This window comes from Oryza brachyantha, chromosome 12, assembly GCF_000231095.2.
Source record: "Oryza brachyantha chromosome 12, ObraRS2, whole genome shotgun sequence".
NCBI lineage: Eukaryota > Viridiplantae > Streptophyta > Magnoliopsida > Poales > Poaceae > Oryza > Oryza brachyantha.
The window spans coordinates 4,745,858-4,806,197 of NC_023174.2; the positions used below are offsets into that span (position 1 = coordinate 4,745,858).

General features: G+C 39.1%; 3 protein-coding genes and 1 long non-coding RNA gene across 6 annotated transcripts; 1 reads left to right on the top strand and 3 right to left on the bottom strand.

Annotated features, from left to right (window-relative positions):
- The first annotated feature begins 15,298 nt into the window (after positions 1-15,298).
- Positions 15,299-19,049, top strand: LOC102717578 (disease resistance protein RGA5-like). The gene is made up of 2 exons (XM_040529780.1): positions 15,299-16,209; positions 16,943-19,049. Exons 1-2 carry the CDS (start codon positions 15,377-15,379, stop codon positions 19,035-19,037), a joined length of 2,928 nt encoding a protein of 975 aa, XP_040385714.1. The 5' UTR covers positions 15,299-15,376; the 3' UTR covers positions 19,038-19,049.
- LOC107305343 lies at positions 19,023-20,607 on the bottom strand. 2 transcript variants are annotated; one of them, XR_001551520.2, is made up of 5 exons: positions 20,456-20,607; positions 20,032-20,172; positions 19,568-19,713; positions 19,344-19,417; positions 19,023-19,260 (listed from the first exon to the last, which is right to left on the bottom strand). It is a non-coding gene; the product is annotated as an uncharacterized LOC107305343 (long non-coding RNA). The 2 variants fall into 2 exon arrangements; XR_001551521.2 differs by lacking the exon at positions 19,568-19,713 and having other exon boundaries at positions 19,058-19,260.
- A 1,536-nt stretch (positions 20,608-22,143) lies between these two features.
- LOC102711657 (transcription factor MYB3R-1-like) lies at positions 22,144-31,700 on the bottom strand. 2 transcript variants are annotated; one of them, XM_040529841.1, is made up of 12 exons: positions 31,348-31,700; positions 30,091-30,327; positions 29,954-30,008; positions 29,044-29,101; positions 27,545-27,639; positions 27,354-27,457; positions 26,860-26,988; positions 24,518-26,276; positions 24,023-24,228; positions 23,298-23,382; positions 22,886-23,098; positions 22,144-22,560 (listed from the first exon to the last, which is right to left on the bottom strand). In XM_040529841.1, exons 2-12 carry the CDS (start codon positions 30,219-30,221, stop codon positions 22,426-22,428), a joined length of 2,970 nt encoding a protein of 989 aa, XP_040385775.1. In that variant the 5' UTR covers positions 30,222-30,327; positions 31,348-31,700; the 3' UTR covers positions 22,144-22,425. The 2 variants fall into 2 exon arrangements, with proteins under 2 accessions (XP_040385775.1, XP_040385774.1); XM_040529840.1 differs by having other exon boundaries at positions 27,354-27,639.
- A 13,327-nt stretch (positions 31,701-45,027) lies between these two features.
- On the bottom strand, positions 45,028-54,626 carry LOC102717858 (exocyst complex component 5). Its single transcript, XM_040529744.1, has 24 exons — positions 54,501-54,626; positions 54,226-54,423; positions 54,052-54,126; positions 52,368-52,469; positions 52,180-52,230; positions 51,988-52,093; positions 51,438-51,551; positions 51,277-51,368; positions 49,069-49,237; positions 48,904-48,980; positions 48,720-48,818; positions 48,529-48,619; positions 47,655-47,740; positions 47,393-47,569; positions 47,143-47,196; positions 46,927-47,055; positions 46,722-46,814; positions 46,496-46,642; positions 46,250-46,347; positions 46,095-46,179; positions 45,834-45,892; positions 45,659-45,757; positions 45,494-45,577; positions 45,028-45,406 (listed from the first exon to the last, which is right to left on the bottom strand). Exons 1-24 carry the CDS (start codon positions 54,561-54,563, stop codon positions 45,334-45,336), a joined length of 2,421 nt encoding a protein of 806 aa, XP_040385678.1. The 5' UTR covers positions 54,564-54,626; the 3' UTR covers positions 45,028-45,333.
- Positions 54,627-60,340: the final 5,714 nt, after the last annotated feature.

The following is a 60,340-nucleotide window of genomic DNA, read 5'->3' on the forward strand; positions in this document are numbered from 1 at the left end:
AGACGACGGTTCGTCTTATTTAAAACTTTTGTGCAAATATAAGTTATCAGTAATGCTTAACGTTCATCTGGTAATAAATTAAATCATAATAAAATAATTAATAATTATATAATTTTAATTAAAACGACGGTCCATCTTACTTAAATTTTTTTGTGCAAATATGTAAAATTATAGGTCATGCTTAAATAACACAAATCATCAAACGTAGATCTAAAATTTAACCACGTCCAATAAAAAGGAATGTATGGAGTAGAAGCTACGACTGGGTATTGCATACTTTTATCAGCCATTGCAGCAGTCAAGCACGGTCTCATGAACCGTATGGGTAAATATCTACGAGTCTACGACTGTTCATGTCGACTTGTTCCAAACGTGAAAAGAAAAAAACGAAAGAAAACTTGACCAGAACCAATCCCAATGCACTCCACAAGAACATGATCAACTTGATATATATATTCTCTAGGATTATCATCATGCATTTTTCACATGGACTTGCGACTGATATTGCTGCTGATCGAGTCATTGGTCAGCTGAAATGAGATGTTTAATTACCAAATGGTTTGAATTGAATGTGAGGGCCCGGCGGCTACGGGGATCAAATTGTCGATCTAACATAGACCTATATCTCATAAATTATTTCAGAGATCAGTCATCGTCAAACCATGAGGCTACCTGCGGTGCAAGACAACGCAAAGCCCATGGAAAATCTTGTCTCGCTGTCTTTTCGCTCCTGCTTAGGTTTATAAATAAAAATTTAAATTTTCAACCTTAAATTTAAAATATATTTTAGAGCTTTTTATTAAATTTTATTTTTTAGTTTTAGCTTATAGATCACTATAAAAATATATTTATAAATTATTTTTATTTATAAATATATTATTTTATTTTTTTATATAAAAAACCAAATAATCACCCAGTTATTAACTGGGGTCGCCTTCCGTCGTTTGTCCTAGAAGGTTCCAGTTCCAGGACGTATGGGGTACGACAAGCTGAAATACTTTTAATAAAGATACTCTCTCCGGTTCTATATATCACCTACCATTTTATCTTAAAATATAATTATTTATTCACCAATATTTTTAAGTCAATCAATCACAATAATTCTCTTTTTAGTCGTATTTTTTCTAATTTTATGATAGATTTAGCCGTGCAAACTGTGAAATTATTTACTACGAAGATTAAAAACTGATGAAGATAAAAATGATAAGAACAATATAGAGAACACAACCTATCTCCATATGTATTCTCTTCTCAACCAATTACAATATTCCTCATCATTCTTGCTACTTTCACTTGTGCCCCATGTCTATAAATACTTAAATTTTAAAATTGATGGAGTATACAACTACCTGCATAATATCATACATCACTGGTAATATAAATCTCATATATGAGATTGTCCACGTTCATTCTACTTCCTTAGCCCCAAAATATAAGTTTTTTCATATTCAAAATTATATCACAATATAAGAACTTTTGTACTAATTCTCATCATTTTAATCATTCAAATGATTTCGGAGTCAATCATATGCTTAAAAACATAATATAATCATTTTAAAGTTAACCATTGAAGTAGCTAAAAGAGAATATTTTAACATCTCTTTAGTCTATGCTAAATAACCTAAAAATAATTATATTTTAGAATGAAGGTAGTACTAAATAGTATATAATATGTGGGATGATTGTTTGGCTTTTTCATAAAAAACCAAACGGCATATTTGCAAACGAAAAATAATTTATAAATAAAACTTTTACATATGTATTGTTAGTGGTCTAAAAGCTAAATCTACAAAATAAACGTCGGTGAAAAAACCACAAAATCAAATTCTAAATTTAAAATTGAAAATTTTACTTGCGGAGAAGCGAAAAATTGGGGTGTGTAGCTAATTTTTAAACTTTGAATGGAGGGAGTATATAATCGCTTTCTCCCATAAACATGCAATTTCGGGGCGGTCAATCCTTCCAGATTCATTCACCGGTCACCTTCATACGTCAGATACGTCTCCATCGGTCCGTGATTCTAGTATAAATAATAATACACGCTCCCATGAATTTGGCCCAAATAATTCCAATAGCTAGGCGGCTAACGGGCGGGTACCACCAAAATCATTCGTCATTTTATTATTTGGATTGAGATGTAACTAGATTTCGATTGCGATGTAACTAGATTTATTTGGAAATATTTTATTAGACATCACTCCCTCATTGCAATATCACACATGTTTAGGGGGTGTTTTAGATGGGGCTAAACTTTTTTAAGTACATGTCACATCGGATATTTAGACACTAATTTAAAGTATTAAATATAGACTAATAAAAATTAATGTCATAAATAAGAGCTAATCCGCGAGACGAATGTTTAAGCCTAATTAATTCATAATTAGTAAATATTTACCCTAGCATCACATAGGCTAATCATGAATTAATTAAGCTTAATAGATTCGTCTCGCAAATTAGTCCAAGATCATGGATGGATTTTATTAATAGTCTACGTTTAGTACTCCAAATTAGTATCCAAACAATGTAACATGGACTTAAAATACTTTAGTCTTTTCCAAACACCACCTTAGGTTATGGCTTGATATATGAATAACAAAATATATTTGTTCGACTGTTTAATGGGGTGCACTAGTGCTTTGTGTTGATCTATTTGGCTATATGAAAATTGTAACTGCATGCTCTTACGTACAGCAAAGGACGGACATGTTGATCTATTTGGTTATGTTTAATGAAAATCCCTCCATTATTTAAAAAACATGAGATGAAAGTTAAAATATACCACCTTATTAGCTTTTTGCCCATGCAGGTACGCAGGGTGGTCACATTTTGAAATTATTATTCTTGGATTTTGTACCATATATTAAGACGTTTGTGCTGCTTCATTGACCTTAGCACATGATGATTCAGTCTCTCGAAGACATTTCAAAGGAGTAGGACGTACAGTATTTGTGTGTACGTTTATGTGAACTCCTGTTTTTTTCTAGGAAAAGTCGACAAACCATGCATATCGACCATGATGTACTTCTTCCAAATTTCGAATGTCCTATTATTATATTTATTGTATTATATATTAATTCCATACATATATATCGACACTCCACGTGACTGATTAATGAGCTTACGTGGTATCTAGAATCAACCGTAGGATTTTTTTTTTTACCCTCCTCTCTCTGCTTATAACCAATTTAAATTTGCTAACCTTAAATTTAGAGTTTTTTTAGGTTTTTCACCGAAGTTTATTTTCCAGCCTTGGCTTTTAATCGCAAAGAATATTTATATAAAAATTTTATTCATATTAATTTTTATTTACAAATATATAGTTTGACAAAACACCCTTTTATTTTTCAATTTAAACGAGACCGACCAATTACTTAAACAAAACATGTAGGCCACGTAAGGATAAAATGCGCTTAGCCCACTGAGTAGGTTTCCTTGTTCTGGATCTAGTCTATTCCGATTTAAATTCTAGATTTGATGGGTGCTCACCACTATAGAAAATGATTAGCAAACAACCCCTCATAGATATCACAGGTGTACCGTATCAGGTACGGTCTGTGATGAGTTGAACTGAGATTAAGGCTTTGCGAAAACATCTTAGTTGGTGTTTAAATATTTGATCAAGAGGTTTTTGGTCACGAATTAAAAAACGAATTTCACGGCTAGCCTAACAACCGCGAGACGAATCTTTTGAACCTAATTAGTCCGTCATTAGAACATGTTGATTACTGTAGCACTTATGGCTAATCATGGGCTAATTAGGCTCAAAAGATTCATCTCAAGATTTCTTCTATAATTGTGCAATTAGTTTTTTTATTCATCTATGTTTAATGTTTCATTTAGTTGTCTAAAAATTTGATGTGATGTTTTTAGAAAAAAATTTTAGAAACTAAACAAGGCCTTATATAACCTACCAAGAAGCACCTTTATCCCAACAAATGACTTTAGCAAGCCGCCCCCGACCAACTCTTTTGTCACAAGCAGTCCTCTTACGTGGGATGAATGCACAACCACTTTTACTGACCCATGTCATTTTCACATGAAGTTTCTCTACAAAACAATAGTGGCATACGGGGTAAGATTTTAATGTTGTATTATTTGGTCTAAATTAATATAAGGATAGATACGTGTATTCATCCTCTATAGCCGCCATTTTTTAAAAAAATTTTGTCAGCCAGATTCATAGAAACTAGCGCCTATGAGCTATTTTTGTAATATTTTAGCATGGTTAAAATAGTTTCATGAGTACAATTTACTTCATATATATTCATATATAGTTGTCAACCATTAGTAGTATATTTTCTAGTCTTTAATTTGATGGTAGACATAAATATAGTTTAGAGACGAGTATTAGCTTTCAATTGAAGAATCTCATGGCAGAAGCAAAACTTTTAGGCACGATAAAAACAAGGTTACGCATGAGCACACCGTTTCACATTACAAACAAATCGTATCGCATGAAACTCACCGTTTTGCATGAACAAATGATTTTTTCACATGAACCACACCATTTTGCGCAACAAAACAAGCCATTCACATGAATCACATCGTTCTAGAACGAAACATATTATTTTGTTAATTTTTATATTGTAATTTTAATTTTAATTAAATGCATATATTATCCGATATGTGGATAGGGCATGGATGTATGATACGACAAAATTTTATCCATCGTACATATCAGAAGTGAACAAATTTCTGCTGTAGGCCAAAAGGCATGCTTTGAAAGAGAAGATGAAGCAAATATGTATCCATGCATAGATTTAAGGAATCAGAAAGCCTAATCAAGTATCGATTTAATAAGATCACATCTAGTGAAGCGGAGTTCATAAAAGACAATGTTTGTGTCATGTCATGGTGAACATGGTTCACTTTTGTTATGGGCAATGACTAAAGATTTTACAATTGAAGACAATAGAGTTAAGACGATGGATCCAAATGGTCCCATTCGCCCTGATGATACATATGGTGTGGTCGATGAATTAGACTTGGAGTATATGTTGTATCACGCCGAACCAGAAAGGGTTCGATAATTATGAGGCATTGTAGAAGGTAGCGAAGGATATGCTATATGATGAATCAAAGAGGTGTGAAAAGGATTTTACAATATTGTGTTTGGTGCTTGAACTATGAAAATTAAAGGCCAACAATGGATGGTTCAATTGAAGTTTGAATGATTTGTTGGGGTTGTTTCATGAATTGCTTCCTACTTTTACCATCCAACATATATCAAACGAAGAAACTGGTATGTCCATTGTTGCTTGGTGTTGAAAGGATACACGTGTGTGTGAATCATTTCATATTATACCGCAAGGAGTATGTAGACCTTGATAGTCGTCCAACCTTTGGTGTTGGTTGATATAAAAGTTTCAACGAGTCCCTTGAAGTTGATGTGGATGATACCAAGTCATTAGGACACAAAAAGAGGAAAATTCTATCCATGTTGATTTGATACTTGTCAATGAAGGAGCATATAAGGCATATGTTCTCACAACCCTCAAGATGTTGAGCTTATGAGGTCACACCATGACAACCGCAAGTCTAGTGGAATGCTTAGTCACCCAGCCGATGCCTGATAGTGGAAGAACATTGATGCGGTGTACCTAGAATTCGCTAGTGTACCAAGGAATGTCTAGTTCGCTTATAGCATAAATAGGATGAATCCTTTTGAGGACTTGAGCAGTTCATATAGCACTTGGCCAATGCTGCTCACCATGTACAACCTTTTCACCTAGATTTCTATTGACATTGTATGATATCACAAATAAATCCGCAAGCGCACGAAATACCATTGTAGCAATTTTCCTCGTAGTATTTCTAGGGTATTGAACACAAGGAATGGGTGGGTAGAATCAAAGAATGGATTCGTCCAAGGACACCAACTTCTATATGGCAGTCACATGGCAGTGTACTGCAACAGCTCACTATTGTCGAGCCTTTGATTGAGAAAAACATGGAAGACATTAGATATAGTAATGTTAGTCGCTGTGCAGAATGGGTCACGAAAGAACAAAAGTGTTGTTTACCTAAATGGTTGAAGAACCAAAATATTCCCAATGGTGATTTTATGAAGACAAAAACCCTACAAAGATTAGCAATTGGCCTATCCAATCTAATCACATCATGATAAAAATATGATATAAATAAGTACACATTCTACACAAAGGCTAAGGACAAGAAGATTACGATATGGAATAGTATAGTGCAAGTCGAAGCAATAGGCACGTCTTGTGTTAAGATCATGTACTATGGGTTTGTAAATGAGATATGGATACCTGACTATCGCGTAAACATTTAGATCCTAGTATTTCGATACAAGTCGGTAAAACAATTGAATGAGATATTCTTGGATAAGTTTAGTTTGACTATTGTTGACTAGAGCAATGTAGGCCATAAAAATGATCCATGGGTACTCGCGAAGCATGTTCCATAGGTTTTTTAAGTACCTGACCCTGCAAACGACAATAAGGACATCCTTGTATCTAGGAAGCAACGCATAATAGGTGCCGACAACATTGAAGATATCGAAGAGTACAACCAGAATGAACTTATTCACCAATTTTTCATGTATGATTAAGCGCATGGAGCAAACCATCAACAAAGAATCTAGTCTTTATATGCACAACAATGGTCACAGCAAATAAGTTAAAGGTCAGTGTCAGGATCACTTCAATATGAACTCCCATTGTAATTTTTTCGATATGTACTCTCGATGTATATTAATTAAAAAGATTACGCTATTTGCAGCTTGCTTGTATCATGTTTAAATTGAATGAAAAGATATTTTAATTTACTTTAGATAAAGGATAGTGTAATTATCACTTCAATATGAACTTCCAATGTACTTACATTTTATTTAAATTAATTATGTATAAGTTGTACTGTAGTTGAATTTAATGTAGTAGGAAAGATAAAATTAAGATTATTCTTTTATCAAACTTGCAATTTACTTGAATAAATTGCAATAAATCTCTCACTGAAATGTGGGCCTTTGTGGCTTCATCATGGATGGTTAGCTTTGTGGCCCGTTTGCCATAATCTTTATCGCAGGCAGACACATAAGATTGTCGCAGGCAGGCACATTAGCAGGCCGTATGTGATAACATCTATAGCAAGCGGTCTTGTAAGGCACCTGCCTACAGTAATGCCTATCATGGGTGAGCCGCTCGCATGTGATAAAGATTATCACAAGCGGGATGCAAAGTTGATAGCCTCTGAAATACATTTCCCTAAATAGGGTTTGGGAAGTGACTTAGAAATTCTCACAAGTGCACTCACATTTTCATCCATCGTTAGGCTGTTGAAAATTTGAACGATCGCCACCGCCATCCATCAAGGCCTCCCCAAACAGCCCACCGACATCTCTCTTCCTCGTTGTCCGCCGCCGGTCGCGGTGTCGCCCTGACATCATACCCACCCCACCATCCATTGTCGACTGCAGCAGGTGAGCCTCCACCCCTCTCCCATGTAATGGCTTTCTAGAAAAACTTGAAACAACAGGATTGAATCACATTCAAGTCTTCAACATTGTTATTCCTGAAAGACTTTCATGCTTTTCTCCCCTGTAATTTGTTCAGTTTAATTAGTTTGTTAGAGTTCAATCAATCTTTGTGCTAGCTAGATGTATGGATTGATCAAAGGAAAGGTTGTTGTCTCCAAGTGATCTAGATCATTTTATGTTGGTGGGGTTGTGTATGTTGTAGGTGCTTTGCTGTAATTACATCTGGAGATGGGAACAATAGGGTCGGGATCAAGCTTGGTGTGTGTGACATCGAGTATCTTGAATGTTTTTCTCTTGCTAGGGAAAGTTAGCAATGACATGTCGCTTTGAAATGATATATTTATGTATATGGTTTCCAATAAAAATCTAATTACTTTCCATAATTTGGGAAATTTAATAGTACATAAGTAAATGTGATCATTGCCAATTCATAACCTACAAACAATACATATATGCCCCCAAATTAAGCAGTATTTGCAATCTATATATCCACCAATAGTGAGGGTTATTATATTGTTATGTGTGGTTTGCTATCGCAAGTTTGCGCACTAGATAGACATTCATAAGTAGGGGCCGATGGTATAGTTTAGGTACATTTTGTCCATATAATCTTCTAACAAATAAGATCAGTTGCTCTCATAGTCCCATTGATTTTAGTCCTATAACATGTTATTTTAGACATGGACATGACCTTCAAAACTAAATGAAGCATTGACCATTGATTTCTATTTATTAAGTATTTACAAACATAAATATGTTTAACAAATATAAAAACATGAATTTTCAAGTATTTTAGGTGTTGAACGTATTTTATGTATTGAATAATGAATTTCACGAGAAAATTACAGATTTGCACGATGAACCAGGTTGTGTCACACGACGAACTAGTTTTGTCACACAACATGGCTTGATTCGTCCTGCGAATCACTACATATCTTGCAAAATTCACCGGTATGTATGTATGTATAAACAATGTCTCCGTTGTTTAATCGTGCTAAATCATCCATATCATGGGAAATTGTTTATTTAATTAAGTTTCTCTTGTTATTTGATATGTAAGTGTTACGGAATTTTATAGGTTAGACATATTACAATGGAGCTCCGATAAGGACATGGCGAAGCCTACCGTCGAGGTCCTAGAGACTACAACATTATAAGCAGTCAATGTTCCTCAAGATGCAGAATCATCAAGTGAATCCTAGAGAATGCCTAGCAATCCTCATCATGCGTTACAACTAGAGAGGACTACGGTGAATGAGGACGATCCAGAGTACACTTTGAGCGCAAAAGTTGTAAGTCACAAATTACGTGCTTACCATTACTATTAGTTATTTCGTTCTTTTGAAATAACTTAGAACAGTTTATATCGAGCAGGAGAAACCATGATGATCGAAATAGAAAGTCTCTACCATAGCACAAGACGACAATGCTGAAGCCGCGCAGGCCGATAATGCCACCTCTGTAGAGCGAAAAGATCGGAGCGAAGAGGTTACTACCAGCAGTAAGAAGATGAGATGTGGAAAACGTAAGACGAATAAGATACCAGATGCCCAATACAATATGAGAGATATTGATAGATGCGGGAAGCCAATGAAGCCACCCATAGCGAGTCTCAAGTTCAGCAACTCATGCAGCTCTCTTGTCAGGAATTTTGCACCAATCAATGCTTAGCTATGGGACATAGATGTATCTATTGGGGCGAAGGAATTGTTATGGACTAAGCTGAAGAAAATATTGAAATATCCTAAAAATATAGAAATGATAGGGAAAGAGTACGCCCTAAAATTATGGGCATTTGAAGGAGGTCATGGAAGTATGATCTTAATAAGAAGGACGTGTAGAGGAATCGGTCACCTTTCCATGACAAGCCAAAGATATCACAAGCTCATTGGGGTTGATTTGCTGCAAAGAAGACCTTGAAAGAAGTCAACGAGAAGAGCAAAAATATGTTCAACCTACATCGGTTAGGCTCAACTAAATGTGATGGCTATGTAGACAAATGGAGAGCCACAGAAGAGAAGTTTAAGGCTAAAGGTAAATCACTAGAAGTGGATGGGTTGGATGAGGAGTAAAAACAGGTTTTGGGCAGAAGTAGTGGGCAAGTGAATGAGGAAGTAGAACTTATATTTGAGAACTCGTAGATCCAAGAGGTAACCATCACTCTCCACGACATCATAGAAAAGGAGAAAAATGGAGAATTTGTGTCGAGGCGCGACATAGACTAGTTGGCAGAGACCATGGGTACCCCTGAACACTCTGATCGCGTAAGACGGATATCTTCGTCCACTAGTTGGAGGCTTGGGTTTCGTAAGGACATCATGTCGTACAAGATGCTAGACAGGTACAAAGAATAAGTGACACAATACTTTTTTGGCTTACTTTGGGGCAATCAGAACCAAGTTCCTAGGGAACCATAGTAGGTAGGGAGAATTCAAAAAAGTATCAGCTCAGCATAAAAAAAAAACACTTTTTAGGCCAATGACATAACGAGCCCGTGACCTTGCAAGCTCGTTATACCCATTGGTAGGGCCAGAAATACCAAGGAACTAGCCACAGGCCTAGCGATACTCGGACGTACCTTTCACTCCACTCCAATTCTAGAAGAGTATGGCCGGGTTTAAGTGGCTAATCTGAACTTTGAGCACTCACAGCTAGAGCTTGATATCGCAACGCTAGGGGGTATTGAAATACTTGGAGATGCGGTCAACCAGTTCATACTCTGGCACCGTCATGATATTATCCTCATAGATCAATCGGTTCATTGGAGACCACAGTGTCAATATCATCTATTCTAATTCATTAGGTTTAGATTTAATACACGTCTTGTATACTCTATTTGTTATTTACACATAAATTGTAATTTGAGTATAAATATGTAGACACCAACCAACGAGCGTTGTTGCCCTAGCTCTAACATCTCCACATGGGTTGCCACTGCCACCACTAAGTCCTCCATCCCAACCCCATCCTTCATCCCCACCTAGGATACCATCTCCATCGGCAAGTCCACCCAAGGAGCCATCCTTCAACGAAAGAGCAATCCTGACCCAAGAAGCCATCTCCACCCAAGGAGTCTACTCCACTGGCCCCAAAATTAAGTGACCATGTATATCTGAGAAAATGTCAGTTATCAAGGAGCCATCCCTACCCAAGGATAAAAATAATCCCCAACAAGATATTGAAGTATGACCCAAAGTCTATTGACCAAGACAAAAAGAGGATCGTGATCAGGGCTTTCAAGGGAAGAAGTAATTTAAAGCAGGACCATTAACAAAGGAATAGAATAAGTGCTTAATGTGCAAGAAGACTCATAATCATGGGTCTATATACATAGATGTCCTGAAGGACAACTAAGGATAAGCCCTTTTTGCTCAAACACATATTGGATGAACTACCATGGCAAATGCGTTAATTTCATAAATGGTACTTGAAGGCGAGTAAGAAAGGACTTGAATATATAACTGTTAAAATCCTAGAAAATACCTTCATGGTTGAACCTCACGTGCAATATTTGATCGACTTGAGAGAGCTTCATTCCCTCTACACTTTTTAGAGAATGAAAATTAATATCGTTGGTACATGGTGCCTATAAGTGACTAACTAATTTTTTATTTACCAATTGCCCATGAAAAAACTAAATTATGGATTATCTCTCAATCTTTTTACTATATCTCCCAATTTCATGACACTGAACAGATGGGAGAACCGATCGGGTGCCTTGACCCATGCAGGATTGCCAATGCACAACACAGTTCTACTTAGTAAAAACAACGTGGAGTTGAAGGACAAGACACTGGGGGAGCAAGCGGTATATACATGGGAAGAGCCTTTCTGTCTTACCGACAGAAAAATGTCATATTTACTCCCTACAATTTCGAGCAAGTCATACATGCAATCTTTGAGAATATTTGGATTATATTTTCATTATATATACTAAACATTTTACTCATTATATATCCAAAGAATGATTAGCACTAGTCCTTAACCCAGTGGACTACGATAAAGAAAGATATAAGGAAATACTCACCATTAAGAATTTGTAAGTCCACACCTGAACTTTGACATTACTTCTTAACAAATATTTACATTGGTTTCTAGTAAATGTTATTTAGTTCATTAATAATAGCTCTTACAATTATTAAAAATCAAAGGGAGGTGTAGTGGTGGACCCAAACAGAGAATTTCTAGTTAAATGCAAATGGCAAGTAATGATGAACCACTTAAATCCTTATTTCATCTTTGCATCAATTCATGTCTAATTTAAACTATATTTCTTCAAGTGTTTTAAGCAACCATCAGGTTTGATCCTATGTGGATACTACATATGCGAGATGCTTAGAGTAAATAGGAGATATATTACAGAACCAAAACATCTAAATTCAAATGAAACGATCATATTATGCACTTCGCTATTCAATAATAATATGTGTTTCTTTTATAGGTTGTTCGAATATCACTATAGCACAACCCTTTAATGACACAACATTAAACAATCTTTGTGCCGACATATGACATTTCCTCCACCGAGATAGTTGCAACGATCTTGAGAAATTTTTTGATGAGAAAGGCGTGATGGCAAAGGACAAATACAAGACATTGGAATGGTGTGACCAGGAAAATAAATGAATATTTTTACCCAAAAAAGCAAAGACCGTTTGTAATCGAATTTGTGAATTTCATATAATATATTTCTTTGTTTGAAAAAAGTTTTATCTATTTATATTGTGAACTTTGATTATACATTAGAATTTTATTTAATAATATGTGCACCATTTATGACCCAAAAAAACATTAAAATGGTGGAAAAAAATTTTTCTTTGTCCAAGCATATTATACGTAAACGGTTAACCTAGTTGAGTGTCTATGATAACCTATCTTTGTAGGCAGGCAGCCCTCTGAGGACCGCCTATGAAGATCGATTATCATAGATAATCAGTCGACTAGGATAATGATGACACTTCGCAGGCGGTTGGATCGGCCAACCTGCAAAGAGGCCTATTATCATAGATGAAAAGAATAAGGCGAACCGGCCAACTGTCTGCATAGGCATGTTTAGGCCGCTTACATACGGCTAACCTACTGTAGTGTGTATTTATAGTAAATTAATTTTTTAAGCACTTGACGACGTTAATCTCAAGATATGAATGAAAGGCCTTCAGAGGTGCTCATTGGGGTTGGATATGCGTATGCGCGTTCACACTTCATAGTGGCCAGTGTATGTTATGAGCATCTAATTTTTCTTACTTTGTTTCACATAAAAAAAGCTTTTAACTTAATTAATCAATCAATCAATACTGTCAGGAGAAGCATTCAGCAGATATCTTAGGGCATCCTCAATGCTTGAAACACATAGTGACCATAAGGTAGAACCCACATTTATGGCAAGTGCTATAATGTTTAAGTATATTTTTTATTTAACTTTATTGGCCATAAGCTGGCACCCACAAAAGGTTAATTTTTATTTATCTTTTTAACATGAAGAACCAAAGGCCACGTATACATTGAAAAGATGTAAAAAACAAATTTACTCCTTATGGCATAGCTCTAAGGTTAAGGTTATCCATAGCAATATTCCTATGTGAGCTCCTCTCTCATTGCAGAAAGTTAAAATAAAAAATAATTATTCTCCAAGGTCACTATATTTAGAGTCCCTTACTTTAAAATATCATGTGTTTCGGGATTCTTTTCGGGATAACTTCTCTATTTTTAGTTACCAATGTTAGAAAAGATGATGTAAACAGATGTTACTCGAGTCGTCGTGAAACAAATACTTCCAAGATTTTACTCGTATTTAAAATACACTACTACATCCATTTCATAATGTAAGATGTTTGACTTTTGTGGTTGCAAGTTTGATCATTCGTCTTATTTAATAATTTAGTACAAATATAAAAAATGACAAGTCGTGCTTAAAGTTCGTTTGATAATAAAGTAAGTCCCAAGCAAAATAAATGATATTTTCATAATTTTTTGAATAAGACAAATGATCAAATATTATGAGAAAAAAAGTCAAATACCTTACGTTATGAAACGGAGAGAGTATTAATTAAGATGCCACCTTGTAACCAATGTCAATTTAAATTAAATGTTCAATCAACAATCAATCATAGCGTGCATCAGGAGAATTACAATTACAGCGGACACACCAATTAACCTCTGATCATCATGCACCAATATTACATGGTCTCTGATACCTACCTAGTCTAATCCCTCCGTTGTATAATATTATAAGGATTTTTTTACTCTAATTAATTCTAAAATATAAGAGGTTCCGCCATCACATATAATGCTTTATTCACCACCTACCAGCTTAACATATGCTTAACAATTGCGACATTGTTGCTGGAATTTATTTCTAACAAAATAATTTTGATTATATAATAAACAATTCAAGACACCATCTCTGCATATAATATTCGAGAAATCATAATTACAAGAAGACTAGTGCTAGAGCTGCCTGTCGGAACCATCCGTACGCCTGTGCCCGTCAACAACGTCAGTCCCAGACTTCGTGATTTTAATTTTGTAAAGTTCCAAAAAAAAAAACAAAGACTCGGTTTTTTTTCTGCAAAAAAATTCTATATATATCAGACCAAATGAACGATGGCTTTGGGTGCCTCTGGTTGCAAGTGCAGGGCAGCAGGTACGTAGCTCTGGCCTTTGAGCTGCTGGTTAATTTCTTTCCTGCAAGTTAATTATCGACTAAGTGGCGTTCTGTTCGGATTATTTAGCAGATTATTGTCACCTATATTATTTGCTACACACTTGTATGAATACGGATACTACTGTTCCTTACAAACTTTCTTCTACCGTATTATTTGCTTAGACCTTTTTCTTGTATGCAGATTTGTTGGCAGGTTTATAACGTGCAGTATTTAATTCTTCCACATAATCAAACCCTCCCTCGATTTCGAAATATAAAATTTTATATGATCTAAATCTTATTATGAAATATAATCATTTGTAAAATCACTTTGTATTCAAATTTCTTCGCATATTACCCCCACCTACCTACCCTCCAACCTCCCTTTATTCAATATTTATTGAGCACCAAAGTATTTTCTCCATAACCATAATCTCTACCATGTAACTTAGAAATGATTATATTTTAGAATACTAGCATATTGCCTATGTATTGCAAAGGAATTTTATTAAAAAAATATTATTACCATGTTATTAATATTATTTTTGACATGTATCATCTCTTAATTAATGCGTATATTTGTTACTGACATATAAGTCTATTCATTGTATAGTTTTTATTTTCATGAAAATAGAGAGTTAGTGTAGATGGTTAACATATATTTATAATTTAAAAATCTAGGAGTTAGCGTGTAGGTGAAAAATTCACTGCCACCAGCCATCTCGTTGAGAATGTTTATAAGAGTAAAAAGACGTAGTATATTTGATTATATTATATTCCTTTTGATTTTTCTATTTGATATCATTAACTTATGGATCTATGATTATTCGTCAAAAGGTACTTTAATTATGACTTATAATTTTATATATTTAAAAATATAAACAAGATAAATGATCAAACACAAATAAACCTTGTCAAAAAAGAAACGGAGAGAGGAACTATCAGTTTTCAACTTTTTATCCACGAACAATCTGTTCAGAATGTCACCTAATTCAACCTTAAAAGAAAGAATGCCACCTAATTTCCTACGACTCCCTGGATCCATGCTTCTACTAGTACTGGCTGCTATTTGAAAACATCTGTTGCTCGGTCTAATTAATCATCACAAGCACAAGCCGATTAGTACCAATAATTGCAAGCACCTGAATTTTGTCCTAACAAAATAAGCACCTTTCATGTAATTTGCAGAAACCAAAATAAGAAAGTAAAAGTGGCAAGGCGAGATCGAATCCAGCATGCCGTCAACGATGGTGGTGAGCGCGTACAAGGGGGTGATCGACGCCGTCGTCGCGAAACTGAGGGAGCTGATGGCAGGCGACATGCTCACCACCAGCTTCCTGGGCGTCTCCAGCAGGGACATCCTCTTCCTCAGGGACGAGCTGCCCGCCATGGGCGCCCTCCTCGAGAAGCTCGACGACGCCGACGCCCAGGATGAACTCGACCCGGAGGCCAAGAACTGGAGGGACCAGGTGAGGGAGATGGCCTACGACATCGAGGACTGCATCGACGAGTTCACCGCCGGCGTCACCGGCGGCGCCGCCGCCGGGTTCCTCGGCAAGGCCTCCCATTTCCTCACCACCTGCAGGGCTCACATTAGGGCCGCATGGCAGATCAAGGATCTCAATACCCGTCTCCACGACATACACGACCGGCGTAAGAGGTACAAGGCCGCCTCACATTGCGCCGCCGCCGCCGCCGCGCCGGCGACGGCCGTCGACCCTCGCATATCGGCGTTCTACCGGGAGGCGGCGAGCCTCGTGGGCATCGAGGAGCCCAAGAGGGAGCTCGCCAGGTTCGTCATGGAGGAGGACGAGGAGGAGAAGCGGCTGAAGGTGATGTCCATCGTTGGGTTCGGGGGCCTGGGCAAGACCACCCTAGCTAGCCAGGTGTACCGTGAGGTTGGGGTGCAGTTCGGCTGCTGCAAGGCGTTCGTGTCTGTCTCTCAGAGACCAGACATGGTGAGGCTGCTCACGAGTGTGCTGCTACAGCTCAAGCAGCACCCCTCTCATCATGCTTGTGGGGTGCAAGACCTCATCAACAGCCTCCGGGAATATCTACTGGATAAGAGGTAGGTATTCTTATTAGTTTTACTTGGGTTAATTTCTAGGGATTAACATCTCGTGACCGCTCTTTATCAATTAAATTATTTTTTTTGGAAAATAATTATTTTGCTCCTAATCTAGTACTTGGTCAACATATGTATGAGCATGTTTAGATTTCTACAAAAGATAGAATTCATGTTCTAAAAATCTAATACCCGTTGCTATGCATGTATTGCCTCCGTTCCATATTATAAGATCCTCTGGTCATATCCAGATTCAAATGGATACTAATAAATCTAGACCAAATATATAAAACATATTCATGGATAAATCTAGTTAGAGCCAAAACATCACAGATGAAGTAATTATTTTGACCAGTTTTAGAAATAAAAATAGACTCAAATGAATTAGACTTCATTTTCCAAGGATTATCTATGAATGGTGTACATTTATGTCATTTTATTTTATGCCTTTATGTATTTTATATGGTCACCTGTGATGATTCTTCTGTCAATAAATACGCCAAACTCAGATTAATTGTTCGATTATTTACTTGATACTCTACATTAATATATTAGAAAAACTGCTGTATATTAATACAAGTCTTCTGTTGAAATATAAAGATGAATATGAATGTATTGTAGCATCTAGTTTCCTATTGCACAAGATTTCATATATAGCTAAATCTATTTAAAAGCGAGCGTCTAATTAATTATCCATGCAGTTTAATGTGTACCCCAATGGGAAATGTTTTTGTAGGTACTTCATTGTAGTTGACGACTTGTGGGATGTTCCTTCATGGAATATTATATCTTGTGCTTTCCCACAAAATAATCAACACAGCAGAGTTATAATAACTACAAGACATGGGGATGTGGCTAGGACATGTTCCAGTGACTATGGATGCATCCATAACATGAAGCCCCTAAGTGCCCAAGACTCAAGAGAACTATTCTTTAACAGAATATTTGGGTCTAAAGATTATTGCCCTTCTCACTTGGAAGAAGTTTCATGTAAAATATTGAAGAAGTGTGGTGGACTGCCTCTTGCCATTGTTACTGTGGCCAGTATTTTAGCTTGTCAGCCGGCAAGATTGAAGGAGCAGTGGGAGTACATCCAAAGCTCTCTAGCCACTAACAAGTTTGCAAGAAAGTGCAGCTTGGAAGACATGATGCATATCTTGGAACTCAGCTACAAGAGCCTGCCCCATCATCTCAGGGCATGTTTTCTTTATCTTGGTGCTTACCCAGAGGACTGTGTGATTAGCAAGGTTGAGCTGATTAAGAGGTGGGTAGCAGAAGGCTTTGTGAGTCACTCTCCTGGGCAAGATGCTTTGGTTGTTGCAGAGAGCTACTTCAATGAGCTGGTGAACAGAAGCATGATCCAGCTTCCTTATCACGGCTACTACACCGAAGTGTCCCACTGCAAAATCCATGATATGATGCTTGACATGATTCTGATGAGGTGCAAGGAGGATAACTTTATCACTGTGATACAGGATCCACGGGCGTCGACAGAAGGGCAGGATAAGATTCGCCGACTCACCATTGACTTGAATGGTGTGGTGGATGACAAAATGGCTATGAGCATCACCAGGAGAGTGTCACAGGTTCGTTCTCTTGCTGTGTTTGGAGGATCGAAGTGGATACCTCCATTGCTGGAGTTCAAGTTTCTGAGGGTGTTGTTCCTTGAGTTCTTCCTACGAGAGATGGTCATCGACCTCACTGGCATCAACCAACTGTCCCAGCTGAGATACTTGAAGGTTGAGTGCAAGGAATGTCTGCTGGATGGTGACATACCATCACAGGTCTCCATAGTGTTACCTGGTCAGATCCGGAGGCTGCAACATCTGGAAACCTTGGAGCTGCCCTGGGTATCAGATTGCAGCATTCCATCAATATCAGACGTCATCGATTTGCCGCGACTGACCCATCTGGTGTTGCGGCAGCACAAGGGCGGATTGCCGGACGGGATCGCGAAGGTGAAATCGCTGCGTACCTTGCACGGCTTCAACCTGCCAGTGAGCTCACTGGAAAACATCAATGGCCTCAGCGAGCTCACCGGTCTCGCAGACTTGTCCCTCCAATGCAGCAAAGGAGACGCAGAATTCACTACGCCGGGATGGATGGCTACTCTGAGCTGTTCCCTGGAGAAACTCAGTGACCTCCGAGTGCTTTGCGTGAGGTCCAACAGCCTTAGCTGCTGTGCTGATGTGATCAGCAGCTGGTTGTCACCTCCTTTCCCAAACCTTGAGAAGCTTGATCTGCTAGACTGGACATTCTCCAAGGTTCCTACATGGATTGGACAGCTTCACAGCCTCCGTGAGTTGGCAATTGGCGCGAAGCACATACTCCAGGAAGATGTTAGTGTGATTGGCACAAGGCTACCCTTCCTCATCCATCTAAGTCTACGCATTGTTACATCCAGTACTATCAGTATCCCGGGAAAAGAGAGGAAGATCATGGTAGAAGGCTCCACCGGATTCGCGGGTCTCCGGTTCTTCTGCTTCGACGCTAGCAGGATGTCACACCTTGAGTTTGGGGCAGGTGCCATGCCCCAGCTCAAGCGGCTGCTGCTAGGGCTTGATCCGTGGGAGTGGGATGAGGCCACGCCTGTTGGGCTTGAACACCTCCTACACCTCGAGGAGATACGGGTGTTGACTGCACCGTCAACAGCTGCTGTTGCAGGATCTGAATCAATGAAAGGCAAGTCTGCGCTGGTCAAGGGTGTGTTCCATGACGCTGCTAATGCTCTCCCGAGTCGCCCGGCATTCACCTTGCTCCCAAGGATTCGTTCTCTCTCTGATCACGTGAACTGTTGTAAAATCAATATGGAAACAGTTGCATGTAAGTAGGACTTCTAGTGCAATGTATCTGTACTTGTTGTTTACTTGCTAGCAAGATCTGTTCTTGTTCTGTTAATGTGTCGAGGAGCTTATCAACCATGGGAGAGCTCAAGCTTCAAAACATGAGAGTAGGAGAATTGAGAGGATGAGAGGGGCAGAGGGAAATATACAGTGGGTGAAGTTATTCTTCTCAAAATAAAACAAGAAGCCAAGATTAATGAATTCTCTGCAACTGCAATTTGGGAAACTAAAGTTAATATGTGCAGTTTTTTATGCAGCTTGAGTTTAAAAGCATGATTAGGGTATTTTTAGTACCTCTCTGTTTCCAGGGTATAAAGAATTCAGCATCTCTGCTATCATATCCATTATATCAGGAGCATTCTGAATCTCTGACATGTTAAAAAGTATAAGCATGCATTCAGTTCTTGTCCATACGAAATAAAAGTAATATAAGCTTAAGAACACTGTGGGCAAAGTGAGGTGAAGTAGATGAACTATTCACATATGCTCACTGGAGTTGCAATGAAAGAAGTAATAACCATCTTTACTCATTCAAGGGAGGTGGTGGTTGTAATGGTGTGCTCCATATCCATCCCCTTTCTTTCAGGGATTCTTTTGTGGATATGTTTCACAAAGCTATTGAAAGCATTTGTAATGTCTTTCATAAAGTATCGCATCCTCTGCTCTGCACATGTGTGTATCAGGTGTCAATTGATGTTACATGAATTGTGTATGCAGTTCTGTCAGGATTATTTTCATTCGTTTTAGTTTAGAATATATGGTATATTAATTTGGTATCCATTGCAATTAAAAGGTAGCTAGGCACTATTCTAGTATTGTAATAAAACATTCTTACACACACATTACGGTAAGGAGATCATCAGGAGTATAGTTTCCAACATGAATGATACATTGATAATCTCAAATCAGTAAAGAAAGCAGACAGGAAAAGATAATCCTGAATCAGAAAATTCGAAAATTGAAAAGTACTAGGAAATAACACCTCAGAGCAGAAAAGTCATTTCCAGGTTCAGCTTCGACCTATTGATCAGAACAAGGGCATATTTTCTGGATGCTTGAGACTGGCCCGTAAAACAACGTTGCAGGTTCGTTCAGATCTCTTGTGAAATGCAGCTCCAGCACGCTGCAATGGTGAAACAGGAAGATAACACCATGTCAGACAGACAGCCAAGGCAAATTCCCCTAAATTCTTGCAGAGACAACCGGATCAAGTAACCAAATAAGCCAGCCACATGATCAATCAAAACAACAGTAACAACTTTCGTGACCAAATCATGACGGCAAAAGCACAGCAAACCCTGATGTCTCCGTCTCCCCTGATTTTAGCTATAGCATTACACCACGACGTTAATGTTGAGAGAGAAGGATCCAATAAATACTAGGGCATCCCACTCAAAGCAACCGACCTCTGACGAGGAGGGAGACGACGAGCGTGTCGCTGGTAGCCCGGGCGCCGGCCGCTCTCCCTCCCTCCCTCCCCCCGGCGAGGAGGAACCCTAGCTCCGGCCGCGGCCAGTAGGGTCGCGAGTGTTTAAAATTTCAGACCGAAATTTCCGAAATTCCGGGTTTATCGGTAGGTCCCGCAGCCAGTGTATTTCGGCCAAACAAATTCGGTTGGACTGTTGCAATCTTTTTTTTTTATTTTTTATGCACTTTATGAATACAAATGTGCTTGTTGTTATCGTTGATTTAGGAAGTTGATGGATTATTAATTTAAAATTAAAATTTCAGAAATTCGATCGAATTTTAATTTAAAATCAATTCATGTTTGAAAATTTCGTCCGAAATTTGGTTCCGAAATAAATTGCGGTCGGCCCGCAACCTACGTGGGCCGAAGCACCAGGCCCTGCGACGGGGCGGGCTCACTGGCTAATTTCCTCCATCTCTCCCTCCAAAGCAGAAAAGGGCTAGAAAAATGTTCGTGCGCTCCTTGACCCAAGCCAACGTATCTTTATATATGTACTCCCGCTCCGTTCCAAAATAAATTTATTGTTTATTTATTACATACCTACCATTAAAAAAGTTTAAGAACTAAAATATCCTCTACTATATCAAATTTCAATACAACTGTACTCTAGTTTATTTATTCAATGTATTTATTACTTGTTTTTTTTCAAACTGCAATACAATGATTACTCTTGAAATGAATTTATTTTGAGACAAACTAGAGTGTCTATAAAAATAATCTTATTCTGAAACGAATGGTACAAATTTTTTATATATAAATTTTACATATACAGATTTTTTTATATACAAAATTTATATATACATTTTATAGTGTATACTATTTGTAGAAACATCTTTCCAAATATGATATTTTTTGTTCATTTTATTCTACTAGATAATTTATATTTTTTTTGTTTATAATTTCTAATGTGTACAAACATAAAGAATAAAAAATATATATACATAGACTTAAGATACAGATTGGTTTGTGCAGGTTAGCGGACGCATGGGTGTTTTCACCCATTAAACCCACCCCTTTGCCCGTTGTATTATTGCTCATGATCCAGTTGCTCGTGAAAGATGAAAAAGGATAAGAAAATTCACTCGCTCTGTCCCAAATAATTCATTTTTACCCATCTTACTTATACCCTCCGGGCCTCCACTTTATTAACTATCGATACAATTGTTTTCTATAGTTGCAATGCATTTGCTCTCTACTCGCATAAACTTCGATGCAATAATTGCTTAAAGATAAACTTATTTTAAGACGTTAGGACAAATATAATCTTATAAAAACATGTGATACTTGCGTTTATTTGGAGGGTGACCAGATGAAAGAAAAAAGGTATCACGGCAGCTCTGGTTTAAAATGTTCAGAACAGTTACTCACAGCGACATTCTGGTCATAATGCCACGTCTTCCTGTTGTTATCTTGCAACAAGTTTTCGTGCTTTCAGCTATATACAGTCCCAAGTTCCAAGCATTCAGAGGGCTAATGTCTTGACTGGACGTGCAAACGTGATTTTTCTATCGACATAAAAAGCATGAGCAAATACTGTATCAATCTTGGTTTTATATGGCATAATATTGAATTAAAGCTACTGCAATCCAGAAAAAAAGCATACGGTAGCCACATTAGTTCCAATTTCCAAATGGCTTCGCTATGCCACTTTGAATCAGGCCTACACAAAATTGGTCTGGAATGTCAAATGTTGAGCAGGAATAAATTAAAATTAAATTAAATAATACAGTTTCAACAGCCCAAGGATCCTGCTGCCTTTTGGAAGCTAGCTTCTGGGCTGAATTAGATAGCAGTCACAAGAAGCAGCTTTCTTTACGGTAATAGTGACAAAGAATACGGTAATGAACAAGAGCATTCACAATTTCACATGATGATTGTTACAGCCAGGTCTCAAGTATATATATCTACCTATCGGAAACTTTTCAGAAGATGGGAGGAAGGAATAGGTGAGCTCAGAGACCTTCCCAGATTGCTGCCAGCTTTCTTGTCTGATGATCTTACAGGTGTGGTGCATTCGTTGAAATCCAGGATTCTCCCCTCGGCCTGTAAAATAAGCATTTGAATTATGATCAGTGCTGACAATGCAGTTAAACGATGGCATGGTTACTTTATCCTCAATGTGGATAAAAATTGATCAAAACCATTACAGTTGACCAAAAATACGAAAAAAGAACGACTGCCATTGTTTGGCCACTTATAACCAAGATTTGCAAGAGCTACATAGCTAAAGAATATTACAGTAATAGGAGACACTAGAACAGCAAACAGTAAAATCAGGGCCTCGTAAGGCCTTTTATTTCAACCACCGAAATAGGAGTATGAAAATAATCAGTTCAATACGAACGAAAATAATCAGTTCAATACGAACCATGATTTTTGCTTGCAAAATTGTTGCTCCTGGCTCCTTCTTGGTGTTTCGATTCTCCATGTTTTCCTTATCAGAGTTTCTGTTCTCAGATTGGCCGCCACTTGCCAGCACTTCACGGGCCTCTGCCAAAGCAGCAGCAGTCTGCACATTTATCTGCTTCACCAAGCCTAGCGCATCGTAAGTTCTATCAGCTGGGCTGACGAAGTATGAACCCTGGGAGGAAAATATAACCGCAAGAAGTTAACCAAAGAAAACAACAGTAAGCAAAGTCCCCAGCGAGTTACAGCATCAATGATGAATGAAAAAATACTCAGGCACAACTCAATAAGAAGTATATTTCCATCCGCTTAGGTTAAGGCATAGTCCACCAAGTTATATGCTTGTTCCAAACACTAGAGCTCTCTAAATGTACCTGAAATTGCATATCTACGAACCAAGGGGACTTCCATGCTGAAGGAGATTCCAGTCCTCTTTTGATGCCTGGGGTATCAGCCAATCTAACAAGAACAACGCTTCAGGATTCAGAATGACAAAAGAGAAGACAAGGATCAAATAACAATCTCTTCTGACTTCAGTAATTGGAAACAAGCGAGTTTAATTCCCTAATAATCTTAAATGTATTCTTCATCTGTAGGATTCAAATATTCTTCAACATTCTGGATGAAATAGCATGTGCTAATTCCAGTACGTGGTGGCTAAAAGGCTTTTGATAATTCATTTGATAAGAAAATGTTTCAGTTTCTGACTAAAGATGGAAGCTCTTGAAGGGATATTCCAATTTCATAAGGATGGGCAAGTACAAGTAAATTTTGTGCTGGATTAAGTATCTAAGTAGATGCCAGGCAAGTAAAGCATGCCATCACTGAACCAGGTTAAACACGAAAAACCGCAAATCCCAGTTTAAGTTTAGGTTTAACAGACTTCACAACTCCTCAGAAGCATACAGGATTACGAAATCAATGTATTGATGCTTGCTAATATCACGAAAATTGAGGCCTCGTCATTCATTAGAAATCAGTTGCCATTAGACATAACAAGTTAACATGACTTAATTTTCATGTAATCTGAATATAATTCCAAACAAAAGAATCTGATGTAAAACAACAATGGACATGTGAGATAAGTGTGAAGTCTTACATGTTCACATATTCATAATCCACATTTATGCATGGTGAAGATTTCTCCACAATAAGTTCTGTGGGCTTTGATTTAGCAGGCACTCCCTCCTTACAAACCACCGATGATTCCTTATTTGTGTTTAGCTTCTGATTCATGGCATTTTTGCCATTATATGGGGAAACAAGATCATTACTGTTGTGCTCGATAAGAATACCTGCAGGTTGCTGCATCAAATAACGTGTAGATAAGAACAAGATCATCACCAAAACTCATTTGCCATTTTGACCTTGTCAGCCCAACCCCCATATTTCATAGATGCCAAGCCAACATTGCTAAAAGCAGTTGATACACTCAGGGCATTAACTTGGTTACTTGAAGATGCATAATTTTAAATTTAATTCAGTTACTGGATAAACTCCAATAACTCCAGCTCACAAACTATGCAGGTGCTTATCCTCAAAGAAATATGGTACTACTAAGTAGCTAATATCATCAAAAACTGGAAGTACTTACTAAATTGTCTGGCAGATCACCATAAGTAGTAGCTATATTTGTTGCAGAACGTTGCTCCCCTCTTTCCTGTTCATCGATATGTTTCTCATTTCCTGCACTCTGTCCATCTTTCGCCTGTTCTATTTTGTTGCCCAAATTTTCTTTGTTCTCATCAGAGAAAAGTTTCTCAATACGCAAAACTGATTTAGTTATAACAGCATGATCTTTAGCGGCATTAATAAAACTTGTCTGAATGCCAACAGAGGACATGTCTGATACCCCACAATACTTTTCAGTTCCAGATTTCTTCTCGATTCTTTTATCTGGAATCGGAGATATGAGATCTCTGTGGCGTTTCTTTAGTATTGATGGTGTGCATATGAAACTTTTGGCAGCACTCTTCAGCAAAATGTCTGGGCTTTCATCATGTGTAGGGGATCCCCACAATCTCACTGGAGTGCAGATATTCATGCTTGACCGCATTAGCTGCCGAATGCCAAGGGGACTATACTCTTGGAGATCACCAGAGGTTACAAGATCGCAACTGACAAATGGAACATCCATGCTTGGAAAACGAGGAGGTTCATAGAATAGGGCTCCCTCGTCCTTCTGTTCAACCGGTGCAGTCACACTCTGTGTAACCGATGGTTCTCTCTCTATACTGGCTTCAGGTTCTTCCACATTAGTAGCCTGTTGGTGCCCACATTCAGGTATGCTTTCCATCATTGAAGGAGCATGCCTGTCATTGCTACTACAAGGGTTAGCAAACATTTCAGCATCACCAGAAGAACTGGAAGACTGTGTAACCATTTCTACATGAGAAAAGGGTATTTCTTTTGGTTCTGGTATAGCATCAGAAGGTGCATCAGTCATATCATTTGAACAGATAAGAGATGGTGGTATTGACATCTGCAGACTCTTCCCATAAGTGGCCTCTATCACACTGGAAGAATTTGATGTCTGTAACAGGTAGGGTGGTGCTAAAAATTCAGTATCTGCTTTTGAGGAATATACATCCGATTGGTGATTTGATCTTGAAAAAGAATCAGTTCCAACTGTATCAGGTTCAGAAAGAAGGCTTTGTAAGGAAATATCCTGCCAGATTTCAGATTTCAGACAATTAGGACTGTTGAAGTCATCCTCGGACATGAAATGTAGTTTTTGCTCAGCTCCAGAATCACCACTTGGTAAAATAGCGAGAGGCATTTCCACTGCTACATCATATGGCTCCATTGATTTTTCATGATCTTCTATACTACAAATAGTTTGGTTGTCTGCAAAACTAGAATTACTTGGCATTTCATCTATACTCATGTGCAGATTCAATCCATGAGCAAACTCCTCTTGCAAGTGTTGATCTGGGTCAAAGCTACAGGAAGAAACATGGTAATGCACCTCAGGAATAGCAGATGCAACAGCCTCCACAGAAGCATAGCATGCTTCAAGGCCCATAGAAGATTGAGAATCATGTGTTTCATTATTGTCGACACTCGCGTTTACTTGTAAATCACAGCCCAATGTCACATTAGCATTGTGCACTTGGGAGCAAGAAACCTTGGAGAGTGATGATTGACTACACCCTGATGAATTTTCAACCTCTCGAACAGCATAGCAACCACTGTCTTCACTTTGTTGGGTCATCCCAGGTGAGGAATTACAGTGTGCAGAGCATTCATTTAGAGGAAGACACGAGACTTGGGCGAGTAAACCTGATGATATGTATGAGTCGACCTTCTTCTTTACTGAACTGTTCCAGTGATTTTTAATTGCATTGTCCGTCCTGATATGGGAAATAGAATTTTACAAGTTCAATCATTTCAGCTGTCTAAAAGAGCACATTATTTTACTTTTTTTATAATAACATGAATTAATTGAGCAGAAGTACCTATACATCATTCTACATTAGATCATAAAAGTTAGAGAAGGCAAGAATCCTAAGCTTCAATAGATGTGTCAGTAAAACATACATTTCACATGTAGCACTTTATTGAAAATAACATAGATTAGTTTAAAAGTCCACTTGCAAAAAATAAAGGTGAGCTATCACAGTGAAATCTGTTTCACATTCAGCGGAAGTATGGAACCCAGATCCTCAATCTATTCTCCGAAAGCAAAAGTGACTTAAGTTTCTTTTTTAGGTTACCATATCCCCTAAATGTATGTAACACCAAAGATTCCCAATTATGTCTGAAAGGAAGGTGGAAAGGATGCTGAACAAAACAGTTTAGGAACTTATCATGGACAAAATAGAACTTGGAAAGAAAATAAGAGAAAAGTGTTCCCTTGTGATAGCAGTCATCATGATAATAAAGATCATAAATAGAGGTTTGCAAACAGATCTTACGTAACAAAAAGATCATTACCTTCCTGGTAAAAATTTTGTCAACTCAGCCCATTTATTCCCGTACATTCGATGGGCATGTATGAGGGTAATTTCCTCTTCTTGTGTCCATGCCTCCTTGTTTATGCCAGGGTTAAGATGGTTGTGCCACCTGAAGATTAGATAGTCCATATTTAAGGCATTCAATCCATAGTAATGATATTCAATTAAAAATAATGAAATGCATATTAAGAAATATAAGAAACAAAGTTAGCATAGTTTACAAAATACTGTATTGTTAAAATAAATTTTATTGACAATCTAACACATGGTTTGGCAGCCATCATTGTACAACATATATGGTCTATGAAGAAACTATGTCCAAAGAAAACCACTAGAAGAAAGCGGTTGTTGCTAGTACAGAAAAGTTATTTTGTTGAGCGGTTGAGTCCCAGGATATTTCTTTTATATCAATTTTTCTCGGTGCAAGCTAAATGGAAGAAAATAAAATAAAATAAGTAACTTTGATAGCATTACCGTTCCCGACATTGCTTTCCTATACGTCCCGGCAAAGCTTGAGCAATAGTTGACCATTTCTTTGGTCCAAGCTTGTTTACCATCTGAACAATGATGTCATCTTCCTGAAAAAGGGAACAAGTCATCATCCGTAAGTTGACTAAGCAATATTTCCATTTAAGAAATGAAAATAAATTGAATAGCATCCTTACTTCTTTGGACCATGGCCCTTTGACCAATTCAGGGTTTAGAACCTTTTGCCACCTGTGCAAGCATTGTACATCGGTTCTATCCGGAAAACATTCCGCTGGAAAATTAAAAGGTCATCTGTCAGCTTGGATTTTTCTTAACAATATACAAGAATCCCACCTACAGGGTATGAAAAAGAATACCAAAAAAGCATGACTAGAGTGTAAGTTAATGAAACATTAGAATGCTATCCCATGCATGAGTTGGCAGAACATTGAATATTAAACACAAAATATATGCTACATGGTTCATGAAGTCCTAGCATTAAGTAGCTGTAGGACAAAGGTAGGCTTGCAAACAATATGGTAAAAATGCACTGTATCTCCTGCATAATATAAGAAATGTAAATATTGTTTCAGCCTGTTGCCATACTAGAATATGCAAAAATATAGCAAATGTGCAAAAATAATCCAAGGGAATCTGACATATGCATGATAGGCTATACAATTTGGAATTATATAGTAGAACCAAAGGGCACACTTTTCATGGTGCTTCTCCTATGATATTTCTTCTCTCAAAAAATTTAGTAAAATGATGTAGAATTGAATTTTAGAAGGATATTTTGTTTACATGTTCAAGCATACAAAATCCAACTATAAAGAAATTGTAATAAAATAAAAATATGACAGCTAAAAGCTATCTTCAAAATAGAATGATAAAGAGCAAGGGCCAGGGAAATAGCCTAATAGAATAATTTGCATGACTTTCCACATCTATGCACAGGGATGAAAACGATATAGAGAATCCTGACCATACTGGCTGTCGTTTTCACTTTCTACCGAACTTTTCAGCCGGTAATGGAAATGGAAACGGTAAAATTTTCCGGAAACGGTAGCACTTTTCTGACCCTATTGTCGGAATTCCATATTGGGCCAGAATTACCAAAAAAATCCAAAAACTAAAAATACCTCCACATGTATGACTTCTACTCTTTTGATGTTTTGCATCTATTTATGATATTATGTTGTCATTTATTCATGAACTAATATAATACGGACTTGTGAACTGTCAATCTCTCATGGTCCCGTCATGTATCATGGTTATGGACTCGTGGTGTCTTCAAATTTGTGATGATGCGATCTATGGTTGAACATTGCTGAACTTATGTCAATTTGTCATATTGTCAATCTTATATTGATTGTCAAACTTAGTTTGTGTCATATCGTCGTGTATGAAGTGGTATGGTTAATTGGTCATGCACTCGTGCTGTCATACATTAGCCAAATATATATAATGTTATAGTATATTGTTTCTAACATAAGTTTTCGACTTTCGACCGATATTGATATATTACCATTTCAGTAGTCCCGTTTCCAAAATTCCAGCAGTGCCAATATCGTTTCCGTTTCTGTCTCTACTGATCCATTTCCGTTTCAGAGCAAAAAAATATGGAAATGGAAATGGGAGAAGTAGTTTTCCGACCGTTTTCAACCCTATTTATGCATGAATCCAAAGAACATACCTATCTTTTTCCAATTCTTCCCTTTGTATGTCTGAACAGCTCTGGACAATATGGCATCCTACATTGAATAGCATATATGCACAATGTTAAACAGTGTAAGCAGATAGTAAGCAAGAAAATTTATATCTGGGACATCTAGGAAAATTGAAATTTTGCATTGCGCGAATGATAAGATCAGTCCAGGCTCACGTATCACTGAGGCATTAAGAGGCATATACAAAACAGAACCAAAATGCTGCTGGTTGCAATTTAAAAGGCATAGAATTAGAATAGAATTGCACATGAGTATATAACAGAAACAGGACAAAGAAAGAAATCACAAGATAGATGAATGAAGTTTATGGTTTGTGTCAGAGTACATGCTACCCACTCATTGACTTAAAATTGCACATGGCTCCTTTTGATGCTAGAAGTTACTCCCCCCATCCAACCATATAAGGAGATACGGAACTTTTTGGACGTATTAAGGTTGAGAGAAGAGAGGGTCGTAATTGGTTGAGATAGAGAAGTAGGTGGAAAAATTAAATAAGGGATTTTTGTGATTGGTTGAGATGAGGAGGTAGGTGCAGAACTGAGGATGTCCTTATATTGTTGGATTAAGTTCAAAACCTAGATGTCCTTATATTTCTGGATGGAAGGAGTACTAAATATTGAATTCAACTTCCTTCGTAGGAATAAAGCACCAAATGAACCATCCAAATGCCTCCACGGAAGGGCCAGTTTTTAAAATTATTTTTTTTATATTAAAACATTCCAAGGCTTTGCCTTTGCCAGTAAACACACTAGATATTTTGCAGTCAATCATTGTTAAAAATACATGAAATACAATTTTCAAACATCATTTTAATTATTTGTACAGGAAAAGGACTCTTTGTCAACAGAAACACAAGATGATATTCACATGCCATACCTCTTCAGGGGTCCAATTTCCTTTGGTGGAACGCCGTGTTGGACCAGTGGTCCTCCTAAAGTTACAGGGACAAAGAAACATAATAAAATTTAGTATAATATACATTACCATGATCAAAAGAGCTCTTAGCCGTTTACCCATTGAGCGGCCGTCGCCTTTGTGGTTCATTGCTGATTTCACCTTCTTGAGGAGCTGGTGGAGGTCCAGAAGCTTCTCCACCCTTGTCTGGACCCTTTCCGGTGTCACTTGCCATCACAGGTGAAGACATTCAATCCTCACTTTGATGTAAGAACCTCTAAGGGATAAAAGGATCATTACTATCAAGCCTCAGTAAGGCCTTCAAGGAGTTGCTTCAAGAAATTGGATATCATAGGCTGCAATAGAAATGGAGAAACGAAGATTGTGTCACAAGAAGTAATAATAGAAGTGTTCAGGAATACATAGAGGACATTGATTACACTCATAATAATGTTAATTTACTCATTTAAAAGGAATATAATCTTTTAGCTTAAAAAGTAGCTGGGATGGTAGTGTGCTTACAGTACACAATCCCCTCGCTGTACATCTTTTGTAAAAAAAAATGAAAATCACATAATTGACCCAGATGTACATGTAGGTGGTTGATTGATATGCAGTCCGTATGCCGCACAACCTATAGATTGTTTAAAAAAAGGTCCACTTAGCATCATAAAACTATTCTACACTATCACTGAAGCACCAAAATCATTTGTTGGCACGTTCTACTAAAGTTAATTTTACTCCCTAATGGTTTAGGGGCCTTTGCCTTAAGCTTAAGCACACTAGCAAAATAGTTTAGGGCGGTAAAATGTACCGCCTTTTCCTTTCAAAATTTAGTATAACGTTTCTGCAATAGGCAAGTTATCGTTTGGTCTAGCGTGTTTTGCATCTGTCACGACACATGCTCGAACCCAGCCCCACTTCTCTAGTCCATTTCTTGATATCACTGTAGTCCGTTCCACTCTCATTTCGTGTGGACCTGAAACCATTTGGTTAGAATCCAGCTCCAGAAGAGGTGAAGCTAGAGCCGTGCCAAACAGGCCAGCCCTATGCTATGATGATAGAAGCTGGTTGTGAAAGTGTGCTCTACACTTCCCCAACCCAAACTGACATGGAGATGCACCGACATACGGGCCTCTGATGCTCGCATTGTCTAGTTTTCAGGTTTACTTGGCACTAAAAGAGTCTGATTTTCACCATGAACTTTGCCCTAGCAGAAATGGATAGTGCGCAGATCTAATGAGGCGAATTATCTCGGCTCGTAAGTCCGGTTTATACCGCATCGCGCGCGCACATTGCACCTCCTCCGCATCCAAATCCAAATAAGCCACCATCCCAAATAATAATTAAGCAAGCAGAGAGAGGGAGAGAGATACCAATCGCCCGCCGACGGCGAGCCTTGTCGCGGCGGGACGCCTGCCGCCGCCCGGTCCCCGCGGAGCGTCGCCTCGTCCAGCAGCCGCGGTCCCCGGAGGGGTGGATCTGGGAGGCGGCGGCCCCGAATCCTTCTGCGACGGGCTGCCGCTGCGGCCACGGCGAGCGGCGGCTGCAATACGCCCCCACCGCTCCCTGGACGGGGTTCGATCCACGGGCGGAAACAAAATCGCCTCCCCTAACCCTAGCTCTTGCCTCTTGCCCTTCGTCTTCGTCTTCGTCTTCGTCTCGTCTCGCTTGCGATTTCAAATTTGAGAGCGTGGGAGGAGGCCAGGGGGAATTTTTGTGTGTTTTTTTTTTTGAAAGGAAGAGGAGGCCAGGGGGGGGAATTTTGTGTGTGTGTGTGTGTGTGTGTGTTTTTTTTTTTTTTTGAAAGGGGGAGGAGGAAGCGAGAGCGCGGAGAGGAATTCGGGTGCGAAATGGACGGTGGGGGGGCGATGGCCGATGGGTTGGACGGATCTGGGTCGTCCATTCCGCGTGGGCTAACTTGGCCCGCTTCTCCCGGGGATTCCAGCCGTTGACATTCAAAAACTGACGAAGCGGGGTGGGGTATCCGAGGAAATACCTACCAGCGCCATCGACGATGGAGATTTGCTCACACAGAACACAACATCCACAAGCAAAATAGTACCACAACCCACTCAGGTCTCATGTCTTGTTTTCCTAAAAACATAGTATCAAACTTTTAGATATTTAAATTAAACATTAAATATAAATAAAATAAAATAACTAATTGCATGGTTATAAGAGAAATCTTAAGACGAATATTTTAAGCCTAATTAGTCCATGATTAGTCATAAATGCGACAATAACCAACATGTGCTAATGATGACTTAATTAGGCTCAAAAGTTTCATCTCACGGTTTCCAGCCAAGCTGTGAAATTCATTTTTTCATTCGTGTCCGAAAATTTCTTCCAACATCCAATCAAACGTCCGATATGACACATCTCCCAAAAATTTTTAGGAACTAAATTGGGGCCTGAAATGGGTACACCCTTATTATCTCTTGTTTCAAAATTTTATAAATATAAATTCCGTTGACTTTTGGATGTTGTGTTTGACAGTTTGTCTAATTCATATACACTAAACCAAGTTATATGGATGAATTTGGACAATTGGTGTCATGAATTCATAACCAGAAGTTGATTCTTTTTATGACAAGGGAGTAACTATGATTTATTTTGTTAAGACCTATTTTATCATTAGAGGTATTTTAAGACCTATTTTATCATTAGAGGTATTTTAAGTATGATCTATTGTATATTTTTGTATTTTTATATAGGATTTTTTAATACAATGAGTTGTCAAACATTATGTTTCGAAGTTAACAAGGCATACATTACAAAGTGGATGGAGTATAAAAAATACAGAGATTGCTAGACCTTTCATTGAAGAGAAAATCAAGAAAGCTTTGCACAACATATGTGACCTAAGAGCAAGTAAAATAATAGATGGTAAGCTGATTAAAAGCCTGTGGAGGAGAGAGAAAATACAAATGAGAGTATTGCCTCTCGTTCAAGAGCTAGTTCTACACATGATCCAAGATATATGCGTTAAATACATAAGTGAGAAAGAGATAGGAGAAAAATATTGAAGTTAACATTATAGATAAAGAGAAAATCTAACAAATGTCATTAACAAATACTTAATTCTAAGAAATGACATCGACGAGTGTAAGTTCTACAAAATACCATAATACAAATAAATTTGTCTAAGAAATGTCATCACTGTTAGGGTTCTGTCTATTTTTTCAGTTAAGTGTTATAGTATGAACAGTGTATTTAACGGCAAAAAATGGATGGAAACCTAACAGTAATAGAATTTCTCAGACAAATTCGTTTGTACGATGGTATTTCTTAGAACTCGCATTCGTCAATGGCATTTCTTAGACTTAGACGTTTGTCAATGGCATTTGTTAGATTTTCTCTTAAACTATTATATATCTTAGCCCTAATATGAGTTTGTAGCTAATAGTTGACACTACTATTAGAGCAATTATATATATCCTTTGACACAAGCTCTAAGATGTCATGTGATATTAGATGGTGAGGTGAAGGACATAGAGGTGGAGCCTCTCATGCAAGGGGCAATAATATGACCATGCCAACAAACAACATGTTACAACCTTTAATTCAAGCTATGCCAAGACAAGTTCCACCTACATCGACACCAGCTCAAGACTTTGGTGGTCCAGTTACACACAGTCTAGCAAAGAAACTACAACAAGAGGTGAACACGCTACTTTGTGAAGTTCATTTTAATATTAATGAGAATTATACACTACCTAAGTCGTGCATATTGTTAATGCTCAGGTTCACTAAGGAGGATGACAAGCACACAGAAAGAGATGACTACAAAGAAGAGCTGCACTCGATCATTTTCAGTCTATTTGAACCGATTGAAAGAAACAATCATAACTTTTGATTTCCAAAAGCTATGAAGCTCCGTGAGGACATTTTGGAAAGATTGTGAAGTCTAGTGTCCAATGTCACCAGTGCCGAGTGGTTTGCATTCGCAATTTATGAGATCTGACTAGTTTAGTATAGACTGGTCAATAAGTCAGCATTTTGCATGATGTTCAAATTCTCATCTAGAACTGTACCATTCTACAATTTTTCATGGTACATGATGCACATGGTCTGAAAGCCTATCAAGTTAGCTTTCCAACGCAACAAACGACATGCCTTTTGGACTTTCCATGAAAGACTTATGACCAAAGCAATCAAGACTGCACAGAAGGCCAACAGCCACGCAGAGAACACTTAGGAAGGCATTTCGAGAAGACCTTTCACCTATTATGTCTTTTCATTTCTATTTGGTGTCTCTAGCTATCTAGGAGGGTTGTTTCTAGTATAAAGACTCCATTGCTTCATACCTTAAGGGGACTTTTGACATCGAGAATACAAAAACCTTTGTTCAGTTGAGTGCTAACAAATCTTGAGAGTGATCTCTACCCCTTTGCTCTTGTGATTTCCTTCATGGATTATAGAAGGGCGGCTTCATCCACTCCCAATTGGTGCTCCTACTCCCTTTGAGGTTTTCCTCGATTGATTGTAGGTTGTGTTGGTTGGTTCCTTGAGAGTGTGGTTGGGCGAATCCTCGATTCAGGTTGCCGGTTAAAGACGGTGGTTGGCTTCGAGTTTTATTTGCTAGGTTACACTAGTTATCGCTGCTTGCAGCAAGTTATCCGACTGTTCTACAGCTAGTTACCGAGATCAAGATCCTACGACATGAAGATCGGGACACCATACCACATCAGGCAACCTCTACACAAACCCTTGAAATAATGTGAGTTATTAATAGAGCTAAGATGACACCAAGCTTGAATAAAGCTAAAACTGTTCCCATAGTAAAAGATCTTAGACCAATTAACTTATGCAATATGGTATACAAACTAATTCCAGAGGTTCTAGCAAAGAAAGTGCAAGGGCAAGACATTCTATCAGAAATCTTCTGCTAACTAAAGAGATTTTCTCGAATCCATTTTATAACTACTGACGTCAAAAGTTGACCCGATGACGTGTCACACACAAAGGCCTAGGAGTCTTTTCTGAGAACGCTCCAGTGTAGGACCAAACTTCTTAGAATGCGTGGGCGAGTCAGTTTGATCCTACAACTAACAAGATAAATAATAAAATAAGTCGATCGATTATCGAGCCGATAGATAACTCAGAATCCAGCCGATTGAAAACTAGTGCAGTGGCGTTTAGCCGATAGGTTGAATGATCAACTGTTGAAAGCTTGGATCGACTAGAAATCTAATAGAGATAAACTCAAATAATTAAATAAACAGTGAATACTTTGCTACGATAGGTTAAACCAACTTGCATATAATCCTCATAAGCCGATACAACATAAATAAATACCGATCTAAATAAACAAAGTCGATTGATGTAAAAAAGTAATGTGGTAATGCAATCGGCTACTCTATTAACATAAATACAATGAAGATGTAGATTGGCGAGGATCATCGGCTATAAACGACGGACAATCAATCAAGATCTATAAAATATCTAGCCTAGCTTACTAGAAATAATTCTAAAAAATTGGCCCAAACCGAGACAGTTCAAGACTACGTCTAGCAATGTCGGGCTTGATACTAAACAAATCTAGATCGCTACCAAGCCGATGAGTCGATGACTGATAACTTATCGGCTGGTACTCTGATAAAACAATGAACAAGATACATCAATCTAATATAAACTATTTGATAAATGCAATCTAATCTATTGGACTGAACCGAGACAGTACGAGATTGAATATGTCAAATGGAAAATATCATATCAACGTAAGTTACTCAAAGTGGTCAACCAGATCAACTAAAGATACGAAAGTAACATAAGCTGAAACTGATACGATAACTAGCAACCGTACAACCAAGTCAAAAGATCGGACCAAACCGAGACAGTTTTAATCTAGCCGATACGATTAGCGTGGCCGGCAGAACGTAGGACTTACCCCTCCACTAGAGATCAAGACGATGCAGCCCCGCGTCAGGTGCCAAGTTCCGCCGGTGATGAAACCTTGGTGAAGAGGGTGGCAATGCACCGAGAATAATTGATCTATGTATTGAGATGTAGATGAAAATGATTTACAATGACCCCAGGTGTACATATTTATACCCATGGGTGAATACGAGTTCATGTCGAACACAGTACACATTTCCTAATGCATAAAAGGAAATAACATAAATCCTATGTGGACTCTATCTCTAATTCTTATTGAATATGATATTGTTTCCTAATAGATAAAAAGAAATAATAAGTCTGGATCAGACTCTAACTCTCTTAGAGATAAAGGAAAAATCCTAAACTAACTCTAAATAATAGATAAAATTATGCCGTCATGCCTTGGTCTTCATGATTCCCTATTGAATTCGAACTCTTCCGGCTAAAATTTCCATCGATGATTGCACATTTCCTTATCCGAATCCAATAATGAATTTTACCAAATTTTTGTGTTAAAAATAACACATGATGTAGTAGATGACACATTATTTATAAAACAAGAGGATCAGAAGGGACGGATTTTGCAGCAATGAAAGCTATACATGAGCAAGACTTATGATAGGTGGAGCGAGATTTTTTTGGGGAACAATGTTATTCAGGCTAGGCCTCTGTCTAGGTTGGGTTAATCTCATCACAAAATGTGTCATTATAGTCAAACATAGAATAAAGGTTAATGGAGAACTAATGGAGCATACAAGAACGTGATTGGTTATCTCTAACGGATTTAAAGCATCATCTCTATCAGGCAAGGCCCCCATCACTGAGCAAAGGTCAATGATGTGAGAAAATATCTCAATCGGGCATCTGCCCATCACGGATGACTCTCATATCTGATGGGCCTAAACTATAGCTCATCACGGATGACTCTCATCTTTGACGGGCCTAGATTACAACCCTTCACAGATGAGTATAATACAGAAAAAATTAATTTTGTTTTTGGTTAGCCTCAGGCCTTTGCCAACACTCGTGTACGGTGTGCCTTCCCAGCAGGTCACCCATCCCAAAATTGCACTAGAACGCTTAACCTCATAGTTCTTTGGAGATTGGCTTCCGAAAAAGAAATTGTAGTTTTTTTATAACAAAAAGAAATTGTAGTTTGTTGATATAAGTATTCTAGTAATCCTATTAACCCGTGGACTAGGGTGTAAATGATTTCAGGTAGTAAATGGTTTCAAATGGAAAAATTGTCAACAACAAAGTTGTATAACTCATCAAGATCTATAAATTTTACTTTGGTCTTTTTGCTATATAATATTTTTTGAATAATTTGAATTTGAATTTAAAAATATGACAACTTCATGCAATATTTTTCAAATAATAAATGATTTCAACTGAAAAGTCATCAACAACAAAGTTGTATAACTCATCAATATCTATAACTTTTATTTTGTTCATTTATCTATACAATATTTTTTTGAACAAATTGAATTTGAATTTGAAAATATGACAACTTCAAACAATATTTTGAAATACTAAATGATTTCAACTGAAAAGTCATCAACAACAAAGATGTATAACTCATCAAGATCTATAACTTTTATTTTGGTCATTTCTTCATCCGACAAATTGATAGTAACATTATTCATAAAATTCACATATCTCTCATCTGGTTTTATAAACTATAACAGAAATATGTAAATTTTATGAGCAGTGTTACTAACACTTTGTCGGATGAAAAAATGATAAACATAAAAGTTACAGATCATGATGAGTTATAGAACTTTGTTGTTGATGACTTTTTTAGTTGAAATCATTTAGTATTTGAAAATGTTATTTGAAGTTGTCATATTTTTAAATTCAAATTCAAACTGTTTAAAAAAGTTGTATAAAAAATGACCAAAATAAAAGTTATAGATCTTGATGAGTTACAAAACTTTGTTGTTGATGACTTTTTCAGTTGAAATCATTTATTATTTGAAAATGTTGTTTTGAAGTTGCCATATTTTCAAATTCAAATTCAAATTGTTCAAAAAAATGTTATATAGAAAATGACCAAAATAAAAGTTATAAATCTTCGTAAGTTATACAATTTTTTTGTTGATAATTTTTCCATTTGAAATCATTTAGTATTTAAAAATATTGTTTGAAGTTGTCATATTTAAAAAAGCCATCCGTGACGAGCTATAATCTAGGCCCGTCAGAGATAAGAGTCATCCGTGATGGGCGTTAACTTGGTGCCTGATTGAGATATATAATGTTATCTCAATCGGGCCTAAACAATGGCCCATAACTGATAGATGTCATCCATGATGGGCCTGAGTTTTATGCCTATCTAACATGTTTATGCGACTATATCTCAATTGGACAATTTTTTGGCTCGTCACAGATGACTCATCCGTGATGGCCCACTAATTCCAGGCATGTTAGAGGCCGTCCCGGATGGAAAGTTCTGTACTAGTGGCATGTGATCCCTTCTTGAGGTTTAGGGCAAGGCGATCCTTTCTTCCATACCTATTCTTGATATATTTAGAAGGTTTGTCATCTTGCTAAACATAGCTGAAGGGAGAGCACAGTACAAGACAATGTGTTCCCACATGTATTGCAGCCCCGAATACTGCACCTTTATTATTTGCTGATGACTCACTTATTTTGTTGAAGGGAATGAAGCGAATGCAACTCATTTACAGCAAGAACTATATATTGAGCCATCAAAAACATGAACCCTTGCCGATACCAAAGATATAATTTGGCAAAGGGTAAAGAGTTGAAGGAGAAGATGATGTGGAAGGTGGGAAGGAGATCATGATTAATGATGTAGCAAAAACAATCTTAATGTATGCAATGTAGTGCTTTGGTTTAACAAAAGGGTTGTGTGAAGAAATTAATACAATGATTGGGAAATATTGGTGGAGCTAGATGGATAAAGAGAACAACTGCATTGGGTGGTGCATGGCAAAATGACAAATCTAGAGAAATGGGGAGGTCTTGGTTTTAGGGATTTGTATGATTTCAACCTTAGCATGCTTGCAAGACCGGGTCGGAGGCTACTACAACAACCAAATTCACTATGTGCTCAAGCTCTCAAGGTCAAGTATTTTCCTAATAGCTCAGTATTGGAGACTACACAAATGAGGGCATGTCTTATTCATGGAGGAGCATTCTTAAAGGAATTAAAGTGTTAAAGTGGGAGGACTAGGAATGGAGAATCAGTTAGAACTAGATGATGCATGCGCTTTGCTATGGGATATATGCATGAATATATGTTGTGTTGACGATCTGGGTAGACAATAATATATGGGGTGGCTAACGAGGCGCGGAGAACGATGGTTAGATGAAGACACGGAGTTACCCAGGTTCAGGCTCTCGATATATGAGATAACACCCTACTCCTACTTGGTGATTGTATTGGATTGAATATGTGTGTGTCTTGACATATGTAATATTAGTAGACATAATGATATTTTTTTAAAACTCATAAAAAATTGTACTTTGAATTCTATGTCTTTTGTGAGTTAGACAATTGTTCTGCTCATTTGATATATATAAATGTCAACAAATTTTCATTTAATATAAGAAAACAGAAAGTCGTATGGGATGCAAGTAGATTTCATTAAATTTAGCTTTAAAAAGTTAAATTTTTGTGCTAATATTATATAATGTAAATAAATTATTTAATTAAAATTATCCTTGCAATGTGTGAACTTGACCTTGTAGTGATTAGTGCATGCACTTTGTTGTTGCAATGTCTTTAAAATTAATGTATAAACTTGGCCTTGCAAGTTCTGAAATTACCGTCTAAACTTGAAAACTTGCACTTGCAATTTGTTCTAGCCTGTACTTAATTATGCAAAGCTACAATAGTTACTATTAACTATTGGCTGCTGCTATTTTGTTTATCTAAAAAAAGCCATTGACAAGCACATAATTGTCAAAAATGACATTGACAAGTGTGAGTTCTACGTAATGCCATCGTACAAATGATTTTGTCTAAAAAATACCATCGGCGTTAGAGTTTCGTCCATCTCACGCCATCAAATACATTGTTCATCTTATAACACTTAACAAATGGTTGCTGACAGAAATCTAACAGTGATAAGATTTATTAGACAAAGTCATTTGTATGATGACATTAATAAAATTAGCAAATACAGGATAGATATAAAACTTCAAATGTTTGGTTTATACGATTGATTTAAAGGAGCTTAGAATATCTTATTTACAGTACTAAATTCAGTAATACTAGTTATTCTAGATGAGGTGCTTCAATCCATGCTAAGCTTTTGGTGACAATTATATAGGATTTACATATATGGAAGCTTGGAATAGAGAGACACAAACATGTGTAGGGGAACCAACAAATCAAGCGATCATGCAAAGGAAGGAATGTGGATGGAAGGAGGCTTGGTGGTTGTCATGTCTCAATTGAAAGTGCCTCTTCAAATTTAATTTTAGTGATTAATGACAGTAAAACTAGAATTGACTAATATGATCTCAAGTGTTTTTTAGTATTAATTGGTCCAATATATGTCAAAAGAAATCACATGGTTTTTTTGAAACAAAAAGGTCATCAAAACTCAATGGTATAAATGTGTACATCTTGTTTTTGTTGGGTTAGAATATTGTACTGCTAAGAGGGCTAAGAGGGACAACACACACATATAATTGGATTAGACACTAGTGTTGATTGATCAATTCTCTTGAAGTGTTCTAATATATTCTTGATCATAATAGATGACACATCTAAATCTCCAAAATTCTTCTAAAGTCAAGTTTTTATTTGGGCTAAGTTATAAGCAATTAGAATATCCAATCCCACGGAATGTCCAAGATCTAATCTGAAGAGGACATGATCGACTTAGATAATATGATGATCAATGTTACACAATGATGAACCAAAGGTGCATGCTTTCTACATTATACTTATATTTTATATATTTGAACAAAAGATGTTGCAACATGCATTGTGTATACTATCGTTTGCAAAATTACTAGCTTGGGTGAAACGAACGAGAGCGAGGGTATGTAGTGGGTGGTTGATCAGTGGAATTGATTGGGGACCAACCCATGACCTTTTTCAAGTGTTTTCTCAAGCTACCAAGCCACATTTGGGCCACAAAGGACATGAGAAGAAGCCCCACGTGTTTGGACTTGGTCCTCTTGAGAGCATCAACTTCAAATGGACTTTACCGTTGATTTAGAAGCTTCTTGGGAACCATAATTAATTTTTGGAAAGCTTATGACTACATCAAAATTCCTCCTTAACTGACAAAAACCATAAAAAATGTCACTTACCTAATCTAGTAATATATTTTTGACCGTGGGCCTTGTAACTGTGTCATGGGCTAGGACTAGGTGGTGTATGCCCTTAGGGCTAACCCTAGGACGTCCCTACTAATATATATTCAGTGGACGTTAATGTATTAGCTGGGTTTTGCTTAGATTATTTAGATGTCATACATTCACCGCTAGATCTGTTTGTGGAACCCCAAATTCGTGGGATAAATCTTTCATCTGCAATTCAGTTTGTGTTTTCCTTGTTTTTGTGAATTTCTTCAGCTTTTAGGACCAAAACCTTTATGGTGAGGTCGACTGCGTGAGAGTGTGCTTGATAATGACTAGACGTGCGAGTGTAGTGGTTGTGAGGTAATGATTGCTAAACAGAAGCCTCAAAACACGAATGTCTTCATATCATCAAATCAAACCTATCGGAAGATCAAGCACCTAATCTCACATCATATTGTAACTTGACTCTTTGTTTTATATTGTTTCTTTGATAAGAATTTTTGACATGGATACCAAAATATCCAACAACCTAGAAAGTTTGAAAACCTATGCAACTAGACTCTCTAGCTAGTTGAGGCAAACATTATCAATCGTAATGTGAACCTAGTAATCAAAGTACTCCATGTTGTGTAACTCAAGTCTTTGTCTAGATTTAATTCTTAGATTAGAAGTTCTGATGGTGACATTTGAAAATCCAAACCCATGTGTCGACGATCTAGGTCGGCAATAATACTATAGGGTGGCTAAAAGGCGTGGAAGTCGATGGTTAGGATGAAGTTGAAGGTTTACCTAGGTTTAGGCTCTTGGCTGGTGAGATAATACCCTAGTCATGCTGAAATTGTATTTGATGATGTATGATTGTGTGTCCCCTAGGGGGTGCCTCATACCTCCTTATATAGTGGGGGATAGAGCTTGCAAATATGGGAGAGTCATAATCTAACAAGACTAAGATCTATACTATAGATAAGGCCATGTCCGGTGTCTATGTCATGTAATCCGGATAATACCAAACCCCTAACCGATCCAGTACATATATGATTGTCTTCCTATCCGGTACCATGTATTATACATACATGTATAGTTTAGGGATATCCCTAGTACATGTATCCACACCATGTATTTTTAGACCTAGGATTTAAATTGAATGTTGGAAATGCTAATAAATGGACTGAATATCCAGCCTTGAAGTCAAAATTTCTGGGGTGGGAGGAAATCCCCTCTTCCACATGTGGGGAGATTTTGGGGTTCCTATTTAAGTCCCCATTCAACCCTTTTTTCAACATTAGCCATCCACTTTCACTCAAACGAGCTTTTGGCTAGAGCTTTGTGCTTTGTGTTTTTTAATCTTTAAGAGCATTCTCTCTCTTTTCTCTAAAATATTCATTGGTTTTCATGCTTCGTCTCTTTTTATTTTGATTTGGAAATTTGGACTCTAGAACATTTGTTTTCTCCCATATCTTGAGCTCTATAGTTGACTCCAAGTGTTGGGTGGCATTTGTTACTCTTAGAGGTTGAGGACTCCTACATAAGTAGGAAGTGACAAAAAAAAAGTGTGTGCAAGGTGAAAGACCAAGATAATGCACAAAGAGGGGTGAATGTGCCTAGCAAAAAAAGTTAGCAGCAGAAGTAAAACATTCACCGAAGTCTCTAGTCCCAAACACCGAATTCTCTGGTGTGGTTTCTTAGCCTAGACAGAGAGTTTACAATGACCACTCCGGATGAAAGTATTGGATGCTTCGGTGCAACTTGAGACTCTCCTTTTGAGGAGATTCTAGAGAGGCATAGGGGTAAAAATCAAGCACAAAAACGAAGAACACACATAACACGATAGTTTTTACTGGAGCTCAGATTTTGCAATCTTACTATCTGTTAAGGGACTCAGCCAGGCTAGATATCTCTCGATCCCTTGCCTTACCAAGCTCACAACCACGAGTAGGCCTTGGTTTCTCAAGCCACCACCTAGGGGAGCTGTTCTTGGGTGTCCACTGGAGATCTAACCCTAGCAACATACGTCTATTCACTGGTGATGCTTACTCTATCAATCAAATTCCTAGGAGTAAGCCTGGTATCCACTAGCTTACCTTGTTTCCTATCGGAGGCAAGGAGAACCTTGTACAAACTTTATGAGCAAATCACAACCTTGAAATGCTCGCAGGAGATGCCTAGCCGGCTAGGAATAAAGCCTCAAAGACTAACAAGCTTGGGTGTAGGTTAGCGACGATTCCGAGGTGCTCTTCTCAATATCTTAGGTGCCTTCATCGTAAACCCTAGATTTCTCCCTCTGGAACACTTTTTGTCTAGAGGAGGAAGAATCCTAGGGGATAAGGGAAATGATTGGTGGAGATCCATATGGGAAGATGGATGGAATGTCTATAGACCTCGCAAAAAGAAAAGTGGTGGCTTAAGCCAACTAATCGCTACTAGCTATTAGGCATATATTTAGTTTTCGGAGACTCTGGAATAGGCCTATTCAACTTCAGCCTAACCTGGCCCGAAAAAGCCCAAGCACAACCCGGTTGGACCATGCATCAGGCTGGATCTAGGTCTGTATATTGAAGCCCAAAACCCCAAAAAGCCTGAAAACCCCTAGAAAAGCTCGACTTGGCCCGAGAAAGCTTGGGAGTCACACCAGGCCCAGGCTCTGTTTTTGCTAGAAATGTTGGGCTCAAGATGGGCGTGGGCCTAAGGTTTTTGGACGGGCTTTTTCTAGGCCTAGGCCCAAATCACGACCTGACCTGTATTTTGAACATGCCTACTCTGAAAGCCCTAGATTCTCATAGCTACAAATGTCACTAGAGACTCTGGTGACAACTACCGAAGACTAGTGCACTTGCTCTACAAGATAGAAAATTCTCGTTGAAGCTTTTGACCAACATCACTGGACACTTCGGTGTGACTTCTTTGTCATGCATAGGGAATGCACCAAGGTTTTCGATAACCGTCATGAGAGATTCAGAGATCTTCTAGAGCCCAAAATAAAACCCAAGCAAGTGTGATGCAACATGTTTCACTCAATCAACTTAGGATCATATGAGAGATCTTTGATATGCTTGTGTCCTTCAAAGATTATAGCCTCTGTTTGATTCAGCTTAGGATTATTGTAATCTAGATTATAGAAATAATCAGAAACAAACAATTAAATCGTTGTAACAACTTATTATAATTAGAGTCCATATTATTATGATCTAATAAACTCCTCTAAGGATGCTTTTTACATATTATTGAGACCAAAAACCAACTACCCTTAGGTAGTTACCTAATTTGCTATCCATAATCTACTTTAGCTTAAACTATTCCACTTATATTAATATAGTTTAATTATCTAGATTACAATAATCTTAAGTGGAAACAAAGTCTTACCCGAGCTAAATAATCCTAAGTAAAAACAAGGTCTTAGCCGAGCAGGACTACTACCCAAAGATGAACGAAGTTTTGGTACGCGGTGGTTGCTTGTGCCGTCGTTTTGCATCTCCACCGTCAGCGATAAGAATCGCATCAACTGCTGTCGCACTACAAATGTACTTATGTGCTAACGAATATAACTACGCTGTCAGTGAGCTAAAATGCATCGGCACAGAGCTTGACCAACCTTACCAACCGTGTCACCATGATAGCCATCAATCATGACCAACTGTATGTCTAGATTGGACATTTGCCACCCCATGACCCGATAACCTTCGCTACATATTTGATACATAGGCTACGTTCGCTCCAGGTGAGAATAAATTAACTTACCGGCGAAAAAAATTGTAATAGATTAGTATATGATTAATTAATTATTAAAAAATATAAAATATATTAATATAATTTTTTAAAACAACTTTCCTATAGAATTTTTTTAAAAAAAATACACCGTTTAGCAGTTTAGAAAACATGTATGCGAAAAACGATAGAGATAAGTTAACTTATAGCCTTGCCGAACGTGGCCATAGTAGTACTACAAAGGTCCTCATGTTGAGAGACTAAATACCACATGTACAACGCAAGCCCAAGAGGATAGATAAAGAAAAAAAAAAAAAAGAACAAAGAGAACCCAAAGAATTAAAATAATCATGAATCTGTGCTATACAGGCGACATCACTGGTCAAGTCAAAATCATGTTGGGAGGACCCTGAATCATTTAATAGCCTTTGCCGCTCGATATGGAGCAGAAAGTGTAACTGCTGCTCCCCTGAAAAATGCTTCTTGAAGTGGCACTATTCAGCCATGATATTGTTTAGCATGGAAGCGATTTTCGCTGTCTTGTAGTCGTCCCTGAGTTGAATGAATCTGCAATTCAGATCGCAGAGTTAGCATCAGGGGTGATAGAAGTGCTCGAGTGGAAACTATCATGTTATACTATGCAAGATACAGTACCGCAAGGCATCTTTTCGGATACTGGGGGTTCCTTCAAACAAGGAAGCTAGACTTTCTGGAGCAACAATAAATACATTGGCCATGCTGCAAACAAACAATAGAAATTATATTAGGGGTAGATTTAGAGGATCATCAGGGAAATAAGTAGATACAAGGCACACTTACATCCCAAGCAGTTCAAACTTTTCGTCTATCGATGGGGCATTAAAGCTACGAACAAATTCCCCATATTCAGTGATGTCACGTTTCAACCGTAACCCACCACTGCAAAAATGAATACGACACTGATCAGCATCTGACAAGACAACCCTTCCTATCATGCAACATAATAGGACGATACCTGGGACTAAACGTAAATTTCTGCCAATGATTGAGTAGTCCCTTATGCAACCGATTTCCCTAAGGCACAGCGCAGGTGCATATTTTCCATGTCAGTAAAACATCTAAAAGAGTGCAAAATGTACAGCATAAAAATAGCACCATACTGCTCATGTATAGCTCATTGCTCATTGTGCTAGATAATGCACAGGACAGGAAGCAGCAGTAACATGCTAGGTAGTTCATAAAAACATACAATTAATTTAAATTAAGATTGACATACCAGCTCAGTCAAAAAGGACTGTTTATTGAGACCTTCTAGAGCACTGAATGCAACCTCGAGAACACGAGATAGATAGGCCACAATTCTGAAATAACCGATAATATAATCAGGCTTATTTGTATTGGACAATGTTAGGCAATCATATAAAAGAACACCTTATGCAAGCATTGGTTGGCCGATGATCTGGTGCAGCTCCATCATCTGGTGTCCGATAATCTGTAGTCTTCTGTTCTGTAGACAACAGTCTTTCAACCTGTCAAGCAACAATAGAACACCAACTTAACCAAATGTTGATGGGCCTAGAGACACCAAAAGTAACACATCTTATTTGCTCATCATTAAAGTTACACTAACAAGACACAAACACATAACAGTGTGCCTATAATGAGACTGATGCACACCTCAGACATGACGGTATCAATGCACAGTAGCAGTCCTTTGTGGGCAGCAGCCTCAACAACAGATACTGCAGATCCCATGTCTTCGCAAGCTGAGGGATGGGCACCATCCACAGGCAGCAGGAGCCGAGATATAGTATTTGAGAAGTACTGCAGAGGAGGGGGTGAAAATCAGCATGGTTGTTTTAGCAAACTAAGTTTCAAGTTTAGCAATGTCTGTGCATATGACCTGCTGAAGAATAGCCACACTGCTAGCACAACGCTGCACGGCAATCATGAAGCATCTAAAGCTATTCTCGCCTTGAGCAGCTGCAACCTCTGCCTGAAAAAATATTTCAAATCTAACTGCATCTTTCATCCAATGATAAAAGCTGGACACAAATGGGTTTGATTGCAAAAATGAACATTTGATTAGAATAGGAAATCAGACATACTGCAGTAGCAGCAGCAGCAGCCACCCTTCTACTAACACTTGTCCCAATGACGTATCTGTCCCGTTGAGCGGCTGCTTCATTTAAACTGTCTCTGGCACGGTCAAGCCCTTCAGTCAAATATTGGCTTACCTGTATAGCAAAACAACACTTCAATCAGATGTGCAAAACATTTCTAAGATTGCCAATTGTTATTGGAGCATGTAGTTCTTCACTCACTTGATCAAGCAAGCACGCAAATACGGATCTTACATTAGCTGCAACAGTGGCAGGCTGCAAACAATAATCGGAGTTAATTCTTTTAATAACAGTCAAACTGTTTTCAGATTTAGAAAGCCTTGCCAATAAAAATGAAGGGTCTTCTGGATTTCAAAATAGCATGTCTGTTCATACTTTTGCACAGCATATTGAAAATAAAGAAATTATATACCAAACCCAAGAGATAACTGGGATGAAAAAACAGTTCAACCTGAGAAAACAACAACGTGCATCTGGATATTGCTTCCTCATTCCAGCGAACAAATTCAGTCACTACAGTAACCGATATCTGCTGCTGTGGTAATGTAGTTGCAGATCCTCCTTTTGAACGCCCAATCGTGCCAGTTGACTCAGATTGTTGCTTGGCTTCAGCTCTCAATTCAGCCATCTGCAGAGCAATTTCAAATTTGAAAACTATGGCACTTGAAACTATTACATTTGAAATTCTGACATCCTATAAATGCAGAAAAGACCTTTGATTGATATAGCTGTCTGAGTGATGCTTGTTCAAATTCTGTGTACTCATCTTTGTGTGAAACATATATGGATTCAGTGAGACCTACAAGAAACCAAAATAAGAATCACAATGGTCATTAACAGATCTGCAACTGCATTCCAAATGTAAAAGTACGGTATTCTGTACAATGGATTGAACTACTTTAATTTATATGATTAAAGGACATCTGAATGGACCACACCAAAAGACTAATAGTTCAAAATTACTATAAATTATTCAGTACTGTCTAGTTGATAGTCAGTGCTAAACTGTCCCGATCAGGAGGGTAACATGTGGGTTAGTCAGTCCTAGTCAGCCAATTCTAGCCAGTGACTAGACAATCACACGGCCTGACTATGTGAGAAAATTTGGTGAGGGCTGATCCCTCCCCACACCCATATTCCTCTTCCCTCACACCATCCCCATGCAAGCCCTTGTTGTTTTCCCGGCACCAACCCCCCTGCGCTCCACTGCCAGTGCGTTTTGTGTGTCAGCTTCATACTTCCTTTCTTTCAATAGCCTAAAAATATACTATGGAGACTGTCAAATTAGCTAGTTACTTATTTGAACAATTTACTGTTGGTAATATTGGAACCACTGTCTAATCATTGCCTAGTCGGCTGACCACCGACTAGGTGAACACTGAAATTATTAACTGCACCTTGTAAAACTAAGCTTGATCTGCAAATAACTAGAAATGTGTAGTACCTAGTATATCATCGATTGTTTACAATAGCACACAAAATAGAAGATGATCCAAAAGAGCAAGAATAAAAGAACAGATGCATAGTACTTTTGTACAAAACAAAGGTTGAAGAAGAACAAAATAAAAATAATGCAACACAAAGTACCTTCGATGTCCAAATCCCCACAACCAATAGATTGCAACTCTTTAGCAAGTTCTTTTGTCTTGTCATATGCTACTGCCAGAACTCTAAGGTACTGCCATTTCCATATGATAGAAATGAGATTTGTCATGCTGCAATAAAGGATATGCACACGAACAACAATATGAAAGTATTATATTGGACACAGAGCTTACTTGCAGAAGACCACCCTCTTCTATAGGAGGCAAGCTAGCAAGAGAAGGCTTAATCAGAAGCCTATCAAGAATTGCTGTTACCCTTTGTTCAAGCACTCGCTGAAAAGCAAAGTACAATAGTCTTACTTTATGCATGTGATAAAACATGGTCATCGCTTGGAAATCATGGCCTAAGTACACATACCTGCACAAGAATTGACATGACCTCATTTGGAGAAGGAAATACAGCCATTATTGTAGTTGCCTCTTTCCTCACGGTATCTGAAGCAGCAGTATGATAGTCAGATTAGTATAAACGTAAATCTTTTAAAAAATAACTTGCAAACTATAATGTCAAACTTTGCAGTACCTGCAATTTCCTTGTACAATATAGAGAGACCCTCTGCAATACTAATGGAATCAGCTTGTGGCCCCTCATCACCAAGAACAACTTGAATATCGGTGTTCATAATTTCCACGTCAATAAACATTGGCCTTGTGGTAACGTAATGTTGCATTGCACTGGTACCCCGATTGAACTGCAATCAATGAATCCTTGAAACATGTAGATATACTACATACCTCTACTTGTAAAAGTATCAGGAAAAAGGTATAAACAGGGCAAAACAGAGCCTATTCTCAGGTTGAAGTTGAACTCACAGAGTTTCAACTTGGACAGGAGTGGAAGGATTAATTATGGGAAGACAATCATAAATTTGTACATCCTCATATGTTAAGACTTCTCCAAAGCAACTAATCTCATCTGAACTATCCTGCGAAGTCAAGAATTTCCCCTGTTCCTACCTTGGACTGCCCCTTACAATTGGTAAACCAACAAAAGCAGAGTTGATGCCACTAGTAGAGAAGGTAGCGGATAATTTACCAGGTTGGAAAGCTTCCTTGACGAACAAGGCTGGTCGGCTTACAACAGTGCGGGTGGTCCTTTCGGCCATTCCTATTTATGCCTTATGGCTTTGGACCTTCCTGGCTGGGTTCTTAAAGAAATTGATAAAAGGAGAAGAGGTTTTCTGTGGAAAGGCAAGGAAAATGCTAATGGGGGAAATTGTCCAGTCTCTTGGGACCGTGTATGCAGGCCATTGGCATCTGGAGGCCTGGTATTCTCAATCTGGAAAAAATGGGTTGGGCCCTGCGTATGAGATCTCTATGGATCCAAAAAATTGATGTGTCCAGACCTTGGGCCAGCTTAGATATTGACTGATAGCAGATTGAGGCTATTTGGTCCCTAACCTATTTGCTTTGGTTTCTAAGAGGACAAAAAGGCAGCGAACTGTGGGCCTGTGGCCCAAGCGCTGGTAAACAGGAGGTGGGTGGCTGATATAAGGGAGGGGGGCTCTCTGTTCAAGTGCTTAGTGAATTTTTGGTTATTTGGGACTTGATTCAAGAGGTGGTACTACAGCAAGGAATACAGGATCAGCATAGTTGGACTTTCGCTACAGATGGCCTCTATTTCTGTAACTCTGCCTATGAGGCTTACTTTCTAGGCTCGATCATCTTTGCGCCTTGGAAGCGTATTTGGAAAAGTTGGCCTCCTTTACGGTGCAAATTTTTCATCTGGTTGGCGGTCAGCAACAGGTGTTGGACAGCCAATCGACTTGCTAAGCGAGGTTTGCAGCACCCTGCGGCTTACCCTCTGTGTGATCAGAGTGATGAATCAATCCAACATATCTTGATCTCATGTGTCTTCTCTCGCCAAGTGTGGGTGTCGCTATTTGTGAAGCTCAAACTTGGGACTGTGGTGCCTCAGCCTTGTTCAAACCATTTTATTAGATGGTGGAGTCGGGCTACTAAAGACTGGTCAAAGGAAATTTGAAAAGGAATTATTTCCTTGGTAATTCTAGTGGCTTGAGAAATTTGGAAGCATCGCAACAATTGTGTCTTCAATGGCATCACTCCTAACACTGCAGTGGTCCTGCAAACAGTCGAGCAGGAGCGGGGACTTTGGGGTTTAGCCAGCGCTTCTGCGCTTCTTAAACTGCCTTGGGAGCAAATAAATCCTTTCAGCTAGGCCTGCTGGGTGGTCTGGCCTGTGCGTGTGTCGTGTGTGTGTGTGTTTCTGGGTGGGAGACTTCCAGGTCTTTCTTCTCTGTATTGTGTTGTTTCTCCTTCCCCTTAATGAAATAAAATGCATACCTCTTGCGTTTTCTAGAAAAAAAAAGGACTTCTCCAAACAGCTTTAGGCAGTTTTAGGGGATATCTGATCAGTAATTGAACATATAACTTGCAACCCATGAGCCTACTATGCTGGCTTGTAAGATAAACGAACAATCCTTCCCCAGATTTTCCTGCACAGGCAGTGCCCCTGTTTTCTAACTACCATGTGTCAGGTCATGACTACTTTCTGCCCCCTTTTTGTGAATTACGTACTGTAAGCTGTTGTTTTCCACTTGAAAGAAAAAGTTGCAAAACCAATGACCATTATGTCAACCATGCTCTATCTAATAGTCCTGCGCTAGTAGATCTCCATTGCAATGGTATGAAAAGGATAATTTTTTCCCTTCAAGCAGGATATCTGAGTGAAAAAAAAAATACTACCATGTCCACTGCACAGAATACACACCTGTGACAAAATTTTAGCACATTCTGCCATTGTAGACAACTCCCGCCTCTGTGATGCAGTATCAAACCGAGCTAACAATCTATTCTCCAATTCTGAATAAAGATGAAAAGTCATAACCAGATTCAACAGAATAGCTAATAAGAGGCTGAGAGAAAACTGACCATTACAATATTCTTGAAGATTTGCAACAGCAACCTCCAAACCACGGCTTGCATTAGCAGAACCAACAGCTGGTGTTACACCATGTCTGCCTACGTCCTCCTCGGCAAATGAACCTGTTAATAATAATGCAAACCTTTAAGCATAATGTTATAAATGAACAACATGATATGAGATAAAACAAATACTAAATCAACTATTCGAAGCTTAAAGGTGTTATTCATTTTCTAAATGTCAAAAATATGTCCTGTAGATTTAGCATATATGTTTGCAGCTCTGTTAACCATGTTTTCTGCACATACTCATAAGCTGTGATGCCTATCTGAAAGAGAAGAATATTTTCATGGCAGCTGAAGTCATTAATCATTGTTGTTTCAAGCAGTAGTAGTTTTCTAAGGTCTAAGGAATATGTCTCAACTTAGATCAGAATATATGTGAAAGAAAACAGGATTAAGTGCACGGGCCATAAACAAAGAAATGAAAAGAATTAAGGTGCAATAGAAAACAGAAAAATGCTCCATTGATCACAATAGACAAATGTTATGATCTTACGCAATTTCTGTGCAATTGAAGCTGCCTCAGCGACACGACTGTCGTCAGAAAATAAAGGAGAAAGTTCCATGAGATCCCCTGGCGTGCTGTTGAACTCCATCAAATACTACAAAAGTACATTTCGTTTAAAATGTGGACATGAGGCATAAGTACAAATAAAAACAAAAATAGTAATCTAAGCAATTATGTTACCTTGATGAGATCTATTGTCTGACTAGCAGTTTCTCTCTGTGATTCTGCACTCTGAAAGACAATGGAAATAATTGTTCAATATAAGAACTCAGCAACCTCCAATAATAAATCATACCAAAGCATAATAGTCACAGTCAGCGAGCATATTGTAACAGTTACAAGCACAAATATTGCATAAGAGCACATACCTGTAAATGGTCACCAATTTTTGCAGCTGTTTGGCCAACACTAGAAATACGGGTATCTAACCTAGCAAAGCTATCAAATAAACCATCCACACCTTTCTCAAGCTGCATTAAGAAAAGAAACAAATGAGTATAAAATGAACAAGAATTACTAGTTCAACAAATATCGATGCTCCTTTAAAGAAAGGCAATGGTGGTGGCAGTGAATCTGCTACCCACCATGTAATGCTGTGTTTATTGTTTACCAACTACTCCATGTCCTTTAATGTTACAAAATAGTTCTTCTACATATTGTTAATATCTTAATCCATCACTAGAATACAAGTCTATTATCCAAAGACATCTACAGGGATAAAATTGTTTCAAAAACCTCACAATTAACTTGTTCCAAACAATGTTAGCATGTGTATAGTTTATTTTTATCCTTATCAAAGCATGGGTATTTAGCTAGTTACAACTAATAAACTGGCTTTACCTCCAGAATGGAGCTTCAAAAAATAATTGTAACATTGTATTATGCCCCTCAAAGAACAACTATTCTCAAAGTTATAGAATAAAACATGATCAACCGAAATGTGAAACCCAATTCTCTTAGGATTCATGTGCCTATGGGAAAATTCTGCTACATGAGTGGGAATTCCAATTTCACTTGTTTATCTTGAATTTATGAATAGTGGTTTCCAGAAAAAAAAATCCTTATATTACCCTTGGTCCCTTGCTGCCCAACTGAGAATTGGGCAGCTACTGTGGTACAGTTAATATACAGGTTATCTGGTCTCTTTGTGGTCACTTCATGTGGTTTCATTATGCAGGTGCTGAAAGGGCCAAATGGTGTATTACACATCGAACTATTCATAAGTGCGAACTTAATTCCTTTCCAGGATCCCTTTGGAAAAACTATACTGTTCTATTATGTTATTATAATTACAAAAAGATAAAATATAGAAACAAACTATTGGGGTAAACAATCAACATGCATATAATCAAATGCCTAGAAAGAATGTGTTTCAACTGACACAAGTACCCAGAACAGAAGCTCATTCATCAGCAAGCAGCATTTAGAACTTATTTATTGCTGCATTGAGTGTCATACCTTCTCTAATCCTGCATTCCACCTTCCCAGTTTACTAGCAATAAACTCTTCCAAGAGAATGGTTCAAATGTTTGTATAGGGGAGATGAACAGGCCTAACAGGCCAAGCGAGCTAGAGATGTGAAGCGACAATTGTCCACAGGATATTTTCTTGTAAAGAACGTGTATTAACTAGTGTGCAATTACATCTATACAATGTCCATAACAGAATTAAATTGCAATGGATTGACACTGGATTTAACTGTGCTTTACAGCGCAACAGATTGATATGGATCCCAAAAGAAGATGCACAATAACTAACCTATAAGTAACATAATATGTTCGTTGATGATCTGATCTCTAATTCTCCATGATATGTCTCTGAATCTAGAGTGGCACATCCATGTCACGGTGGTCACGATCATATGGAGCAAACAGAGTACAGCACTGGGCTCTTATATTGTGGATCGGTCAGCCAGGTAGTACATCACTAATTATATGTTCTGTATCAATCTTTCTAGTTTCCACTTGTTCATTAATCGATGACCCTTCACTTTCCTACTAACAATGTCAATAGCAACGAATTTCTAGTAAACGTGCAATCGTACAAACTAACCTCCCCGAGCGTCTTGCGATGCTTGGCGTCCTGCGTGGCCACCTCCTTCTTGAGATTCTGGAGCCTTTTGTCAATCTACAAAGACCAAAAATGAAAAACATCATCCGCATCAGCAGCAAACCCCGGGGTACTAACCGCCGCCACGCAGACGCAGGCCGCGAAGGGATCACCAACCTGGCGGCGGAGGTCGACGAGCTCCTTGCAGGAGTGCTTGAAGAGGCCGAGCAGCTCGTCGACGGCCGGGAAGACGGGCGGCGCGGCCCCGAGCACGGGAGGCGGCGGCGGCGGCGCCCCGGGCGCGTCGTCCCCGCGGAACTCGGGCAGCAGCTCGTCCACCAGGCCCCCGAACAGCGCGTCGAACGAGAAGTCCCCCTGGGCGCACACAAAAACACCTCAGAAGCCGCACCAAATCGTGGGAAGGAAGGAGGGAGGGAGGGGGGCTCGTCCACCTTGAAGTCCTCGAGGTCGAGGGTGAGCGGGAGCGCCGCGGGGGGGTCGGCCGCCGGCGGCATGGCGTGGCGGGGCGGGGAGATCTGGGGCGATCGAATTGGGTGGGGGAGGTTGGAGGAGGCGGAGGGAACAAGAGAGAGAGAAGGGGAAGGAAATGGCGGATCTGAACGTTGGGGGAGGGGGAAGGAGCAACCGTGTCGTGTGTGTTACTGTTGCCTCACGGAGTCTTTTACCCCTCTGCCATTAAAAAAAGTTGATACTTACCCGTACGCCACAAAAGATTTTGTAGACACCTCTATGTTACGAGACAGACTTTCATTTACCTACGTGCCATGTCGTCCATGTTACGTTAGAAAATAACCACTTACACGTGGGACCTAGGAAAATTATTCCCAATACCCATACCCAGCTACTTCCTCCCGTGCGCCTCCTCCCCTCGTGAAATCCTAGCCGCCGCCGCTGCCGGACCGGCCAGATCCGGAGGTCCCCCGCCTCATCGGATTGCCACCGCCCCTAGACCGCCGCCGAATCGTCGTCGTCCCTCCTGTGCGCCACTCGGCGGAGCCTCCGCCGGGCGGCGGCGGCGGCGGCGAGCAGGGGATGAAGGTCGGGTCTTGGGCGGAGGACGAGGCGGCGACCTTTCACGCCCGGAGTTTTATCCCAAGCCTAAAATCGTAAAAAAAATTTCATAAATAACAATTGGTTTAATTAACTTAGGAAAAATCCCTCTACAAGGAATTAATTTAATTAAATCGAGGTTAAAAATCAATTAACTGGATTTAAATTCAAATTGCAGAACAATAAAATTTGATCAAACAAATTAATTTAAAACTCGGCAAAAGTAGGGTTTTCCTTTTTCCCTCCTTTTTCCTTTCTTTTTCCCTTCCTTCTCAAATTGGGCCGAAGTCCAATTTTCCTCCCTCCCTTTTCTTTTTCCCTTTTTCTTTTTCTTTCTCTCCTTCCCCGGGCCGGCCCAGCCGGCCTACCACTCCCCCTCGGCCGGCCCAGCCGCCGGTCGTCGTCGTCCAGCTGCGTCACCGCCTCCGCCTCGCTGTTGCCGACTTGCTGCCGCCCTCGTCGCCGCCAAGGAGCCTCCCCAGCGCCGCGCATCCCTTCGCCGCCCGGTCGCCGCCGCGTCCGGCCTCCTCGCCGCAGCGCCTCGTCGCCTCGCCGTCGTTCGCCGATCTCCGCCGCCGTTGCCGATCTTCCGCTCCTACCCGCGTCGCCACCTCCACCTCGATCTCGCTGACCCGCCCGCGCGTTCGCCGCCGCCGGTGAGCGTCTCCATCCTCCTCCCCTCTCTCTCCCATTCCCGGCCGACCGCCGCCGAGACGCACACCGTCGCCGGACGGGTGCGGAGCCCGTCCTCGCCGCCGGCCGCTGCGGTCGTCGTCGCCTTCGCGACGCGGTCGTCTAGCCGCCGTCACCTGCGCTCGTGCGTGCCCGCGCCCGCCGCTCGCTCGCCGTCGCCGCGCCAGTCCGCTGTCGTCGCCTTGCTCGGTTGCGCCGCGTGTGCCGCCGTCTCGGTTGTCCGCCGTCGCCGGTCGCCGTCGTCGCCGTCGCGCCGTCGTCGCCGTGCCGTGCGCCGTCGCCGTTCTCGCCGCCGCCAGCTCCCGCCGCCAGCCGCGCTCACCTCCTCTCTGTTTCTCCCCTCGCTGACGAGCGGGACCCACCCGTCAGTCACCCCGCGCCCCTCCTCCCTCTCTCCTCCCGTGGGACCCGCTTGTCAGTCTCTCCCTCCCCCTCTCTCTCACCGACAGGTGGTCCCCACCTATCAGCCGTCAGCCTCCTCTCTCCTCGCTGACGTCAGCAGCCCCATTAATTGCGCAATAATTGATTTAGGACTTTCCTGTTTAGCTAAAAAACCTAGAAAACTTCTAAAATTCATAAGTAATTCATCTAGTCTCCGTTTAGGTCCATTCAAGTTTCATTAAATCCAGAAAAATGCCAAGAATCCATTAAAAATAGTTTCTTTTTCTGTTTCAGTAGTTTATAGCTGTTTTTCTTGTTTTGCCTTGTTTGTCGTAGGTTTTGACCCCGTCGCAACGCCGTTCGTTCTCGAAGTCGTCGCCGAAGTTCCTCGTGGGTCTAAGCAAGGCAAGTGGCACCCTTCTTTGATCATATTGAACCTATGATTGTAAAACCCCCGCTTTTACATTCAAACATGCATTGTTTTATGCAAATCTATTTACTTTATTTATCTATTGTGCAATTACCTTTATACCCGTTGATCCCCATTTATTATTGTCATCCCAGGGTTAATTTGACTAGATTTAGGGTTAGTCAATGCTTAGCCATGCTTAGTTCAACTAGCTCACCAATTCTTATTTAATTATTGATTAGACTTTGATACACCTTTAATGGTTGTTATCATTATTAATTTCCTGTTAAGGATTAATACAACTAAAATATTGCTTATGGTGGACTGTGAGTGCATGGTTTTGAAAGTCGTGCCCATGGCAATTAAGGACCGGTTCTCAGGAAACCCTGAAGGTCTTACGCGTACTAACCACAAGCCAGAATGGGCAACGGTGAGACTTGTAATCTAGCTTGTCCCTATTCGACGTACCGAGGCAAGGGTAGGCGTGATGGAGTATGGACGGGCAATCGTGGTGTAACGAAAGCCTCTGCTGCTTCCGGATCTACCAAGGCACAAGAGGGAACTGCCCGAGTTGGTGTAAAGGAGGGGGTGAAACCTGAAGTGTGGTGCGATTGTCTAGGGAGGGTTAGGTGAAAGGTCTTATCATGGTTTCCGTACTGAGGTATCGTGGTGATACGTTGGGGCATGGTAACATGCTTGGGAGCCATGTCTTGTAGGTAAAGTTGTACACCTCTGCAGAGTAAAACTATTCGAATAGCCGTGCCCGCGGTTATTGGGCGAACTGACAGACTCACTGGGATTAGTCGAACCCCTTTAATAATTTTACTAATCTTGGAACTGGTTTGACCCTACGCAAGGTGGTGTAACGTTGGCAGAGGTTTGGGTCTGTCGCAACGTGGTTTAACGTTGGGCAGAGGGTTGACCCTGTCGCTACGTGGTGTAACGTTTGACAGTGGTTTGGGCCTGTTGCAACATGGGGTAATGCTGGACAGTGGATGATTATTTTAATTGCTTACTTTACTTTTATTTCAGTCTATTTTATCTACTGTTTTGCTAAATTACTGCAGCTTTGTGTAATTTAACCTTAGCCTATCCTTGTTACCCTATTGCATTCATTATTCTCCTCTCTTGGGTGTTACTTGTTGAGTACGGTGGTTTGTACTCAGCCTTGCGTAATTTTTTCCCCCACCAGAGCAAGTGCCCGAGCCTGTGTCAGAAGAAGGTTGTTCCAAAGGTTGAAGTGAGGTTCAGTCCGCCGTCGAGAATGCCTGTGGTGTGGAGCAGTCATCGCCAGCTGAAGTTGAAGATTAGATGGTTTAGTTTGTTTTCTTTTTCCGCTGCATTTCGATAGATAATTGTTTTTATTTGTTTTTAAGACGTGGAACTGTGTATTAATTTGTCATAGTGGGTACTCGGGCTGATGCCTGGACCGAGATTTAATACATGCTATTGTTCAGAAATTTGGTGTCAATTTCTGGGCGTGACACGAACTCCAAGGCGTAGGGGCGGGTGCCTGTTACCTCTGGCGCGAGGCTCCGGACGCTGAACTACGTCGCCACCGTCGGGCTGGGCGGTAGCGAGGCGACAGTGATCGTGGACACGACGAGCGAGCACACTTGGATGCAGTGCGAGCCGTGCCACGACCAACAGGACCTCCTGTGTCGTGCTGCCGTTCAACTCCTCCTCCTGCGACGCGCTGCAGGTGGCCACCGGCTCGGCCTCCAGGGCGTGCGGCGGCGACTAGCCATCCTCCTCCTCCTGCAGCTATACCCTCAGCTACCGTGACGGCTCCTACTCCCAGGGCGTCCTGGCGGCACCAGCAACCAAGGACCATTCGGTGGCAGCCCGGCTAGCTCTCACTGATATCACAAACCATGGATCGATTTGGTGGTGTCTTCTCATACTGCCTGCCTCTCAAGGAGTCTGTACTACCATTAATTTTCTAAATTACAAGCACTACAGCTTTTCCTCTAAATTACAAGTTGGTATTCTGCTTCTTGCTGCCAATATGCATCGGATGTTCTACTCTAGTATCTGAAATCTGTTTTGAGATTACCTCTGCCTATCAAGAATCTTCAGGATTATTTTTGTATTGATTTTTTGCGAATTTTTTGGATTTATTTACAAAGTTTTTTTATTTCTTACAAATTTTTGGAATTATGAGCCGAATTTCCTGATTTTTCATGAATTTCTAGATATTTTATAATTAAATTACGAATTTTCTAACTTATTTCCTGATTTAGAATTACTTCTGTACATTTTTAAATTTTTTTACTCATTTTCCATATTATTGACTGTTAATCTGGGCATTTTTCTGATTTTTTTTGAATTACCCAGATTTTCCACGAATTTTTTGGATTTATTTACGAATTTTCCTTTATATTTTACAATTTTCTGGATTTATGAGCCAATTTTCATGAATTTTATGAAATTATAGGCATTTTATAATTTAATTACGAACTTCCTTACATATTTCTTGATTTAAAATTAGTTCTGTCATTTTCTAAATTTTTACTGATTTTTCATATTTACGTAATGTTTTAAAATTATGTTTGTCATTTATTTACAAAGAAGGGCAAAATAGTCTTTTTACGTCCCTATTTGACACCATTAAGTCTTCGTCCATCCAAAATGGCGTGCAGGTAAATGAAAATTGGATCAATGGCATGAAGGTGTCTATAAACTTTTTAGTGGCACATAAGTAAGCAACAACTTTTTTAATGGTATGTACGTAAAAGACTCTGCCTCACGATCCTTGATTTGCTGCGCTCAGGATTTTGCTCCGTTCGTAAATTCGCAAAATCGATTGGTTTGATTTTGGTAGGAATTGGTTTCAAACAGGCTTCAGGTTTTCATAAGTTTGCAACACATGTAAGAAAGTTTTCTGTTTGTAAGTTTGTAACCTGATTGGTTTGATTTTTCGTAGAAATAGATTTCGAGCCGGTTTTAAGTTTTTTTATGAGTTTACAATGCCTACGAGGGTGCATTCGAAAGATGCTCATGGAGCTAATCCCCCACTCTTTTTCCGTGCCCACGGTTTTCAAACTATTAAATGCTATATATTTTGCTAAAAAAGTTTATGAAAAATGCTTAAAAAAATCATATTATTTTATTTTTCAAGTTTAAAATAGATAATACTTAATTAATCATATGCTAATGACGTTTCTCGTTTTGCGTACGCTGGTTAGGTACATACGAAGCTGCTCTTGCGAACGAGGCCGAGGTACTCTTACGTTAACATTGAGAAAATTGTAAAGACGAATAAGAACAATAAAATAAATAAGATATTGTAACAAACCATGTTCACAAAAGCAGACTTAGTCCTGCTCTTTCTAATCTTATATTTTTCTCGCTTGTAAGATTGTCTCGGTATATAGGATTTGTCAAGATATAGGTAGTCTTTTTTTAACTTAGAAGGTTCTTGTTGCTAAGTGCTAACACATGATAAGAAATGGCTAACACATGATAAGAAATGTCGACACAGTATAGACTTAGGCAATGGTGAAGCTCCTGCCCGACCAGAAGATGGCTACGGAGCTCGGGGTCCCTCCCAAATCATGTCAAACAAGTAGAAAAGGCAATGACGTCATCAAATGTTGACCTCCTCGTCGGTGGCAATCATAAGGATTCCATGTTCAACAGTAAAGCAATGCACCTTCTCAACACCATTCTCGGTAAGCCTAGCTAGCAACGTCGGAGTTGCCATATCCCCTCATCTTTATCTTCATCTATCCCAAT

Bases quoted from the DNA above. Each gene is read 5' to 3' on its own strand.
- LOC102711657 (XM_040529840.1), bottom strand. From the start codon at position 30,221: ATGTCTTCACCTGTGATGGCAAGTGACACCGGAAAGGGTCCAGACAAG. The intron at 27,640-29,043 runs GTATGTTCTTTG...TTAATTTTCCAG, and splicing joins GAAGAATTGGAAAAAGATAG to CGGAATGTTTTCCGGATAGA. The intron at 22,561-22,885 runs GTTCGTATTGAA...CTTATTTTACAG, and splicing joins TTTTGCAAGCAAAAATCATG to GCCGAGGGGAGAATCCTGGA.
- LOC102717578 (XM_040529780.1), top strand. From the start codon at position 15,377: ATGCCGTCAACGATGGTGGTGAGCGCGTACAAGGGGGTGATCGACGCC. The intron at 16,210-16,942 runs GTAGGTATTCTT...ATGTTTTTGTAG, and splicing joins GAATATCTACTGGATAAGAG to GTACTTCATTGTAGTTGACG.
- LOC102717858 (XM_040529744.1), bottom strand. From the start codon at position 54,563: ATGCCGCCGGCGGCCGACCCCCCCGCGGCGCTCCCGCTCACCCTCGAC. The intron at 51,369-51,437 runs GTCAGTTTTCTC...ATCTTTATTCAG, and splicing joins TCTTCAAGAATATTGTAATG to AATTGGAGAATAGATTGTTA. The intron at 46,348-46,495 runs GTGTGCATCAGT...GTTGCTTGACAG, and splicing joins TTGATACCGTCATGTCTGAG to GTTGAAAGACTGTTGTCTAC.